Source organism: Podarcis cretensis, assembly GCF_951804945.1.
Source record: "Podarcis cretensis genome assembly, chromosome: 6".
NCBI classification, from domain to species: Eukaryota; Metazoa; Chordata; class Lepidosauria; order Squamata; family Lacertidae; genus Podarcis; species Podarcis cretensis.
Genome location: NC_137175.1, coordinates 68542776 through 68614864, shown reverse-complemented (window position 1 = coordinate 68614864; position 72089 = coordinate 68542776). Strand labels below are relative to the sequence as shown.

The window sequence follows — 72089 nt, the reverse complement described above, 5'->3', positions numbered from 1 at the left end:
GACTCTGCAATGGTGAGGCAGAGGTGGCAAAACTGGCAAAACTGGGCAAAGCAGTGAATGCAAATGTTACCCTTGCACAGGTTCCTCGCAAGCTCACACACTTTTCTCTGCATCCATGATCTCTGCATGATCAGAATTCCAGAGCACATTCCAGGCAGACCAAAGCGCTTGGGTGCAAATCAGGGCTTGCAAGGCCTGTGGCCTGGGGAGAGAGCCATGCAGCAGATAGAGAATTCTGCACGGGCAACTTTGGTCCCTGTGTCTGAGGTTCTCCATCCATGTTCTAATTCAAGGAAGAGGCATTTGACATATGGTACATTAACCTTCTGTTAACTTGCTGCTTTGCTACAAGACTCCAAAATATTGCTATGATTTATTTTAGCATTATTGTGTTTGTGATTTTAGTGTGTTTGGTTATCAAAGTTAAGGCTATTTTGCCTTTAGTTTGTAGTGAAGCTGTGTTAAGTGTCTACTCACTAGCAGCTCCAGGTGTCGCTTATTTTAAAGCGCACTTCTTGTTTTACCGACACCTTCGCTTTCACTCCTTGCATTAAGTACCCCCGTTTCCTAGCATTGTACTAACTCAGCCTGCTCTATTGAATTGCAATCACACACCCTTGTCCATTGTGTTAGGTTAGCACCTCCTTGGCTATAATAAGTCTGAAAGAGGGAAAAATCCTAGGCTCACCTCATCAAATGGAACTTTTCGGCGACTTATTAAAAGAACCCCTGTGGTATTAAAAAATGCAGGTTTGCTGTCATCTAGCTAAAAGATCCTTTTAAAAACCCTTCATTTTTATGTGTGTAAAGGCAATTTCTCTGCTTAAACTCTTTGAATTCAGACTAAATGAAATCAAGTGTTTCGATTTTTTTTTTTTAAGGTGCCCCAAAGGCTCACTCGTGTACTGTTGAATGTAAAGAACTATGAAGCTCTCACATAGCTCCCCTTCAATGAGCTCATAGAAAATGATTCCTTCATTACTCACCACCAGATTTTTGTGAAATTGAATAAAATCAGGTTTAGATGGAAAGTAAGAGCTCCATCCTTCTTGATCATGAACACAGCCCTCTAGAGAAACCTCTCTTCATGATTACCTGTTCCGTAATGAGGTTAATACCTACTGTAGCGGGAGAGTTCCCAATTAATGTGGAAAGGACAGGGGCGGGAGCAGAGCTATAAAATTATTCCCGGTGTTAATCGGTTTCCTAACATGGGCCTGCTGTTGTTGTTTGTTGCTGTTGCCAAGCAAAATGTTAGAAAGATGCACATCTTTCCTGGCATTAAATCCTGAAACCTAGTATCCCCTGCTTGCCCATTCTGGGACTTGCCAGGCTCCTTTAATGCTTCATTCACCTTCTCTGATTCCTGCAACTGTTGACATCCGATGAGCACTGTGTAGCATGATAGACAACATCTTCTTCTCTGCTCTCATTACTGAACCCTGTGCCAAATTCTCCTACCTTAATCACACGAGGAAAAATATAACATGCCTTGCTACCACTGAATTACAGACCCATCTAAACTGACTTTGACTGTCTCCTGACCTCTCATTGCATGCTGGAATCACAATCTTGGGAAGCCCAGTTTACTTCAAAAGTGCCCTACATGTGATTAAGATGTGAATGGGGCTATTGTTTTGCATACTTCACCCAATAATGATTCCAGTGTGTGTGATAGCTCCTGTGTGCCTGTTGAAATAATATCAAAACAGGAATATTTACATGGCCTGCATTAGTCCACCAGTGCAACTACAATAACCAGCTCCTTGTGCAGATCTACTGTGTGCACAGAGCTCCTGCAAATACACTTCCATGGAAAGGTCATCTCTATTCACAAATGCATGGTGGAATATCTTGACTGAAAACTCTCACAGTGCAGCCAGTAGCTCCATTGCAAATCTGTATGTAAAAATATCAGCATACTCTAAACACATGGATTTGTGCCTTCTTAGCTAATATGAATATTAAGGTTGCCATATCTTGAAGAGCAAAAAAGAAAACAGCCAAGCCGCTACCAGCCTGAGCCAGGGAAAGAGGTGCATGGGTGCCGGTGCATGGGGCCACCATGCCCGTGCCCCTCTTTCCCTGGCACAGGCTGGCAGCAGCCACAGCATGCAGAGTAGCTCAAGCTGCCCAAGCCCTTTAAAATGTAAATATCCACCCAGATGGGCATGTTGGCCCCTCAAAAGTGAACATATCCAGGTTTTCCCAGACTTATGGCAACCCTAGTGGATATAACCTTAGCTCCTCTGTGTAATTTTGTCACATTGGGAACATTTTTAAAAATAAAAAAAATTAATTACTCTTCAAAATAATGTGCAACTTGAAATTGGCAAATATTCTTTGGTTCTCTTGAACTGGCCCCAAAGTGAATTGGTTTGTGTCTTTAAAAAATCAGAAACAAATCAGTTTATTTTCCATGTTCCAGCCTCCTAGGAAGACCTACTACAAAGAAATGTGCATAGGATTACACTGAGCATCTATAACCATCTGCATGCTTATTTCTGAGTCAGTCTGGTTAAACACAGCTGGGCTTACTTCCATGTAAAAGTGCACAGCATGCTGTTTCTTGATACTCTGCAATAATTCTGTACTATTGCTTGTGACCTGCAGTCACTGTGTCCATGACCATTATTTGCACTGGCAAATCCATGTGTGCTGCTGTCTTAATATTTTATGGTGATTCTCTTATCAGTTGAGTCACTGTGACCTGGTACCGTAAAATCCAAAGTATCATATTTACCATTTTACCCATCCCTAAGCAAATCAAAATTGAACACATAACCAGCTATTACATAATTACTTTTGCTTTCCGAAAGAGGGGAGCTGCTAAGTGCACAGGGCTAAACTGGTTCTATACCAAAACACTGACTTATTGTATCCATCACCAATAAGTGTTTCATCTGTGTTCAGAGAGCAAAACCTATTGAGCCACAATCTGCACCCTACCTAGGTTTTTAATAAAGGCTGGTGTGGATTATGTTGCTTGTGCATTAAGAACAACACGGGGGAGGGGAGCTTGTTGCAGCGCAGGAGGAGGGGGACATCATCTCTGCCTCTTGACCCTCCTCCCATGTGCTTGCTTCACCTTCTGCTTCTTAACTTCTCTCTGCCTCTATAAGATGCACTTTTTTCCTCCTAAAAAGTAAGGGGAAATGTCTTTGCCTCTTACGGAGGAAATGTGTGGTTGATCGCTGGCTCCCTTTCTGGCCCTGCTCCCTTGCCCAGGCCTCCATTGTTGAATGTTCTGCAGAAGGAGGCTGTTTCCCCAGCGACATGTGACTGGCTGATTAGATTATCTGTCTGGAAACTGTAGAAACGGCTCCCTTTCCTTTCCTAAAGAAGCTGCAGAACTGTGAGTTGAACCCCATAAAAACGAGGCTTTTCCCCTTTGCAAAAGAAGCTGCACAAACTTTGAGCTGATCCTCAAAAAAATGGGGGTTTTCCCCTTTGCAAGAATCTGCACAACTGTGAGTTGACCCCCCAAAAATGGGACTTTCCCCCTTTCCTCCTCTAAAAACAAGGTGTGTCTTATGGTCTGGTGCATCTTATGGAGCAAAAAATACGATGGTTGTTGTCCCACCGCCATTTCCTGGGCTCCAAGACTCCTTCCCTTGGTGGTTCCCCAGCTGGTTCCTTCCACCATTCCTCTGCATCCAACCAGACCATGACAACTGTGCACCAGACTACTGTGTGTTCTGCAAGGCTTTGCCGCTGGTCTCTCTCCACCCCTAGGGGCAGGACACGCCAGCAGCAACTCTTTGCAGCTAAATGCTGTGTTTCCCTGCTGCCACCACAGCCTCCCTTAACTGAGTTGCTTCTCCACCAGCAGTGAAAGTGGTGAAAAGGGCTGGGAACCCACGGAGGCACCACCTCTTGCGCTTCCACCACCTGAGGCGAGTGCTTCACCCCGCCTGATGAATGGGCCAACTCTGATGGAAATGGTGAAAGTGACAGTCTGCGCTTGAGGTATTGGTCAAACAAACCATGCTCATAACAATGTTATTGGTCCTTAAAAGGCCAAACTAAGGTATAACACAATAAACATGCCTGTATATAAAAGACAAACTAGAGTTTTTAAAAACTGTGTACGTAAAAGGAAAACTACAATGTTTTTTGTGTGTCTAAATTGGACAACAAGCACAAAGGCCTGCTCCAGCCAGTAAACCAGAATAAAACTGGCCAGTTATATGCCTTGACCAAGAGAAATTGATGGGCTCACAGCCTGAAGCACACCTGGGGTTAGGAGGCGCATTAAAATGCTAGTCAAAAGAATGCCTGGGCTTATGTACCCAAAGCTGGGCACTTTTGGTACTGGACCTACAATGCAAACCTGGTCAGTGGGATCCTAGGATGATAATAGACTGCCTGGATTTATAATTGATGCCCAGGGCGGGTTGCTAAAGAGCAGGCCACATAACGATGTGGGGGGGGGGAGGCTAGAGATGGAGAAAAGGAAGCTGTGAAAGCCGCTTGCTATATACAGCTAAAATTCAAACCAATGCTCAAGAAACAGGCTGTGAATTGCTGTTTTCACATGGTGCGTTTCTGCTGCTGCCATTCTAGTCTATATCAGCAGACCAGCCCTTCTCCTGGCTGCTGTGAACTCAGCCCTCCCTCCTCTGTGCTGCTAACAGCTGTCCTTGGCTGCAAGACAGAATATCTCCTTACATTATCTCTCTCCAATGCAAAAGAGGGAAAGGGGTGGGCACAGCTCGTGCCTATGTGCCCTCAGCTGCTCCACTCCTCATGTTGCCACATACTGCATGCTGTGCTTGAGGGTGCCCATTCACCTACAAGCAAGATGGAGGCTGGGACTGCTTCACCAGACTGCAAGCACACCCTATGGCCTGATACAGGATTTGGCATGAAGTGCAAATTAAAATGCATTGTGGAACACATTTTAATTTATTAATTGAATGTTTTTTTAAAAAGAGAGAGAATCAGCAGTAAACATAACATCATGCTATTATATAAATGTAACACATTCCTTCTCTATCTGTTAAAATATAGTATTGTGACTTATTTATACTTTCCCAAATCCCATGGATTGGCTCAGAATAGACTTCTGGTGATTCTGGGTTAACCTAACACGAGAGGTGGCCCATCTCTAACAGACACACAGTGTGAACTAGGGAGTGCAACAAGAATAGGGATCCTTAGAATACAACTCTCATGTGTATATTTAATGTGTGGGAAGGACATCAGGGCCATGCCCACTGAACACAGAGGGTTCCCTTCACACTGGCATCCTCCTAGATAATTTCCCACTCAATTTCTGGACATTGAAGGGTGGGGCTAGTAGATGCATGGAGGTTATGGACCAGACAAGCAAGCAAAGTCCTGCAGTCCTTGCAGATGTTGGCTATAAGCTTGTAAGGGGTTCTTCTGAACACTAATGATAACAGCCATCATTTGAGCTCGGTCACATGGGAAGAGAAAAGTCTACATATGGCTGCAGCAACTAACCAACTGTTGATACTGTAATTGGCTCCCCCTGTTGGTGTTTAACCCTTCCCGGTCAGACCGGATAGTCGGTTAGGGCCAATGCCTAAAGCCAATACCCTTCTTTCCTGTAATCAATAAAGTTGTGGCCATTTTCGCCCATTAACCTAAAACTCTGTGTCCGTTGTCTTCATTTATTCCACCTGTGGGGGGGGAGGGAATAGCCACACAAATGGCTGCAGCAACTAACCAACTGTTGATACTGTAATTGTAAAGAACGCAGAAGTGAGAAATTGTACTCTGCAGTGTAGTTCGTGCTTTCTATAGCTTTTGTATTATAGCTATAGAACGGCATTATCGTATTTGTATTATCTTTAATCATATTTGTATCTGTATATTATCTGTATAACACACTGCGCATTTAAAAAACTGAACTCTATCTACACTGCTTTCTAGTTCTTCCATGGTTAGATTACAAAGGCTCCAGTCTTAACCTGGGAATAGACTTCAAACACAATGGGACATACTTCTAACAAGGCATAACATTGTGATGAACATAGCATAGTTGGAGATAGTAAGACTTACTACAAAGGAAGTGTGCATAGGATTACACTGGGAGTCTATAATCATCTGCATGCTTATTTTTGAGTGTGACTGGTGGAACACAGCAGGACTTACTTCCATGTAAAGGTGCACAGTGTGCTGTTTTTGATACCCTGCAATGATTCTGCTGTCTTACTTGCAATCCCTGGGTCCATGCCAATTATTTGTACACTACTGGTAAATAAGCATGTGCAGCTGTCTTAATATTTTACACTGATTCTCTTATCAGTTGAGTCACTCTGACCTGGAACAGTACTGAAAAATCCAAAGTCTCACATTTACCATCTTGCCCATCCACAAGCAAATTAAAATTGAGCACGCAACCTGCTATTACAAAATTATTTTGGCTTTCAAAGAGAAAGAGGGGTGCTAAGTACACCTGCTGAGGGGTACACTGGGTCTGTGTGATCCACAACATTAAAGCCCGTGCAGAGCTTGTCTGAGGCCTGGGGCAAGAACCTTGATGAAATAAAGTTATAAACTCAAACAAAAAAGCAGCCAGTCCCTGGTGGGGCCCGCTGGTCAGCTTAGTTCTCTGAGGCCCAGGGCAATGGCACCTGGCTGTCCCCCTTCTGCATGGGCCTGACAACATCACACATGCTGCCATATTGGCCCAGTCAGAGAAACAGCTAGGCAGTGGGTTGTGTAACTGCACTAAGACAATATAGAATCTCTATCCTGTTCTAAGTCACCAACACCAGGTCCATTTGCCCAAAATGAGTAGACTGCAGGGAAGGGAGAGAAATGGGATCAAGAATGATGACAGCAAAAACTTCTCCTCAATACCCACTGTGACTCTGTCTGCTGCACTTCCTCCCTATTTTGGATTTTACCTAATATGGGGGGGGGCATTTCAGGTGAACCTCCAACTGAGGAAAGGGTTTGCAGAAAAGGTGATCTGTACCACATTGAGAGAGGGGTTACCATGGTAGTGGGATGACTTCTTACTTTTCCAATGCCTTTTTTTAAGATTTAGAATCTACCAGTTATGTTGATAAACCTGGCATTGTGAGTAATAGGGCAGAGCTATGGTCACTGCTAGGGTCCTTCCTTCCTACAATGCCTCTGGGAAGGGCACTAGCGTGTCCATTCAATTCCATTTCTTTGTTCATTATACCATTTTATATCCTACCCTTTCAGTCAGGTTCCTAGGGTAAGTTACTACAAGATTTGAAATTAGGAGACAGTTTTTAATACTAAAAAAGAACATCTGCCAAAATTCCTCTATAGCAAATGGTTCCACTTCCAGGCACCTGGGGATGGAAAGATCTGTCTGTTCTTTCAATTTATCATATTTCTTCCTTTTCTTTTTTCAGCATTAATATTTTTATTTAAAGTTTTTCATGATTCAATAAGATATAGAAAACTAATGTAAATTAAAAAAAAACACAGAAAAAACAGCAAGAAAAAAAAATAGAATGCAGAGTCCTCTCTTAAATGTACCGTATTTTTCGTTCTATAGGGTGCACCGGCCCATAGGACGCACCTCGGTTTTTTTGGGGGGGGAATGAATAAAAAAAAATTCCCCCAGCCGCGGCTGTAGCCCCAAGCCTTGCGCACACTTGCCCGGAGGGTGCCCCATGCTTCGGGCTGCAGGCTGCCACCCCAAGCCTCGCGCGCCCGGCGGGACCTCCTGCCGGGCGCGCGAGGCTTGCAGACACCCGCCCAAAGCAGGGGGCGCCCTCCAGAGGGCGCCCTGTGCTTCGGGCTGCAGGCTGCTGCCCGCAAGCCTTGTGAGCCCGCGGGAACTCCCGCCGGGCTTGCAAGGCTTGCGGATAGCTTCCTGAAGCATGGAGAGCTAGAGGCATCGGTGCACACCGACCCCTCTCACTCTCCAGGCTTCAGCGAAAGCCTGCATTCGCCCCACAGGACGCACACACATTTCCCCTTCATTTTTGGAGGGGGGAAAGTGCGTCCTATGGGGCAAAAAATACGGTAGTTCTTAATCCTTACCACCCACAGAAAGTAGTAAGGCGCTTCCTGCTCTTGGCTGGTATCTTTCCTTTCTCCTCCCACTCTCTCTCTAGGAGACCAATATTTCCCTGCCTTCTACCCAGGCCCCCTCCTTTAACAATCTACCACACAATTTCCAATCTTAAATTCAGTTCCCCGCATTCCTGCAGCAATTTATGAATTTTTTTAATGCTCTAGAAAATTCATCAACTTTTTTTGTGGATTTCTCCAAATAAACACATTTGTGTATGCAATTTTGACTAAGGTACACATTTCTGCAATCAATGTTTCCTGATATAATGCATTTTGTATGTTGTTTTCTTGGATATATTCAGTGTCATGCACATTTTATCCCAAAACATGATTTTTTGTAAACATTGGTTTTGTTGGAGAATTGAATCACAAAATTCAGATAAGCGCAAATTTTAAGATGTCTGTGTTTTTGTTCTCACATTGTTTTGGAAAGTGCAAATTTGATAAATTTGGCTTTGATTGCAAACATAATCTAATTCCTCCCCCATTCATACTCTGCACTTTCTTTTCTAGTATGCTTTGTGTACTGTTTAATCCAACCTGAATGATGGCTGCCTTTTAGGATAATGTCAAATCAGAGATGTTTGTTGAACTCTTGTCCTAACTTGTCCACTCCCTTTCTTTAGCCCAGGTCTGCGCCGTCTTGGCAGTTTATATGTTGAGACACAATGTATTTTAATTTATTTATTGAAGGCTTTTTTAAAAAAGGAGAGAAACAAACATGAGTAAACATATCATAAAACTATTGCATAAATGTAACGTATTCTTTCCTTATCTGTTAAAATATAGCATTGTAGCATATTCATGCTATCCTTATTTTACAATATATATTTAAAACTAAACTCTGCCTTCAGTTCCTTTTGATTTTCATATGTTTAGATTACTGAGCCTGCAGTCCTAAGTGCACTTACTTGTAGTATGTCTGATTGGACCCAGAAAAGACCTTCACCCTCCAGGTAAATATGCACAGAATCACACTCTGGGTCACTGGATGCCCCTGTTGTTGCTGAAATCCTGGGAGATGGGTTTTCATTGCCTTTAGATTAATGTTAATACCTATTATTTGTACTGGCACAAAAATGAGTGTCGCTGTGCACATTTTATCAGTGGAGTCTCGGTGACCTGGTACTTTGTGATACAAAGTGACATTTCTTTTTATTTAAAACGTGGGTATACTGCCTGATAATATTTTTAAATATTAAGCTTAATTCTATTGGCCCTCGCTCATGCCTTACAGCATTTAGGCACTGGTTGAGCATGTCTGCAGTGTCAACCAAGGACAACGTGATGCACATCTGGGTGTCATCAACACACTGGTGACACTTCACCTGAATCCTCAGATACCCTTTCTCAGAATCTTTATATATGAATGAGCTTGTGGAATAAGCTGCATCCTTGTGAGACCCCCTGCAAAGGCAGAAGTCCCCCAGTGCAACTCTTTAAAGTGACCCTGTCAGTAGGAGCAGAACCAGTCTAGCATCATGCTATGAACTCCTAACTCACAGAGCCAATCCCGAAGGATACAGTGGTCCCTGGTATCAAAAGCTGCTAAGAGGTCAAGGAGAATCAGAAGTGTCACACTTCCCCTGTCTCTCTCCTAGTAGAGACCATCTATCAGGATGGTCGAAGTTGCTTTGGTACCAAAACCAGGTACCTACAATAAGATTAAAATTGGTCTCAATAATCCATCTCATCCCACAGAGTCTGGAGGAAGATGGCCAGCATCCACCTGAGCACCTTAATAAAAAAGGGGATATTTGTGATTGGCAACGCTTGTTGCAATCACCTGGTTCAAAGGAGGCCTTTTTTCATGAGCAAAAATGATGGGTGAGAATTTAATTGATACACTATCCTTTCCAGAAAGATTTAGATCCATCTAAATTTCACCAGAAAATGATCTAGGAATGGGGACATTCCTACCTCCACAACTACTAACAACTCCTTGTTCAGCACCAGGGCCTGCTTTGTGTGTCAGAATGATATGCTGGCATAGCCCCATGGCTATCATGATGATTCCTCTTCAGTTTATTGGCCCCCATACAGTCCATCGCTGACTCCAGACACCTGTCCAACACCTTCACAGCATCTCCTGATTCAGATGGAATGGAGAGATGGGAGTGCATGCTCTCAACATACTGATGACACTGTACTCCAAACCTCTGAATGAGAGATGCCAGTGGTTTCATATAGATGTTAAACTGCATAGGAGACAGAATGGACCCTTTGCGGACCACACAGCCCAAAAGCCATGTAGCTGAGCAACAATCTCCTAATACTATTTTCCGGTAGCAATCTTGCAGGTAGGAGCAGAACCACTGGAATACAGTAGCTCCAACTCCACCTGCTTCAGAAGATCCCCATGGTCAAAACCACTGGAAGGTCAAGGAGAACCAACAGGGTAGGATTCCCCATCTGTCTCCTAATAAAGGGAGAAAGAATCTTAGAGGCTTCAGGGAAGGCTATGTAGCACACAGTGGTCTGCCCACTCCTCATCTCTCAGTACCTGCTGCCTGAGGTGCTGCTTCACATTGCCTCATGGTAGAGCCTATCCTACTCCACAAAAGCAGTGAGATTAGAATTTTCTAAACCCTGGGAACAGTGAATGAAAAACAGACAATATTTTAACCCTTCTTTAGAAACAGGATAAATAAACTCTCAGTGCTTAACTATCTGCATCCATGCAAGCATTTTGGCTTTTTTTGTTTGGGAGTTATTTTCTTAATCCCTGCTTTGTTGTTTGGCATTATATGAACAGTATGAAAATGGTCTCACTGCACCATAATTTAACAATGTGAATATAAAACATGGAGACTTCAGGGCTCTTGGTGGCAATCCAGCAACAGATAATAAGACTCCTGTTACGAGAGAAGAATATGCTATGGAAGGACAACAATAGTAGAAGGGATCATTCTCATCAGGTTTATTCATGTTTCATTTATGGAGAAAGCACTTTGTAAATCCAAATCATCCACCTCTATTGCACCACAACCCTCATAAGCATACACAGGCATCATGTATTATTTTACTCTCACCTTCATGTATTGAAATTATGGGCAATTATGTTCACATATTGGGTGCATTGCAGGTGAGCTGTTTTTTAAACAGTAGCACCGTGAAGTTCTTCATTCTTTCTTTGATAAATTCACGAGCAACCATGCTTCACTTTTGTCCTCCAAGCGTTTTTTTAAAAAATAAATTGTGAATTACTTATGCATTATCATTATAATAGTTCCTTGACTGAGCAGTTCTATACTTATTATTACATGATGGGATATATAGACCTGCTGCAGGGTTGGAGAAGCCGCCATATCCAGTGGAGAAGCCACCATATCTGAGAACATTCCAAAATGGTGGGTAAATGACAAGATACACAGTCCCTGAAAACTCTGCCAGTGCCCACCAATCAGGGACTGTGCTGACAGTGAAACCTCAGACAGAAGCAGCCAATGAGCTCGTTACAGTAAGGACATCTTCCCTTACACATAATATGCAAGACAATCCTAAACCTCCATCAGTCCCAGTGGTACATCCAGGAACAACTTCTCAACTGCAAGTCCCCAGGCATACTGATAGACATGGGTTCAAATCCCCTCGTGCTACTCACAAGGATGGTTTTCAAGGCACTTAACAAAGCCCCCAACTCCATGTGCAAGGCACACACAGCCCTCCAAGGACAAGGGTTCAAGGCCTACCCAGGGAGGAACTCCCCTCTGACAAGCAGCCAAAGGGTGCAGCAAGAACATGGGAAGAGAAGCATTGCATTAACAAAGCCATAGGACATGGAGTTGGTAGGCGCTCACATTTTGCATATCTTGGTGTGGGGAGGATCATGTCGGGAGCAAAATAGAGGGAGTGCCTGGAGCTCCAAGCCACACTGTGAACACCACACAGAGCAGTACTCAATCGCAGTAGCAGAGAGGAATGAGACACATCATCGGACATTTGTCTATCCCTGTCCCCATCCCCAATTGAAGGGATGCTTGTCACCATAAATCTAAGAGGGGTATCACAGTCAGCTACTTTTAGATCAGCAAACTCTCTCAGCAGGGGGCCGGTCCACTATCCCTCAGACCTTGTGGGGGGCCGGACTATATTTTTTGGGGGGGAGGATGAACAAATTCCTATGCCCCACAAATAAACCAGAGATGCATTTTAAATAAAAGCACACATTCTACTCATGTAAAAACAAGCTGATTCTCAGACCATCCGCGGGCTGGATTTGGAAGGTGATCGGGCTGGATCCGGCCCCGGGGCCTTAGTTTGCCTACGCATGTTTTATTTTAATTTTTTTTAATCATTTTTATTAATTTTCCAAGTAAAAACAGCCAATTAATATATCCAATCATAATCCAATTAAAATAAAAAACTAAAATAAAAAGACCAAATTATAATCCAAATTATAATTATTGATTTTTAGATGCTTCCCAAAGTTTTACTCCATGTTTTTGCATCTTCCCCTCGTGTTCTTTATACTTCCTTCCTTCACTGTCCACTCATTCACCTCCAGCAACGAGGCACTCTAGTAGCTCCATCTTTGAACAATCCGTGCAATTTTCATGCTTTCAGAGCATAGCTGTTGCGAAGCAGAATGGCACTCTTGATAATACACTGCAAATGTGCTTCCTTTTTATTTTGCATAGCTGACTGGTTCACACGCTCAGCAGAATTCAGGTGAACTTGCACGGCAATAACCGCCTTCATTATTCCTGTAGATAGGTGACACAACTCTGAGTAAATGTAATAATATCATTATAGAGGAGAAGCTCAAGTTCAGACTCAAGGGCTTCAGAAACCTAGTAGGCTTCCATTCATATTCTAAATCAATCAGCAGCTGGAGAAACTTTCTTCTTTCTCTGCTTCTCAGCTCAATAAGCAGCTGTTAGGTATAAGGCATCTTCCTATGTAATGAATAATAACTCTCTGAATTATTTGAAGTTCTTAACTTCTGACATATACATAAAGCATCCACACACACACACACACACACACACACACCAGTATTACACTTTATTTAAGTTACTGAACTTTAAACCTGGCGTGTGTAGATACAGGAATAATATTTTTAATCATAATCATAATCATAAATTTCTTATGCCCTAGCTATCTTACTAGGTTGCCTAAGCTTCTCTGGGCATCTTCCAAGGAACATATTTGATGATATGCACTAACATCAGTCTAGCAAAACAGATAGCTTTGAACTCACCCCTCTCCTTTTTTAAGTTTAGATGTGACTGTTTTTATTAAATCTGTACCATTTTATTTCCCATAACTATAATTTATTAGAATTTTGCTTTCTTAGTTTACATCAAACATATATTTGAGCAAAGTCCTGCCATGGTTTTGTAATATCTGTTTCTGACCCAAGCAGTGTTTGTTTGCTTGGTCAATCAATAATGTACCCAAAATATGCTGGTTCATCAAAAAAGATGTCCAAGATAATCATGTGACCGAATATCCCTCACTATAAAAGTGGTAGCAACCCATTCAGCTGTACCTTCCTCATCCATGATGAAGGCCTTAATTCTAGCACTGGCATTGACCCTTGTGGGTAAGTATAGATAGGTACTATCTATCAGAAATGCTGGGGGAAAGTGTTATAGAAATTTCAAATGTAAAACAGTACAGTGGTACGTCGGTTTACAGACACTTCAGGTTACAGATTCCGCTAATCCATAAATAGTACCTCAAGTTAAGTACTTTGCTTCTGGATGAGAACAGAAATCACACGACAACGGCGCAGTGGCAACAGGAGGCCCCATTAGCTAAAGTAGTTTCAGGTTAAGAACGGACCTCCAGAACGAATTAAGTTCTTAACCTGAGGTACCACTGTACCGTGCTTGTTTCATAGCTTTCTATTATAGCAAATAATGGGATGTGGTTCATTTTGGCTCATTCCAACTCAGACCCACTGAAATCAGTGGGTGGTATTCAGTTAAGTCTGTCTCAGAGCAGACCTATTAAAATCAATGGATATAATGTATTTTTCCGAGTATAAGACACCCTTGTGTATAAGACGCCCCCTATTTTGGGGGATTCCAAATAAAGAAAATGGGAGGAAAGTGACCCCCTTTTGTTAACATAATTTTTAAAGAAAAAAAACCTAGTCTTATACACAGAAAAGTGCAGTACCTTAGTCACATCCACTAATTTCAATGTGTCTGGTCTTCTCTGAGTATGACTGAGTGTGAACTTAAAATTCTTATCAGTAAATGGAAAATACCTAAAAGGTTTGCATGAATAAAACAACATTTTAAAAAAAAAACAACCCTATTTTTTGGCAAAATTTGTAAGATGCTCAACTGTAAATAAAACCTCTAAGCAGTTTGCAAAGATTTCATGCCTATGTATTCCCAAAAAAACATGAAGTACAAATATTCATGGAACAAATGCATTTTCTCTGTTTTAACTTTATTTTTTATCTTTCAGGTTGTCAGCAACAAAAACGTAAGTATCTAAAAAAGAAGTACGCAATTTTGAAAACTGTTTGGCAGTTTTAGAAATATTTGACGTGATATTTTTCACATGTTGCCTATAATATTTCTTTGGATTTCCCTCCCTCCAGAAACTGAAGGTGATGTTGCCACATATGCAGTCGAATTTCAAAATACAATCAGACTCCCAGGAAAAGGTGCAGGAAGCTCTGGACTGAAATTAAAATGTAAAATTGCCATCGGCCAAATTGCACCAGACCGTAAAGTTCTACAGGTAAGGGAACTTTTTCAGTCTTGAAAGTTAACTTTCTCTGTGAGTTTTTAAAGTTGAGGGGGAAATAATTCAATTTTGTCATGCAACTTGCATAGACTTTACCTAACTATTATTATTTATGCGATGAGCGAAATTCCTTTTCGCACATTACCAGGCAATTCTCAGTCAGCTCAAGCCAAACTCAGGCCTGAAGGATTTATTCTGCTTAGTGGTCAAAAAGACAATAGGATGTAATTTCAGATGCATAATAATTTTATTGTGGTATCAATTCAATTGTTCTCAAACTGTGATGCCTTGAAAATTATTTAATCAAATGGTAGTTGTAACTAATAAACAAAGACTAATGCATTTTCTAACAAAGTGGGATGTCATTGAATATTGACAATTCTTAATTTCATGTGGCTACTTCAGTACCTGCAGAGCGCAAATGATATTCTATGCACCACTCTGCATATTTTGAGCAATCTGGTGACATTTAAATATCTTTTAAAAATAACAAATGCAGCATGAAAACCTTTGCTGCCTTTTCCTACTGAAATTGTGGGGGGAGGGGAGTGAGAAAGGGTTTCCCCCATAGGTTTGCAGCAGAACCCGTTGTTCCCTGTCATCCTGTCCTGGTGCCAGACGTAACCCTGTTATCCTACCCTAGATTCACTTCAGATCATAGCCTGTCTATACATAGAGAAAGCTTTGTAAACCCTTCTGTGTCAGAAATTATGTGGACTTGCTCTAGGCTGAAGACAAGACATAATACAAGAGTAGGGTTCAAAATCGGTTCACATATGCAAAGCCCTCCTTCTCAGTAATAATAACAACACACCAGATTTGACCCACTCTGCTAGCTCACTCACTTTCACTGCATCCACTTTCTCCTTCCTTTCTGATGGTGGAAGTTAACATAATGTCTGTAGCAAAGGGTCTAAGACAACGCCATTTCCATTCCAGAGACCTGAATGTCTGTACCATTGCTAACTTTCCCCAGATGGTAGAGATGCAAGAAGCTGCAATAGGAGTGGTGGCAAGTGAGAGAACTAAGGAACAGGAGGAAGCAGCAAGACTGCTTTGGTTAGCTGATCAGCCTGTCAGCCCAGGACAAAATTGGCCTCTTGGCAAAGGGGAAGGATCCTATTATCATACTACATTTGTCTTCACTTGTAGTGTTCTTGAAAACTCTTAAAGGTCAAGTCAGTGAAACTAAAATGGCTTCGTTAGCGTCACTTCAGCATTCTTTTAGGCTTCCGACTTCAAATGGCTAGTCTTAGATACAGTAAAAAGATTCTTACACATGTAATAAAGAAGTCCTGTCATTAACATGAATGTGTAGTTTACATGTGGTGAAATAGATGCTAGGCGGAAAACATTTAAGCTCTAATTTGTGTGGTTTTGAGAAGGTGTGGTTTTGAAGACTGCCGTTTAAATAACCTACATGGATTCTAAAGGGAGGTGGAAAATAACATGAAATTTACTCTTTGTGTGTGTTTGTGTGTGACAGCTTCATAGCGTTGAAGTGCTTGAGCTCAATGGCATCCAGCCACAGCAGGACTTCAAGCAGTCATCCAAGCTGACCAAGATGTTTGAGGAAGACTTACCTGGCATAGTTACATTTCGCCACAGGAAAGGCTTTGTTGATGACATCATGGCTTCAGGACACTTCTCAGAATATAAACTTGGAGTCTACAAAGGACTTCTGAACAACCTGCAATATTCCATGAAGCTAGACCAGAAAAGCTACAACTTAAGAGAGGTGAACTTTTAATTTCCGTTGCATTTATAGTACTGTGGCTTTTATTTTCACACTAGGCACTTACGATTATATGCTATTTTTATTCGTATTCTCTCTATTCCTGAAAATTTCAAAGAACTTCACGTACATTTTATCAGCAGTCCTTTCAATAGCTGCAAGACTGGCCAGTTTATTTCAATATAATAGTTTGTGGGTGGGTGGGGAGCAGCTGTAAATTGAAAGAATGTGTCTTACTTAAGGCTACTTGCTGAGTTTGTAGCTCATATTTGAACCAGCACATCACTGTTAACGTTAACTACATCATATTCCTCCAATACCACAACAAAGTTAATAGACCAATATGGATTATAAATATATAGAAATAAGCAGGAATCAAACTTCTATCTCTAAAATGAGACTCATGCACTTGAATTCAAAGAATGAATTGAGTCAACAGATAAACTTATTAGATCTGGTTTAGATCATAATGATCAAATGATGTGGTCACTCCACACACACACACACACACACACACACCATAATTTCTATTTGCAGTTGCAGATGATCAAATTACCTTTAGAATACCTAATCTCCTACTAAATAAATCTGGCCAAGTTAAAACTGCCTTGGGGATAAGCTTGCGATAGAGTGATGTCAGAACTACACTGTGTTAAATTGTAATTTGGCTCATATTGAAATCCTGACTACAGACTACAGTTAATTTCACTTCCACAGTCCCATATTTACATTAATCAAGCCAATTTTGATTCAGATGTTGATATTTGAAAACGTTTGAAATTATTTTTTGGTATAAAATTTAGAATAGGGTTGCTTTAATTTAGAAAACAAATACTTTAATACAGTAATATTTAATTAAGGAAATTGGTTTGGAAACTGCGACCAATATTCTGTCCCTGTATCACATTGTGCCTAGTTTTATAGCCATCCTATTTTTTCTCCACACTTCTCATTGCCCTAAGTAGGCATCAGACAATGGCATGTGACATCTGTTACCTGATCCTATGTACTGTGGGGAAAAAGTTATTCCTTTTGTCTCTCCTGAATCTCCCATCATTCAGCTTTGCCTCAGATTCTCATATTATAAAAGTGGGAGAACAAATTCTCTCTTTCCATGTCAATGCATAATGGTATACACCTCTTTCATTGCTGCTGTGCCCCCCCCCCATTGCCTTTTTCTTAACTAAAAAGCCCCGAATGTTGTAGCCTTTTTCTCAGAGTGGTTTGATCCAGGTCCTTTGTTATTTTGGTTGCCAGTTTTGAATCCCTTCCATTTAAATCCTTTTGACTTAATGCAGGCAAACCAGGTGATACCAGGGTTAGCTGTACAGTTTTAGAGTTTATTTTTTATTTTGTTGCATGATATCAGCATTAAGTAGCTTATTATCATTTATATCACCTGATAAACAGTTCGAGGAGGAGTAGGCAATGAGATTTTAATCAAGCCTAATGACTTAAATGACTGTGATCACAGCTTGCCAAGGTGTTCTGTGTGGCCAATGTGATGTCCCTACTTATGGTTATTCACCCACAAGAAGCTTGTTTTGGGAAGGGGCAAGGGTGGGAAATACTTCAAGGGCCAAATGTCACACATTTTGAACTGCATGAAGTGCCGGCATGTTCTTCCAGTGCAAGCGCTTCCCCCATCCTTTCATTTAATGTTGAGTTCCTAGTTTGTGAGACTGATCTGATTTGCAGGGTGCAAATTTGCTCATTAGCTAAAGGCCGAGCATAAGACATATGGAAGGCACTCCAGACTTGAAACACTTTGAAAAACAGTATTCAAACTTGGTAAAAACTCCGCGCATATACTGATATTGCACTTCTGATGAATACAAAATCATGCCGTGATGTTATAGATCTGAGTGAAACCTGCTAATGTAAGAAAAGAGAGTTAAGGTTCCTCAGTTCTTCAGTGGTGCTTAATTATTGCTGCTTTCATGGCACATCTGCTTCTAAGGATTCTAACAGAGGGTTGTGTGAGTTGTAGATTAGGTGTAATGGGATTTTTAGGGGCAAAGAGCCAGCCCCGGCTCTGAAATCTCTTGCTTTTGAGGTTTCATTCTGAGTGATCAAATTATTTCACCACATTTTTTATTAAAATTTTCAAATTATCCTTCATATACAATAAGCCCTAATTGGAACTGAATAAAGAACTTCCCAGTGGGACAAGCCATGGCTTCACTGAAGTCCGTCGGGGTTTGCCAGTGATCTTTCAGTAGAAACCTGTGTTGGAATTTTTGACGAGAAATGTGTGTAAGGGGAAGGGGGGAAAGGATATAAGAAAAACTGAGAGGTTCATTAAAGGAGTTAGAGTTAGAGCAATTTCACAAGAAGACCAATATTCTCTCAATGAACCTGCCAATCTGATTTATTTATTCGTTTTACAGAATAGTATTTGGGGAAGGTGCAACACAACATACCTTGTTCAAAATGCTGTAAAAGCCGATGAGATCTTCATGACCAAGTCCATGGACTTAAACGACTGTGACAACGCTGCTTTCAAGATCTTTGGTGCGTCGCATGTTACTCCATGTGAAGCCTGTCAACAGGTTAGTATGGGGGTTGTGTGTATATAACTATATCATCTGTGGTCCTGTTCACATCTGCAAGAAGATCCACGATTGGCTGGTCATTTGCAGACAGTTGCATAGATGTTGACCTCTGTTATAAGTCATTCATTTGCGAGATTTGCCATTCTGTTCAAGCAGTTTTAACTTGTGCTCACAAGCTGCTAGGTGGATGGGGGTGGGGGCAATGATGTGGTAAAATTGCTGGTACCATACAGTTAGACACACATGGGTTTCCATGTAGAGCAGTCACAATGTTGCATTGCACTGCAACCAAACTATGCAGCTGCTTGCATGTGCCATTTATGCCTGAGTTGGGAAGCATAAACCTCAGAGGGAGGCAGTCAAGTTGGCTGCAAAGTTGAAGAGGAGAAAGAGGTCTAGAGGACCCTTGTCAGTGACCCCCCCCCCTTGTTGGGTTCTAGACCCAGCTGGCCATGTTACATATATTTTACACCATTTTTTCCTCTCCACCTTTTTTCTTCAAAATGGCTGGTGGGGTGGAGAGCAGAGGGAGAAGGGGTGGGGGGAGCTCAGAAACAATATTATTTTCTGATAGGACAATCCATTTGTTCTTTTCTTTCTCCTTCTCTCTCTCTCTCCTCCCCAAGCAATCCAATAGAGATCTTTTGGGCATCACGTGCCTGGATAGATTCTGTGGTCTGCTAGCTGCCAAACACAGCTGTAGAGATTGCTAATGTAAAATAATATTGATTGGGTTGTATCCGGTGCTTTTTTCTAGAAAACACATGCCGGTACTCACCATGAAGTTGTTACTATAAGTGTCACACATATTAACCAAAAAGAGAGAGGTGCCGGCAATACACATCCTTGAACGCACTGGTTGTATCCAAACAAGTTCTCCTCAGATTAGACCAATTGAAATGAATGGGCATAAATTAGCCGTGTGCCCATTACGTTCCATGTGTCTGCTCTGCATGGACCCAGCATTGGGTGCAATCCTACGTGTGATGATTTCTGAACTTGCTATGATTATGTTAAAAATTCTAATATATGACTTGCCGCTGCCTGTTTTCATACAGAAAGTCAAACCTTTCCAAGGCTCAGCTACATTCAAGTACAGATTTAGGGATGCACAAAAGGGAGACAACGAGAGAATGATTATGCAGGTCGAAGGTGTGGAAATCCGTGAGTTCGCACCATTCAATGAGCTTAGTGGAGCAACAGGCATCATGGAGGCCAGGTACCATACCTTTGTATAACTGCTCCCTTTTTACAAATGCTTTTCAATTTATCAATTCGTTAGGCTTGCCATACGCCAGGAAAATTCCTGACATGTACTGGTTTTCGGGTTTTCGCTATTTTTGAGTTAGGTTCCTAAACAAAAAGCTCGACCATTTTGTTGGTTTCCTAATGGAAAATGAAAAAATGGCAACCCTAAATTCATCATGCCAAATTACCTAGTCAAACTCCTTAAGAGTAGTCTCAATATCTACCAGCATTTCATTTCATAAACCAATGGATTTCCCTGGAGTGTCATGGTTAGCTATAAATCTGAAACATATGCACACATATAAAAACCATAACAAATATAATTTGATTTTTAAAAAGGTATACAGTAATTTAAAGCGTGAAAGCCCAGTGAATAGGAGAATCCTGGAAAATCACAGTGCAGTAGTGAAAAAATCTCTTCAGGCCAAAGTACATGTGATAGCAGTTCATGTTTAAACATGTGCTTAGCTTGCCTGGTTTTATTTTGGAGAAAAAGGAGCCCTGATGCCCCAATCTGGAACAAGCTCCTAATCTGGATTGGGGACGCTGCACTGATTTTCTCCTGAATGTCTTCTTTTTGAGGGGTAGGGATAGTTCTCTTGTACTTGATATGGCTGCTTCCCTTTTTTAGGACTGTGTTTCATATTAATAAATAAACAAGGGTTTCTTTAAAAGAACAGTACACCCATTGAAATGAATATGCAAAAGTTTGTAGAAATCAGCAGATATGGCTAAGATTGAGTATTACCCATTATGTGTTTAGATTCAGCAAATCTTCATAATCCGAAGGTCAGATCCACCTTCAAGTAAAGAAGCATTTTAAATTTACATACTATATTTGCTAGTTTAGTCCTGTTTTTTCTGCTACAAAAGGAAAATTATTACTATTATTATTATTGCAAAGCCAAGAGACTAAAAACAACTTTCTGTATTTACTATTTGCTCACTAAATGTCATTGGATCTTTCCACACTAGGCTTAAAATGGTATTCATCGATATGCATGGCCACTTGCCACATGTCCCTTCTGACTTGAAGAGATGGGGCTCACTTACCTACAGGTTTAATTATGAACTTCCTCCTCTTCCTATTCCATTGATAAAGAGCAACAACGTAGAGAGAGAAGTAAGTTTTAAAAATGGTAATGCAAATGGAACTTTGCAACATACCAGTGTTCTTTGCCTGAGGCATTAAACAATACCTGACAATGCTCTCTTTTTTATTTTATTTTTTTAAAAAAATCTATCCAACAGATTGAGGAAAGATTGCAGTATTTGGCAGGACACCCAAATGCAAAGTTTCCAAGAGATGGTGCAATTAAATACCTGCAGGCTATCGAACTTGTGCGTGAGATGAACGATACAAAATATTTAGATTCGCTCTTTAGAAAACACGCCAATGAGCCAACACTCAGGTAAGATAACAGAGGAAGTGTGTTATGCTTTTCATGCTTGAAAAGCATAATTGAATAAGATCTAAATTAAAGTGATCAGAGCTCAGACTTGATTGCTGCTTCTTTTCTTGTAGACACCTCATCGTACAACTAGCTGCTGCTGCTGGTACTCCAGATGCACTTAGATTCTTGAAACATAGGTTTGATCAGAGAGAAATCAGCAGGATTGAAGCGACAATGGCATTTGTTACCTTCTTTCATACCTGCACTCCATCTCCAGAAATCCTAGAAACAGCTATGGTAAAATACATCTTGCATTACGGGGGTTTTTGTTTGCTGATGTTGGCTTTCCCTGAATTGATCTTTTTGCGGGGCGGGGGGTTTGCAAGAATAAGTGCATGCGACTTTAAGATTTGACAGTTCCTACAACCTAGGCATCTTGAAGACTTCAGACTAGAATTGTTCCATCATTGTATCCTCCAGATGCTGCTGGGCTGCAACTCCCACCAGCCATGCTGGCTAGGACTAATAGGAGCTGGAGTCCATCAACATGGAGGGCACCATGTTGGCTCTTCTTGATCCAAGTTCTTGTTTTCCATGCCTTTGAGCAGCTCTGGCCATGTCCCAAGAGGAGAGAATTCCCATGGGGGCAACAGTTTTTTGAAACACACCAGTTTGGTAATCACCTCAGATATCCATCCTCTCCCCAAGTGCCACAAGCCACTTAAACCCGAACAAATCCTGAATAATAAGTGATATCCAAAGCTACTGATACACAAAGCAGACCCACTGTAGACAGAAGTAATTTTGGTCCACACGGAGTGGGTCTATTCTAAGTATGATTTCATTGGCTATCCCTCAATATCAAGTAACAGAGCTGTGTAACCACACACATCTGCCAGACAAAAAAACCTATTAATATTTAACTTTAAACACATAGCAGAGGAAATACAGGCTAGGTCAATATACAAAGGTGTGTGTCAGAGAGTATGAGGCAAATAAAATCTAACCTATATGCATACCGGTTATGTATGGTCCTTTTAAAATGGCAGTTCCTTTGGCAAGCAGGCCAAGATCCTATGGCTATGGCTATTATTGTTGCAGTGCAGATGATTGATAGCTCTGAAGGCCCATCTTATGGGTTCCTCTTAACTCAGGTCTCTGAAATGCTGTGGGCATCAAGGATGCTATTTGTACTTAAGTTAATTTTATTGGGTGTTATCGTCATACCCAGATAGAGCCACTGAAATCACTGGGCAAGTTCATCATGATGAAATGAAGTGCATTTAATGGTTCTGCTCTGAGTTTGACTTAGTTGGAGACAACCCATTTAGTCAAGTCTCTGAGAAATTGTTGGTCTCCTGAAGGCTAGTGTTCTTATGGGCTATGAAACTGAGCTGGAGTTCCCCAGTTCAATTTTTACCTCTGCTGTGATGAGCCATTACTTCTCCCTTGGCAAGCCCATTATGTATCAGCCACACATTTATAATATAGGAGGAATAATGCTGTCTTACTTGGATAAACAGTTGTAAAAATTACTGAGATGATATACATTTGAAACTCTTGGAACACTATCAATCACTTTATACACTCCCAGCAATTGTTATGCTTTGGGCTATTTTCTCTCGTTTAGTCTGAAATGCATTCAGACCTGATTTAATTGATGCATATGTTAAAATGAGATGAATAATTTGTTTTCTGTATGTTTCAATGACCAACTTTTCTCTCAATAGGCAATTGTGACAGATGCCCTCAAAGGCCCCAGAAGTTTCTACCGCAGCTTTACCTGCCTTGCCTATGGAACTGTTGTTAAAAAATACTGTTCTTCCTCAGAAACTTGCCCTGACAAATACATCAAGGTATTGTGCCATGTTTCAATGACATTTCATCATTTTAAGAGTAACAATATAAGGTGCTTAAGTTGGCCTATTATTATCAGCCTACAAGTTAAGATGCATGTGTTGAGCACAGTCTTTAGAGGAAATTGCAACACATTGAAAACAATGAGATTTTTTGCTGCTGGTTTCAGTGAGTTCAGGATTACTGTCTTCAATTTGAAATAAAAATAAGGTGGGGGGGATTATTCTTAGCACTACACTACCATGGTAGTGTAGTTCTCAGAATCTTTACATTTTATTTGTTTCAAATAATCATATAATACTGCTATTTGTTTCAAATAATCATATAATACTGCTATAAAGTACCTGTAATTATTACTATAAATTATTTGAAAATGTTTAAACTGGGTATCTTTCACTCCTCACTGAAAGCAATAGCAACACATATCTAGTCATTTGTTCCAGGTTATCTTAACATTAAGCATGGGCAGGTCAGTCTATTTCTGGTCCATGGCAATTCTGCATGCGTTACTTTCTATGTCCTTTCCATCCTGCTTCCACATTATTATTTGATTAAAAAATAGCCACATAAATAATATTTAAATATTTAATGCATTTTTAAATATGCATTTCATTTTAATGTACGTATTCCAACCTAAAATTGGCATTTTCTAAGTTTTTTCAGCCAAAATTTGTAAAGAAATGTTTTGAGAAATGTGATATCCAAAGGATAATTATGTCCTGATCTTTGTATTAGTCAAGGAGGTGCAGCTTGTTCTGAATGGGCTTGTACTTCCTCTGAAAGAGCTTTTCTTTTGGGGGGGCGTTGCTCCTGTATCCATCTTTCTCATTGGTGCAATATTTCTGGCTGTTCCTGCTTTGGGATGGCTTTAATATGGTAGTCCAGGCATTCATAACATCCATATTGAATTACTGCAATGCACTCTGTGAGGTGCTTTGTTTAGGTTGGTCCAGAACCTACAGCTAATGCTGAATGCCTCAGAAAGACTATTGAAGGGGATGCCCTATTGAAAGTGCATAAGACCTCCTATTCTGAAAGACCTGCACTGGCTATGCATATGGTACTTGGCCAAGTTTATTGAGACCTGCAACATAGGAGATGCTGATGGGCAAACCCTGTCAAACCTACTCATGTCTAACTTGAGATCACAGGCTGTTCATAAAGCTGTCCCCAGTATCAATTCAAGATTCAAATCATATCTTTTTTAAGCAACTATTTTGCAACTAATTTTGAAACCACTTTGCCCCCCCTAAAACAGCCTTTGAATGATTTTGCAATTAAAGCAAAACGTACATCCGACGTAGATGGACAAATGCTGGTACTGAAGGCCTTAGCAAATGTGGGACATGTCATCATTGAGAAGCCCATCATGAAGACCTTTGCAGCTCTCATTTCTTCTCCTGACTCCCTGCATCCTTGCGCTGCCATCTTAGCTCTAAGAGGCCTTGTCGAAAAGTATCCTGCACGGGTAAGAAGGCATGGCATTTTTGTGGGGATCTTGTGGGTTTTTTTCAACAACATTATAGAGCTGTTAGGAATATATATATTTTTCCTAATGCTAATTGATCATGGTGATACAGTTGCATTAGGTATAGGTAGGGAATAAATGTCCAAGCGGGGGAGGACTCAGCCCCTGTCTGTGTAGATATGTATACCATTATGTACAGAATTGAAACTCATGGGGGGAGGGTTACAGTGAGAGAGCGGTGTGTGATATATTGCTTTAAACAGCTGAAGCGGCAGATGATGTGCAAGTCACTCACGTTGCCAATGGGTGCTTTATCCAATCCAAATGTGTCTTTCTTCTGTACAAGCAAAAACACACCAACAGAAAATATGGCTTTGCATTTTCTCAAGTGGCAGATTTTTCTAGGAGCAGGCCTTTAGAGGCTCTGTTCTCAAAACTCAGAGAAGGGGAAGGGCCTAAATCTTGCCTGGGCATTTATTCTGAAAAGCAGGAATCAGGAAAGTTACATTGCAGATAATTGCTTGAAAAGCTCCATCTTGTTTTAACAGAAGTCCCTTACATAATATTGCAAGCCACTGAATTTGATTACTGTATGCTGTGGAAGTTGGGGCTGGCTGCCGTGGTTCAAAGAAGAAGAGCCAAAATGCCTGCTTAGCATATACAAGCTTTTTGAGCTATGAGCCAAAGTCATGGTGGGAAGGAGAAAAATAAGAGTGCAAAATTTATATTTTCAATCTATGTTGCACAGGTGGAAGCACTTACTGTTCCAATCGTCATGGACAACAAGATAGATCCCGTAACTCGTAAATGTGCTGCCATGGTTTATATAGAATCCCTACCAGCTCTCCCTTCATTGATGGCAATGACTAATTATGCATCAGAGACACCCATGTCAGAAGTGAAATATTTCCTGTTGACTCTTATACGTGAAGCGGCCACTTGCAGAACTCCTGACTGCCAAGAGATGTAAGCATAATTTTTTTAAAAAATTATTTCTTTATGAAAGGAGCAGTGCACAGCAAACAGCAGTAGTAAATGTGAACATTGTTGGTTAATTTGCTTTATTCAGGGCTTCTGCCTGCAGAGTGGCACTTAAAGTACTGAGCATCAAGATTCAACGGCCTAGCTATCGCCACAGCATGGTTTACTTCTTTGGTCTTCACAGTGGTAAGAGACATGTGTTTTTTCCCCAGATACTATTTATTCCTCCCAGAATAATAGTGATTGCTTAAAATATTAAAAAGATGAACCTGTTGTTTCAAGAGTAAAAGCTGTTTGTTTCAAGAACCAGAAAGAAATCAGCCATGTCTTGTCATGTGACTAGCTCAAAAAGCACAGGGAAAGACCTGGGGAGGAAAGTATGCATTGGGCAAGGCGGTGCGCAGTCTGCAAAACCAAAATGTTCTCTCATCCCTAAACTAGAACCTATAAGCATTTTGATTCATATTTTAAGGAAGGGGGGGAATGGTACATTGGCTTTTTATGCCACAAACCTATGTTATACAGTGGTACCTCGGTTTTCAAACGCCTCCATTGACGAACATTTCAGTTTTCGAACACCGTAAACCCGGAAGTAAATGCTTAGGTTTTTGAACACGCCTCGGAAGTCAAACATGAAATGCGACTTCTGTATTGATTTTTCTGTATTGAGTTTTCGGTTTTGAGTTTTTGGTTTTCGAACGTTTCGGAACTCGGACAGTCTTCCGGAATGGATTACATTCGAAAACCAAGGTACCACTGTATTTTTTTCACTTCATCCTCCTATTAATAATGTAATACCAATGATACATTTACTGGTTGTTTGGAGTGGGAACAAGAAAACACACCTTGTGTATTCTAGGCCAAATGTCATGTTATTTTCAGGCAATTCAAAGTTTTACATTATATGATTTAAGTGGCTCCATTCTTAAAGAACCATGAAAATCCTAGAGATTTTCTGCATATCCCTTGGGAAATATTTTTACAACAACCACCCTTCAAACAAACTCAATACCATACATAACTTAATAAAAATAATATAGGCTCATTTAATAGTTGTGTAACTTATTAGTACACTTGAAAAGCTGATGACAAATATTTCATGAAAATTTCAGAAAATGCGAAGTTAGATTTTTGCACAGTGCCTTAGGTTACTGTTGTGTCTCGTGACTTTTACATGACCATGAAATCAGTTTCATAATAAAAATAAGTACCATGAACATGACTAGGATATTCAGACCTACTACTTCACAGAGGTATGTAGGGAGCTCTTGAAGAGATAAAATAATTTCATGGTATATGAAATTTTCTTCCCTCCAAAGCATCTTTATTGTCATATACTATTTTAAAAGTTAAAGGAATGAGATTTATCTCTAGTCCTTGCTCAGTTTTTTTCATGCACTATAAATTTAAGTAGAGTGCTTAAAGTGGCATAAACTGCTGGTAACTGTTGATGACCATATTTGGATATTAGCTAAATTGATATCACAGCACGAAAAATCTATTAGAAATTACTAATATTCTATTATTAGTATCTCCAGAGCAGGAGTAGCCAATGTTGCATCCTCCAGATGCCACTGGACCACAACTCCCATCAGTCACATATAACATACTGAAAATGATAAGAAACCAAAAGACATTTGCCACCTTTGCTAACAGTTTCATAGAGGTAGCATGGTGTCCTGTTAAAGACAGATGTTAAGATACAGATTGCTGCGACAAATTACTTTTAGGAAGCTTAACATGTCTAGCAATACATGTTGAAACGCCAAATCAAATGCCACTCCTTTTTCAGTAACAGTTAATTATCAAGTAAGATCCAGCGAGGGTGAAATGCTATATAAAATATATTCTTTCCCTTTCATCGCATCCCAGCACTGTTTTGTGACAGCCTACATAGAGAACAAGTAGTTCAGCAACAGAATGGCTTGCATTTCACTTTTGCATTCAAGCTAGCATAGCTGAGGGGGATATATTGAAACTCCCTGCTTGATGTCATGCAGTCATATAGAGGAGGGAAATAAATCACACACAAAAAAAGTCACATTGGGCATTATAAGAGAAGGGTGGAGAGCATGGGTCTACCATTTTGACAGCCCTATGTCTGTCATAACATCTTTCTTGTGTGTCTATTCACACTACAAAAAGAGTCACTTTTCTGTGTTTCTTTAGGCGAGGCATAGGCAACATAGCTTCCTCCAGATATTGTTGGCCAATGAGGTGTGGACATTGCAGGGGGTGGGACTAGATGACCCTTGGGGTCTCTTCCAACTCGATCTACAATTCCATGAAACATCTAGAATCTGCCCATTGATTTAAACCAGGAATGGGGATATTTCCCAGTCATGATAACAATTTTTTTTTATAAAAAAACCAACTGGGAATAACAGAGAATCGGTGACCTTCCATATGCATAGGAAGTGCTCTCCTCCAACATGTTCTATAAAGTCTTGCTCCCTCTCCCCCTTCCAGAAGAACTGGTCAAATGTAGAGAGAGTGCCAAGCCCAAATCACAGTACACAGACACAGTAGCCTATTTTTGTTATGCAGCTGGTCTTGTACATGGAGTTTCTTCGCTTTTTCATAAGATGCTGTTTTCACATTAAACAATTAGGAAATTAAATTCGTATTATTATGCAGTTTGAAGAACCGACCGTCCTTATTGCTTGTTGTTTTATCTCCCTTTTCAGAACGACTTATGGCTGGTTTGAGAGCTGAGCTTGTCAGCATAGGCAAAGAAGGAAATATCCTCCCATTGTTTACCATGTTCAAAACCAGGGCGAACATCCTTGGCGTCTCCTCTGATCTTGTAGAGGTAACAGATGCTGTCCATTATAAATTCCATTAGGCCTGTATTGTTGGACCTTGAATTTATTTTCTTACAAAATTCATTTGAGTGTGGCTTGTTTCTATAGCATGAGCATTCCATACACTAAGCTTTGATAAGAAGGGGGCAGATCATCCTTACATGATGTCTCCACCCCCATCATTCAGCCCAGATGCTGAGGCCCAGCTCCAAGGGCCTTCTGGCAGTTCCCTCACTGCGAGAAGTGAGGTTACAGGAAACCAGGCAGAGGGTCTTCTTGGTAGTGGCACCTGCCCTGTGGAATGCCCTCCCATCAGATGTCAAGGCAATAAGCAACTATCTTACTTTTAAAAGACATCTGAGGGCAGCCCTGTTTAGGGAAGTTTTTAATGTTTAATGCTGTACTGTGTTTTTAATATTCAGTTGGGAGCCGCCCAGAGTGGCTGGGATATAAATAATAAATTGTTGTTGTTGTTGTTGTTAACAAATTACAACTTTTGCCTATAATGGTTTAAGTTAACTCATGCTCAACCAGCCTTCATAAATGTATTAAATGCAAGTGACTGAAACATAGTTCTTAATTGTTTAAAATATTCTGAAACTGCTCTGATTTATGTAAAGCATAGAAAGCCCTTTTAACTGTTTCATACACTCCCTTTCAACACAGGTCGGCTTTAAGAGTATAGGACTCTCTCGCCTTTTTGAAAGGGTATATGCAGAAGGAAGGCTCCATGACATGGTAAGTGGGCGGCATAATAAACCTCATAATGTGTTATTCCTACAAATGCTATGTCTGTTTAAGGCCCAAAATCATTTAGGCACATGATACCTGCCATACCAGCATGCCCAGTCCATAAAATTTGATAGAGATGCTCTTCTCTGTGTCCCATTGGTACCCATATCCAAGCAAGGCATGGCTGGGTTTGGGATGTGCTAGATGCTTGGGATGTGCTTACCTTTTCTGAATCTATTTATTGATTCATTTATTGGATTTATACACCGCCCTTCAGAAAAGAGCTCAGGGCAGTTCACAATACAAAAATAGAAGAGAAAAGCACAAATAAAGAGTTAAAACAGAAACAACAAAGCAATAATTCACCCCCAAACACATTTTAAAGGCTGCAGAATGTTAATTGGCCAAAGGACCTGGTTGAATTTTCCCCAAATCGTGAGATTCCCTAACTCAGGGTGTGCCTCTCGTTCCTTTTCACAGCCTAGCTTATTTATTTGTTTCATTCAAGAAGACATTTGACCTGCCAGAATGAGGATTCTTTTGTAGCTGATTCCCCCTCCCCAATCATTTTGGTTTCACCTTCAATTTAATTCTGTTGTTGTTGGTTGTTTAATTGCCATTAGATTTCCCTGTTGTTTTGTTTGAGTGTTTTAAGCCACCCTGAACATTGCAAATGCATGTGTTGCAAAAAAACGGGTACACCATCATTTCTTAAAATAATAAACAAACAAAACAATAAAAAATTCAGTACGTTTCTATTTCTTATCACACAGCCCCTCGATCAGAAAAAAGGAGGACACGACCCAACTTTTGGAGGACTATATCTCAAATTAGCACGCCAAGAAATCGCGTATTTGGAGCTCACTCCTGATGTGATCCAGGATGCATTGCAGGTGCCTCTTTTGACATGCATGTTGTTTAGATATAAATTATATTTTCTTCTTCTTCTTCTTTAGGCTCTTGAACGTGATTGCTTTCAGGATTCGATTGGGTGCAATTATAACTTTTCAGCATTAGTTACTATTGCACTGGCAACCTCATTTTCCTATGAAAGGAACAGTGACATGAAGCATGTGATATTCTCGTTCTCTTTGTTTAATCTGCGCAAACTTTCTTTGCAGATATTCCATGGCAAAATGCCTCTCCCCTGGATAAAAGATTCTGCAGATGGCCTTAAAAATCATCCAAACATGCAGTGGGAGAACAATTTCGTATCTGCAGAAATCTACGGTGTTGTGCCTACATGCACTGGACTTCCACTTCAAATAAACTTGGTTCATTTTACTCACACATCAGTCAATGGAAACGGTAAGGCAATAGAAATTTATCAACTACCAAGCACAGTGACTAACTAGGGTGGTATCTACACACGTATAAAAAATGCTGTGAAAATGCTTTTTAAAAAAAAAGTTTTGAAAAATACATTAAATTTGCCATAGCTCACTGTCGCCATCTAAAGTCACATTTGTATATTACTCTTTACAACACACTTAAAACGTTTCATTTGCAGCTGTATAGCTGACTCCCTAGGACTCCCGGTCTTGGGTTTTACCATGAGAATGGTAGCACCTCATTAAAGTGGTACAGGAAAAATATATAAGGACAAAAAAACATAACGTGAGGTATCCCTAAGACTGTGTTCCTGAGCACATTGAGTTAGAAATGACTGAGTTTCAAATATATTTAGGATAAAAGATGCTGGGATGGGATTAAATAAGCATTCCAGGGTTTCAGTTTTTCCCCATTATTAACTGAGAGACAAATAGCAGTGCTCAGATCGAATTTATCCCTTTATCAAAATAATATCAAAATAGAAACAAAATAATTGCATTTTTATATATCACATTTTGCATAATAATTATTTTATAGCATGCATTTGTTTTATTTGCTTGCTTTTAAACAGTTCAGTTATCCATGAGCCCCGAGCCGACATCACATTTGAGTTTGCCTGACTTGCTTAACATCGATATGAAACTGAAAACCAGATTGTCTGTCAGGTAAATAGAATCACTGGTACATAAAATGACGAGGTGCAATTCAAGTGGTGCAAATGTGCCCTCAGTATTCATAAACTCTTTAATGTATAGTTGCCATAACATCACTATAATGGGTTTGTTTGTTTTGTTTTTCATTTTTAGCATGAACAAAGATATGCTTGTGACGATGGGAATCGTTGTCCCTGAATTCCAGGCTATAATACAAGAGAATGTCAAAATGGTCACCAATATCCCTGTGAATGTTGATGTCTCTATGAACATTAAGGAAAGGACCTTCAAACTTGAACTTCCACCATGCAGAGAGGAAACTGAACTCATGTCTTTCAGGTAGGGCTAGCGAAAATTGGTAGAACACCCCTCCCCCCCTTCTCCCGCAATACATTTTATAATTAGTACTTGATCTCTGGAGTTAATTATTTTATATTATCTAGTGCAATGGACTCATTTTAAAGTTAAACACTCCAATCAAATTTATGGAGGTGTCAAGTTGAGATTGACAGAGTTGAAAGAGAGTGCTTTAAATTAAAAATCAGCTTTAAATGCTTGAAGATCACGAAATATGTTTAAAATGTTTGACATAAGCTTTTTCATAGATAATTAGATTGCACAGAATAATCCTATAATTGGATTTTTGAAACCGTACTGTAAGGTTTATATACTATACAATTTTCCCCTCATCTCTAACGACATTATTAATTGTTACTTTAACATGTAAATATACTGGGGCTTTCTTTTACAGTCAATACAACAGTGTTGCAAGGTAGATCAATATTGGTATCTGTTGTCTGTTTATCTGGGTGACAAACTTCCCATTAGAATTCATAATGGCCTTTGGCATTAAAAAAAACCCCACCAAAAACACAAAAATCTGAGTACTAGTAACGTTAAAGCGAATGGCATAAACTGTGTAAACAGAAAGTATTTCAAAACCTTACCAAGCAACGTATTTTTGCAGTATTTGGTGAGCCAACAAATGAATAAACTTAAAATTACAGTTTTCTACATAACATCAAGAGGAAGAATGAGCATATAAAACTTGTGGAAAACCTAAATCTGAAGATTAAAGCAGAAATATTGGAAAACTAACAGAGAATGAATTGTCCAAAATATAGCCTACTTTTCAGTGACAAGTTGTTGAAAAATATACATAGTACTACCTGCATTCCAGTTTTTAAAATACTTATGAGCAAGGCCAATAAAAATAGCTTCACTTCACATATATAAATTATTTGCATGGCTGATCACAAATGTGATTGATTATGCATCCTTAGAGGATTAATTGTTTTTCTTTTTGGTGAAAGCTGGGAGAAGATTTAATTTTTCTTTTTTGGTGCTACATTGTATAGAATGGCACAAATAAAAATCGTTAGGAAGGACACTTCCGTTTTGAAGGGCATTATTCTTTTTTCTTGTCCTCACAGTCCTTGTATCCTCACATGCTGGTACATATACCTTCTACCTAATTTTTTTTTCCTGTCAAACCTTCCTACTTGCTCCAGTATTATCGAACATTCCCCAATCCCTCCTAACAATTTTGCATGTTGGCCTATGGAATTTGTATGGATGCATAGGTCTGGCAGAATCGGTTAGAAGACTGGCCCCTTTAGCCTTGATTACTCGGTAGTTAATTAAGAAGCGGTGCAAGTATCCTAACACAAGGAATGAGTAGAAGATGTTTAGTATCACATCATTTGATCACTCTGATCTGATGGTGGGAGTGGCCATTGCTTGAAAAAAGTGGGCTTTAAGATGTTCTCATGGCATTTGATCTCTGATTGCTCTTCTCAGTCAAGAACCTCATATGCTGATGTTGCAGTCATTGAACAGTGACCAGATACTTATGAGTAAGGAGCCTTCTGCCCAGTCACATGATTTGTTGTGGCTCCCTGTACTCACCAGGGACCTGTTTGGAACCTTTAGGAAGTTCCTTGTAACTTTCCTCCACCCATTCTTATTAAAGTGCTAGAGCTGCATCAGGCAGCTGATTTCTGCAGAAAACAATATGTGACACCTGTGTTGCCACTCAATTTATTGGCTCTTTCTTATTATTCAGTGGGGAAGAACTGATCATTCAGTTCAGTGGCAAATGTAGACTATTGGGTTAAAAAAAAATAACAGTACTGAGAGAAAGATTAGGGTGGGGGAGTGATGCCAACTATTTCTGCCTGGAGATACAAACTGTAGTTTGGTGACGGTTTAAATTATTAAATGTGAATCAAGTGAAAGCCACTTCCTTTTAATCTATTCTGCCCAGATGAGCCATCTTAAAATGCAAGTTGATTTGTAATTTCTTTCATCCCCTCAGCTTGTCTGTGAGAATATTTTTTGTCCCTTTTCTTAATAAAATAAATAAAAAATTCCTGAAGGTTCTAGCTAAGCTTGGTGTGGGGTGCAGCTGTCATGCCCTTTATCTGAAACAGAGAACTTGAACAGAAAACAAAGCCTGTGGGTGATAAGGTGTCATTTATTTATTTTGACTTGACTGAAGTGCTCCATGTGAAGCACAACTTGCATGTTCTCTACAGTACCCTCAGCACTGCAGGCACCGACAAGAGGAAGAGAGAAAAAGATAAAAGGAATGCAAATCTGCCTTTCAAATAAAGTAGATTAGGTGTTCTTAGGCTTCCCTCACAGAGTGTGAAGCCCATTATTCTCAAAATGGGAACACCGACCACCTCTCAGTTCACAGCCAGGCAGGTCACTTCCACCCATCTGTGTTCGCAAAACAACCCCCAGGTGACAATATCTGTTGCTTCCGTGAAATACTAACGATGGAACTTGTGTGTGTGTGTGTGTGTGTGTGTGTGTGTTTTAATGCATTTTTAAGCCATGTAGTTAGAAATGTAATACCTGCATCATAAATATGATTGGACTACCAGCAGCTTAGAGATAAGTTTGTTAAAATGCTGTTGAGTAGATATACTGCTAGTGTTTTACAGCACAGGATGCAATCTTCATGCCCACCTCCCTTGGAATCAAACTCACTGCATTTAGTAAGACTTGCTTCTGAGTTAATATGCATACAATCTGTGAGATGTGGAAAAGCAGTAGTTTGCTTGGAAGCAAATTGCTCATGTTAGCTGACTGACTCAAAGGAATGATATTGTAATATCACCTGATCACATTCATAGCAATAGTTTTACTTATTTTATGTGACTAATAAGCCAGTGAGTTAGGCTAAGCTAATCCAGTGAACATCACAGCTGCAGACTGAAGGCTCAGCCTATCCACCACGGTAAAATATCCTAGCTATATTTCTATGCACCAGAAATAACAACGTGATGTTTTTGCTATTGAAATTTGTGCCTTTAACTGATTGATAGATTGATCAATTAAGATTTTCTCCCCTGAATGGTTTCCTTTGTTCTTTTTTTTTTTGTCCCCCCCCCTTTTTTTTTTTTTTGTCCACTGGGGGCAGGACGGAACATGCCCCAAAGCCCCTTTCACCGTGCTTGCTCATTGCACACAAGTAACCCATGACAAGGGCTACGTTTTTAACAGAGATCCTGACACAGGAAATACCTTTGTATCTAACTGCCCCATGGAAAACATATCATTGTACCAGAGCTTTTGACTTCCTTATATTTTGAAGTGAGTCCTTTCTGCAGCAGTGTCCCAGACAGAACAGAAACCCATCACTTTAGCAGCTAGGATATTGATTAAATCCCAGTCCTGGGATTGAAACTATGTCAGTGGCTTGTGCATTGTTTGTTTGTTATGTTTTTAACTTTAGTAGAAAATTAGGAGCAGTGAGCATGAAATACTGCCTTTAAGTTGAAGTCTGAAAATGGCCACCCAAAATAGATGACACTAACTTGATTTTGTTTTAAAATATGACTAGTCATGGCTCCCTCATCATTTTTGCCTAGTCAAAATTGTACCTAGGCATTTGGGTTGCCTAGGTACAATTTATAGAGCAATTTGCAAGGAACTCCATGTGTGATCAAGTCCATACTACAAGGCACAACGCAGATCTTTTTTAACATATTTGTGCTTCTAACACAGCATTTCTCCCTCTGTTTATCCAACAGTGCTATGACATCTGTTATCACTCGCAACCTTGAAGAGGCACCTGCAACCAAGTCAACTCCACTTTTCGTCCCTCAAACTGTGTCTAAAATAATAAGAGGCTCCTTTGAGTCAGCAGAACAACGGAATGAAAGAAGGGTAACCCATATTAGATTTTTGTGTGCACTTTTTTTTGCTTGAGAAATGTTTCTTTTGCATAGAAAAGAAGTTGTGTGAGCTATTTTTAATGTGCCCCCACTGCCAATAAAACATTTACAGTTCAGTCCTATACACATATACTGAGAAGTAAGTCACATTGCGGTCAATGAAACCTACTCTCAGGGAAGTGTAAAAACTGACCTATTGGTACAAATATAAATTTAGCAGTCATAAAAGCACTATAGCTACCATAAAGCATTTATTTGTTATTCATTAAAGACAAATTCCCATTACAATCAGAACTTTAATCATGTATTTTATTTCAGGATTCTGGGGGGATTTAAAACTGGGGTGTAATAGGTAGAGAACAGGTATCTTATTGTGTCAATGAAGAACATAATTGCAGTTCTCAATGTCAAGTAAATAAGTAGTGGCCTTGATCTAAATAAACTTAGCTATGAATAAATCCTACTGTGCTCTGGGATGTAGTTTTAATGGTGTAGTGGATGTAACTTACACTCTTGAAGCAGGATGTAAATTGATGCAACTAAAGATGTTAAGTCCTGAAAGGCTGAGCACAAAACCCTAACGTAAATTAGAGCAGACATATTGAAATCAGTGGACTTAGATTACTTCGCACTGGAAATCATCCTGTATCCCCCCCCCATTAAATATTAGAGCTTCCCTTAACCATTGGTCGAGATGCCGTGTTTTATATATGCAGCGTTCCAACTGAATTACTGATCTTTACCAAAATAATAATGATGATGATGAGGCAGAAGTCTGAGATTGCAATCTCTCATGCTGGACTATGTTCATCATCCATCCAGGACCAAATTTCTGCAGAACAGTCAGAACATTACAGGCCTGCCCCTCGTCACACTGAGTGTGTTGAAGCATGCACATTTGGATGTAGGGCTTGCGTTGAATGGTCAAACATTTATGCTGGGTGCTCCATAGATGACTCTCTGTACAACTTGGCTGGCGAACATACTTTTAGAGTAACACTCAAGCAAGGTAACTCTTCTTTATTCTATGATGTTTGTTGCGGTGTGTTTGGTTTTTTTACAAAATGCAGAGGGGTTCAGGGAAAAGAACAGGAGCAATATTTCCCTGGACAATTGGCAGTCCTTCTGGATAATGTGGGTTGTGTCATATGGGACTGGTGGTGGTGGAGAGCAGCTCACAAACGGCTGTGGTCATGCTGTAGTTCAGTGTCATCTGTCGGCAAATGGCACTGTGAACCACAGTGGATGAAAGCCTATGAAAATATACAGAAGGAGATGTGCACACAGAGACATACCATAAAGACTTGTGGTTGGTTAGAACAGACTCATTGAAATCATCTTAATGACAAAGATATTGTTATTATTACTATTACTATTATTGTTATTATTATTATTATTATTATTTATACCCCGCCCATCTTGAACAGGTGACAAAACAATCTGAGGTTTACTACCATAGTTCTCAAGCTGGTCTTTCACTAGGCCTACCAGTGAAGCCACAGATTATGCATGGTGGTCACAGAACACATTCATATGCCATACAAATCAATGGACCCAACTGGTGGCTGCATGTATCAAAAGTGCCCATTGACTATGTTTCAGAAACCATGATTTATTGCATAGATAAACCATGCAGTAACACTAATACTAACTCTATAATTTCAGCTGAGAGAAGAGCACCCATTGAGAAGTTACGATTGACTGTTCAAGGAGGCGCTCATTCTAGTTTACCAATGGTGCGTTTGACGAGAGATGAAGAAAGACATTTAAGAAGAATTCAGGTATTTCTGATAGCAATACATATCACCATGTGGGAGGGGCTACTATCCATATGTTTTATATTCTACAACTTGTTCTAGCTTTCGGACAGCATGTACAGTATTACATTTAAGGCGTTAAACTCAAGGGTGGGGAACCTTTGACCTTCCAGATGTTGCCGGAGTCCCATCAATCTCAGCTAGCATGGCCAGTTGCCAAGGGTGTTAGGATTTTGAGTCCAACATAGGGCTGCCATACATCTGGAATTTCCTGGACACACCCAGGATTTGTTTTCCAAAAATAGCGTCCACGCAGAATTTCCATAAATCAGTTAAAATAAAAATTGCTCAAAAATAGCTCATTTTTTTAAAATTTCAGTTTTATTATGCAAAAGCAAAGCTCAACAACTTTTGTGTCTGGATTTTCTTATTGAAGTATGGCAATCCTAGTCCAACAGCATCCAATATCGTGAACTAAGGAAGCAATTAGTTAAAGACTGATCTTGATTGTATATGTGACCTATGCATTTGTGTAAAATGTTTTCTTGTGCCCCACGGAGATCCCTTTGGTGCTGCAACAATGTAGGAGGCAGCAGTTACAAGCTGTCTTTGCATCCACAGCAGGCGCAGTGATTTTTGCCCCCGGAACCACACTCCTTTGTCCCTTGAGACAGATGGGTGCCAACAATTCTGTGCAAATGAGAATCTGCAAATTAGCTTTCCCCCTCTGGCCAAACAAGAAGTACCATGTCTGCAAAATGTTCTTTTCAAGCTTAGAAAACTTAATATGACTGTGTTTGTTTTTCTCTGGGTACTTCCCCCATTAGCCCATCAGCAGCTCCAGCGAAAGCGATAGCTCTAGTGATAGCTCTGACAGCTCAAGCAATGATTGGGATGACCGGGATGATGATGAAATGATAGATATGAAGCAGCAAGAACGTTATCAGAAGCACCCCAGGAAGACTTCTTTGAAGAGCAGCAGCAGCAGCAGCAGCAGTGACGACAGCAGCAGCAGTGACAGTAGCAGCAGAAGCAGCGACAGCAGTAGCAGCAGCAGCGACAGCAGCAGCAGTAGCAGCGATAGCAGCAGCAGTAGCAGCGATAGCAGCAGCAGCAGCGACAGCAGCAGTAGTAGTAGCAGCAGTGACAGCAGTGACAGCAGCAGCAGCAGTGACAGCAGCAGTAGTAGCAGCGACAGCAGCGACAGCAGCAGCAGCAGTGACAGCAGCAGCAGCGACAGCAGCAGTAGTAGCAGCAGCAGCGACAGCAGTGACAGCAGCAGCAGCAGCAGTGACAGCAGGAGCAACAAGAAACAATCCAAGGGACGCCCAAGCAAACAGAAGCATGTTAAGGACAGCCACATTGGCAGCGGCAAGAGACCTTCAGTAAGTGCTTTCTATGAAACAACTGCCAAATTGTTCCTCCATTTACCAGAGTGCATTTGATTTACCTTCCCCCCCTTCTTCTTCTTCTTTCTCTTTGTCTTCTTCTTTGTCTTCTTCTTGGAATTTAGAAGGACTTGCGAGGTCTGGAATTGGCTAACGCGAAATACATGGCACACAAGGCAAAGCAGCAGGTGAAGCACCAGGTAGTTTTGATATTCTTGATTTTTTAAAATGGACTTCCTCTCCGAGAAAGACCGCAGAAATCCATGTCATGCAGGACAACCTTCTTTGGGGCAAACTCACCTAAATAAAAGGCAGTCCACCAGTGAGACTTTTTCTGCACCATTTTAAATGGTGCCTAGGAATATAGCCCATGTGACTTTGCAACATCTGATGCTGCAAATAGAGTTGGCTTCGTAACGCTTTAGGGTGGGCGTTCCAGAAGAAGCACCTGTGGCTACTGTCTGTAAAGAGGTTGTGAGCCATCCATGTGTCTGAAAAGCACTTGGGACTTTGGAGAAAGGGGAAAAAAATTCCACCTTATAGTGTGAGTGACAGGTCCTATATATCACAGTGTCATCTCCTTCTCATGCTCTCTGTTTATTTCTCTTTACATTTTATTATTATTATTATGGGGTGAAAATCAGCAAGCATCAAGCAGTTCATCATCAAGCAGTTCATCATCATCCTCTGAATCCAGTAGCAGCTCTAGCAGTGACTCCAGAAACACCAGAAGCAGCAGCAGAGACAGAAAGCAGAAAGGTGGAAGGAGCAGCTTGCGGGAGGTAAGTTAATAAAAGTGGAAAAGAAGTCATTGCTTCATTCCTTAGCTTAGGTCCAGGTTTCAGTCAGGTAATTAATTTACAGGAAGTGGCTAGAAGAGTTGTCAGTTTTTCTCCCTACCTTTATTTATTTCCTGTTTCTTTAAACTGCGATCTGAAGGCAGCCCTGTAACAGGAAGTTTTAAATGTTTGATATTTTAGTTTTCTTTATATACAGTCGTACCTTGGTTTTCGAACAGCCTAGTTCTCAAACATTTTGGCTCCCGAACGATCGAAACACGGAAGTGACTGTTCCAGTTTTCGGACGTTCCTATGGAAGCCAAATGTCCGACATGGCTTCCGCAGCTTCTGATTGGCTGCAGGAGTTTCCTGCAGCCAATCAGAAGCCGCTCTTTGGTTTTTGAACATTTTGGAAGTCAAACAGACTTCCAGAACGGATTACGTTCAACTTCCAATGACTGTATGCCGTAAGCCGCCCAGAGTGGCTGAGGAAACCCAGCCAGATGAGTGGGATATAAATAATTAAAGTTATTATTATTATTATTATTATTATTATTATTATTATTAAATACAAGAGGAAAGCATTTTCAAAACAGCTACAATTCTTGTTCATGTGTCTGTCCTAGTCACAGTGGAGGCTAGAATCTAATTGTGATTAAACAAATGAATGTGGTTTCACTTGCCTTATGCTTTGGGTGACATCTGTAATATTGTTGCTGTTTTTAATGTGGTGTGTGTGTAATCTTTATAAAATGTTTCAAGATTTCTCTTCTAAAAGTAAGTGGTATGAAAATATTACTGAATAATTAAGAAAACGTTACTCTTCCTATCTCTGGTTCACCCTTTCAATAGCACTTTGAGAAGTACAAATCAAATCAACCGGGAGAAAGCTGGGTGGCAGAGCATAAGGAAATGGAAGCAAAGTTCAGCTCCCCCTCCCCACACGCCCTTTTTAGTGTTAAAAGTGGACCCTCCCATTTTATAGATGAATGGGGCAGGCAAATAATTACACCTCTAGATAGACAGATTTTGCTCTTAGACAGCATGAAGTACATAAGGTGTCAACCACAGACTTTCTGCTACAGTTCCCAAAGTTTCCTGTAAAGAGATTTGATTGTTAAACCATGCTGGAAATTGTAGCTCAGTGAAGGGATTAGGGGTCTCCCAACATCTCTTAGCACCCTTAACAATGAACAGTTCCCAATAGTCTTTGGGGAAAGCCAGGACTGTTCAAAGTGGTATCACAGAGCTTGAAATTTATGGTGTGAATGTGACTCTAGCTGAAGGCAACTGATCATCATAGGCATTAAAATGGTGCCCTTTCGTTTTTCTGTCTTTCAGGACCAGGACCAGGACCATGGTGATTCACTACGACCTTACGTTACCATTGTGGCTGAGGCAGTTAGGAGTGATAAGAAAGAACAGGGCTACAAATTTTCAATGTACATGAAGCATGACCGCTACAAAGCCCAGATGAAAATAGTTGGAAGTGAGCTTGCCAGAACCAAGTGGAGAGCATGTCTTGATAGTGTTGTGCAACCTTACACACTCCAGGTAAAAAACAAAACATTTTTTAAAATGTGCTATCATTTATTTTTGTGGTTTGTAAGACAATTTTCAGCAATGCTTCTCTGAAGCTACACGTGATAAACTATTGAAATACAATAAAACAAATTTTCACTAATAATAAACATCAAATAGATTAAGAACCGAGGCAGAGCAGTTCTTATTTTTAAAGATAATAGAAACAATTATCCCACACTAGCTAGGGGGCACAGATTATTACAGGCAAAAGAACTGCTTAAAGTTGAAAGTTCACTAAACGTCAGAAATCAAAAAGCATCTCCTAGAATGTAGAGGGAGAAGTTGCTGCATCCTGGTGCAATAACTTGAAAAAAGAAGTGTTCCACCATACCTATGCCAATCTCAACATGCAAGTTTGTGAGGGGTGAGATAGTTCTTTAAATATCCCTTACCCAAGATCATTTAGGTTGGCCAATTGCTTGTTTATGAACTGTCAACTCATAGGAAAAAATTAACGGTGGTCTACAATACAGTTACTAAAGCACTCATTGGATTCTGTGATAATAAAACACAGAACAAATGGCCAGTCCCAAATTCTCTCACTGATAGAACAAAAATATTTTCAGCATATAAAACAGGGGCACCCCCCCCCCAGCAATGCAATGAAGATTCCGTTGTGATAGGATCCAAATGGGTCATTGGCTTTTCATTCCCATGATATTAAATAACTTTTTTTTTTATTTCCTACCTAAGAACGAACTGAGCTGGGGAGACAACTGCAAAGATTACAACATTCGAGTAAAGGCTTCCAGTGGGCTGGTTGCAGGACGGGACGCATTCGAAATTGAGATGAAATGGGCAAAGGTTCCACGCTATCTGGAGAAATGTGCTGCTTGGTATAGCATCCACCTCATTTCTTATTATACCTAATTGTTGCACATATTGGGGGGGGGGGTTAATTTTAAAAAATCTGACTGAATCCTATTTTTATTTCATCAAGGGTTATGGATCTCATTCCTGGTATTGCATACATGAAATACTTCACAGCGGTTTATCAGAAGAATCCTTCACGTCAGGTTCTGTTCAGAATAGTCCAGTCCTCTCCATGGACAACGGCTACAATCTTGAGAGTTCCTGGGGCATGTATTTGTTATCTCTTTTATTAAATATGGGTTATTAAATAAGTGTAGTTTGTCTTCAAGGAAGCAACTGGGTAGTCAGCAAGTATAGAGAATATATATTTTCAGGTTTAATTCAACCACATACCATCAAATTTGGGTGGTACACACACAGCAGGCCCCTACTCCCTAAAAGCAGACTTTTTTCCAAAAAAAAGAAAGTGATGTGAAAGTGCATTGGAAAGTGTGGAATAACAATTGCTTGATTCAAAGACTTATACTGTAGTGGCCTGAATATAAGCCACACCTTTAAAATTCGGGGGGGGGGGAGAGAAAAAAAGACAATACTCGAATATAAGCCACATCTGTTCCATTTTACCGTATGTCTGTTTCAGCAGCAATGTCACTAAAAGCCCTTTTTTGTAAGGTCGCAAATTTAAGCCACACTTTAACATTTCACAGTCGGAATTTGGAAAAAGAAGAAGTGAAGCTTATATTCAGGCCAATATGGTAACTTGCCCCAAACAAATCAAAATGGTTGCTCAATCGACAGGTCCCTGGAAGCAATCTGTAGGTTGGATCCATATCCTGTTTGTGTCCTTTCCACAAACAGAAGGGATTCTTCTGTTTGAAGATTCAGTCAAGATCCAGGGAGAAAGGAGGGAGATATTTTCTCGGTGCAGCTGCCTAATTACTTTTCATGCTCCTCCCAATAGTCCCCAACATGTGGAGAAGATTTTGAGGGGACACACAGAGCTTTAAGGGGAAGAAAGAATCAACAAAGATACCACCATCTCCACTTCCTCTAGTGAGAGTGGAACTGCTGAGTTTAAATTGGGATGTATCCCTATGGGTTTAGAAATTTTTTTTAAAAAGAAAGAAAGATATGTTTTAGTTTATGTAGTTAAATGATAAATCAAAACACAAGCTTTGTCTACAGCCACATTGGTCCTTATACATTCATTCTTTGTTTTCTAGGAAACCTTTTACAGAGATGGCCTCTGTTTTCCATTTTCTTTACCTGCTTTCGAAACTCCATATTATCAATCTTCAGCAAAAAGGGCATATGATTTATTTGAATTAATGTCATGGGCACCCAAAGGAGGTGAAGGTAAATTAATACTTTACTTACATCAGGCAAGTCTTTAAATTTAAAGCATTGCCTGTTCTTAGCTTCTAACAGGACCATTTTGCAAGCATATTGTTTCTAATTTTAAGCCTTCTGCAATTATATATTGTAAATGGATTTAGTGATTTTACACGGCTCATTTGATATATTTTTTAAATAATTATTATAAATTATGATGTTCTTCTTCTGTTTTGTAACCCACCTTGCAACCTTAAATACTTTGAAACTAATAAATAGATAAATAATTGACAGCACAGTCCTATGAACGTAAACTCAGACATAAGTCCCAATAAGTGCAAGAATACATACGTATGCCCAGAAAGTGTATATAAATTACAACCACATTATCATTTATCAAACTGCCAGAAGGAGTTTTCTTGCTTGCTTATAGCCACAAAAAGGTCATTTATCCATGATCAGGGTGGGCAGCAGTTATGGCCTGGCACAGTGCCCCAGGACCGGGAGGGACGGGGGACCAGCCCTCTTCTCAAGTCTGGCTGCTGGTTTTGGCCTTGGGCAGCTGCAAGGAGTAATGGGACTGGTCCACCGCTGATCCACTGCTGCCACCTTGGACTTGGCAGCACAGTCAGCAGAAGATCAATCCTTAGTGTAGCTTCTGAAGAGTAGGTTGAGTCCGAGAATCACTCCACCCTCAGGCAGATGCCAGGGTATCCCAGTAAAGATGGCTGAATGGAAGCTTCTGTCCTAATGGCAGCCTGGCGGGGGACAGCTTAGTTGACCTGCATCTTTTGTAAAAGTGGCAGAAGTCTGAAAAAAACTGAGATCTAGTCGAGCTGAGAGGCTTTTTGATCAAACAGGCTTCCCCGGTTATTCATCCGAACTGCAAGGGATGGAATCTAACAATAAAAAGTACTTCCAACCATCTGCCTAAACATTGCATATTTCTTATGTTCACTGCTGCATCTGACTTCTTTTTTGGGGGGTGTCATCTTGCCAGCTGTATGTGAGGTGGACAATGAACGGATCATGACCTTCGATAACAAGGTATTCAATGTAACTACAACCAAACATGCCTGTGACCTTCTGGTAGTCCAAGACTGCAACAAAAATGAAAATTATGAACCACGGTTCCGTGTTTGGATATCAAAGTCCAGACCTGATAGTCCAGGAGAGGTTCACGTCAATATCTCTTCAGAGTAAGTTTTAACAAATGCACAGCTTTTTCAGATAATATAATCGCAAGGAAAAAATAAAAGTTTAACCTTTACAGTGGTACCTCGGGTTAAGAACTTAATTCGTTCTGGAGTTCCGTTCTTAACCTGAAACTGTTCTTAACTGAGGTACCACTTTAGCTAATGGGGCCTCACGCTGCTGCTGCGCTGCTGCCATGCGATTTCTGTTCTCATCCTGAAGCAAAGTTCTTAACCCGAGGTACTATTTCAGCGGAGTCTGTAACCTGAAGCATCTGTAACCCGAGGCACCACTGTATTTCTGTTTCCCCCCTGTAATGGGAACTGCATTAGAAATAATTGCAAACTGGGCCACGGGACCCAGACTGCAGAAATGTGCAGTTAGTTTTCTCAGAGCTAAATGGAATCAGATCACAGTTATCCCATGTCATGCTGCTGGTGCCTTGAGGGGTCTATAGCAACCAATATTGGGGGAAGAAATGCATTTGGTTTCAAATTTAATGTGAACCTACTTCCTTTCAAACCACAGCAAAGGCAGCATGAGGAGCCTCAGGGGGGAATTGGTGCAGTTTTGCGGGCACTCGTAAATGACAACTATGGGAGAAAGATGGGCTGCTTTACACTGATTGTTAATATCAGTTTTTTCACCTTCTAACAAAAAGCATTTCCCTCCCCCCCCCCAGGATCAGAAGTTATATCAGAATCTTACCTACCATGAATAAACTTTCTTTGTTATACAATGAGAATCGAGTCCTGCTTGACAAAAAGGAGTTTGAGGATGAGAAAGGTACTGCATCTGATATTACGCTTTTTCTTAAATCACAACACAGTTTCATTCACCTGAGTCAACTGAAATCCATGTACTCTGACTATTGGTTATATATTGGTAATCAATTTTATTTTAAAAAAAACCTTGAATAACTTGGGACACACCCACCCTGCATAATAATGAAAGAAAGTAAACATTGAAAATAAGTTAGTAAGCCTTGATCAGTAAGGTGTGATGGGTTAGCTGAGTATCCTACCCATAAATTTGATTAAAATTTCTGTACACGGTAGTCAATACAAGCTGATGTCACAGAATCTCGCAGCAAAAATTGCTGTGTCTCTGGTCCCATTCTGTAGGCAAGATTCAAAAAGTAATGTAAAACGAATGAACGAAATGTGCACATTTCTATGTACAATGCTGAAACATGCTCTTGCTCTTGAAATAATTGGTAAGCCATTTTAAACTATCCCATCTCTCCACAGCGCATGTTAAAATGTGTAAAAATGAGACCACTATTGCTATTGAGGCACCACTGATAGGCCTAGTGAATGTGACGTACGATGGCGAAGTTCTGATGGTAAGTCTGACAGCCTGATGCTTTTTGTGTTAGGATTTCTTGCTCCATTCCTTTAATGCACTGCATTGTAAGGATACAAACATAAGCTTCTACAGTAAATATCCATTATCCATGCAGATTACAGTCGCTTCCAACATGAGAGGTAAAACCTGCGGACTCTGCGGAAACAACGACGGTGAAATGAGTAATGAAGCCCAGATGCCCAATCAAGAACAGGCATCAACCACTACAGAGCTTTTGCGTTCCTGGTCTTTGACAGATAGGTGTGATAGAGGTGATAGAGGTCAGTTAAATTTGGAAACTACATTCTCCATACAACTTCCCTAGGGAAAAAATGGCACAGCACCACATCACATCCCTCCCAGAGGCACTTGTAGCCGTGGATGGAATTGCCAGGCACTAGTCATGGTGGCAGCAACACCTTCTAGCCACTTAAACTGGTTTTTATCTGGAATTGGGGCAGTCTTTTAAGCTCTAAAGGCAGCCTTCAGAGCAGCCTGTAAAGTTGTAAGTAGCCTTCAACAAATATTAGGGGATGAAATTTTCAGTGAGAATGGAACAGAATAGACCTTGGTTTGTCCACATGCAGAAATGCCAAGGCTACCTGTCCATGCCTAATTCCCGACTACACATAGTTGGGAGGGGACAATGACAATTGTGTTGTCATTGATCTGCTATGCATCTCTCAGCTTGAAAGTTCAAGTCTCTCTACTTTCTACCATTACTAAGGCTGAAAATGTGTCTCTGTGAGCAGAATGAATGTCTGAAGCAGAGAGTCTTTTAAGACAGAGGTGGATATATACCCCCTTCAACTGGGATCACAGCTGTGCCTTTCATAAGGCAAAGCTGACTGCCACTGCAATGGAAGGAGGAAGGGAGAAGCGAGGCTTGGTACCATTAATGCAGACAGCTGGTGCAATGTCACTCTCCTTACTGAGTGGCCCTCTCCAGGGTTTGCCTCCCTTCTCGTTCTTGAAGAGGCTGGTTAGTTCAAACATATGTGTGCCTGTAGAAAATGTAACTTGAGAAAAGAGACATTGCACATACTTTTGTAAACCAAGAAATCATCAATAAAAAATATGTAAAAACAAAAAACAAAAAATGTATGCGTGACATTCAAATCCACTACACCATTGGGTTATCTGCCCATTAGTATTTCACACTTCAGAGCTGGATGTAGTTGCTTGATTAACTGAACTGATCTTTAGCATGTTACCTTAATAGGATAACCCACATATCTCTGCAGAAGTTTTTTGCACCAAAAATAGCATTATTATTTGATTTTTAAAAATTCTTTTTAGCACTTGCCTCTTTCTTTGCTTCTTTCAGTTTGGATTTGTAACTGTGTGTAAAAAACTGAAATAATTACCAATTTTATGCTGTTTGTAGATGTAGAGACAAAAATTAGAATTGTATACAGCATTGTAAATATTCCATACCCATTCCAACAAATTATTTGACTGGGGGGTTTTGTTGTTGTTGTTAATTCAAGGTGGGAATGTCCACACTGCTAAAAAATATATCGCTTGGACTCTGTTGATTGATGGTGATTTTCCTTTTTTGACAGAAATGGAAGCAACGTCTGACTCAGAGGCTTGGGCAGCTTAGCTCTGAGAAGACTCCAGACTGGGTGAACATTACCCTGACAACGTAGTTCAGATCAACCTTTCGATATCTCAAATTAACTGAGTTATCTCGAAAACCCCCTTGGGGATGCCAGTGCTACATCAAATGATAAATATATTAATTAATGTTAATTGGAACTAAACTAAAATCAAATGCATTCTGCATTGTATGAAGTTCTAAATAAAAAATACATTGTGCATTAAATAAATATGTGTGATCATTTTGTTCCTTTTCCACAAAGCAGTTCGGCTGAAAATATTTTAAAGAGAGAAAGAATCATTTATTGTTGGTTACTGTTCAGCTGTCACTAAAATAACCTCAACATCTTTCATGATAAAAACATGCTAACATAGTCTACTAGTTAACAGCTGACAAATTAACATGCCATACAAGCACAACACAGAATTTGGATTTCAGAAGGTTTATTTCTTTATTATTAATGACATTTATATACCACTTAATTATTCACATTGCTAGGTGGTGTACAGAAAAACAATCCACAAAAAATGGGACAACAAAGCCTTCAAAATTTATCCTAAAACCAAATATTACCTCCAAATGCCTGCTGGAACAAGGAAGTCCTAGCCATGCGCCCAAAGTTCAGCAAGTGGGAGGGAGTTTCACCAGCTTGGATCCAATACTCTGACTCCATGCCTTCTAGTACTTATGAGTTGTATGTCTGAGCCATGGAGGAACACCAATAGACTCCTCAGAGATTGCAGTGATCAGACAGGTCCTTAAGATATTCTAGGCCCAAGTTGTTAAGGGCCTTGTAAATTAGCAGAAGAACCTTGAACATAGCTTGGTAACATATGGGCAGCCAGTGAAAGCTTCTAAGGACTGGAGTTGTGTGCTGGTAGTAGTCTGTTCCACTCAACAGCCTAGCAACAGCATATTGCACCAGCTGGAGCTTCCAGACCAGACACAAGAGTAGCCCCACACATTGCAGTCATCAAGCGTCAAGGTTACCAATACCGGAATCACCACAGCTAGCCTATTCCTGTCAGAGTTGGCCAGAGTTGGTAAAATGCACTCCTAGCTGTTGAGGCTACCTGAACGTCAACTGATAAAGATGGATCCAGGAGCAACCCCACCTGTTATTTCAGTGGTTTAATATATTTGGCCAGGGCAGGGAGATGGCCAGCTTCCCAGACACTGGAACTACATTCCCATGGTGCCTCTGTCTTCTTGGGATTCAAGCTCAGTTTATCAGCCCTCATCCATTCCACAACTGCATCCAGACAAGGTTTCAGACTATGCTTAGCCTCACCTGACTCAGAGGTTATGGTGAAATGGAGCTGGTTATCATCAGCATACTGAACACCATTTGCCCTCCAACTCCTCTACATGACTCCCAATTGCTTCATGTAGATGTCAAAGAACATTCACAATGGGATTGTTCCCTGAGGCACACCATAGCACAAGGAACAGGGAGCCAAGAGACAATCCCCTAATGTTATTCTCTAGACACGGCCCTGCATGTAGGAATGGCAGCACTGTAAAACTGTATCCCCAGTACCCAGCCTACAAGGTCGGTCCAGGAGGATACCATGGTTATTGCCACCAACAGACTGAGAAGGTGGTACCCTGTCCCACTCTTGTTACAGGACAGCTTGGTGTCCAAGGCTGATGCAGTCCCAAAACTGCCTGAACCAAGAGTGAAACAAATCCAGATAGTCCATGTCCTCCAAGGACTCCTGTGTCTATTCTGTCAGGGTTCAGCTCTGCTTAGTCTTAGAACCTGAGGTCTCCTTGGATAAGGAAATATCCACCCAAGATGTTTCAGTGATGCTTTCAAAGTGTCCAGCTAGTGGCACATGAGACTACTTGGGAGGAGGGTGAAGTGCATGGAAGCACCCATGAAGATCAGGATCTGACTGAGAATCAGAAAGAGGTGGAACCTCAAGTTCCCAAGCTCCAGTCTTCCTGAACTGGGCAAATGGACTGTCTGGACTGAGACAGCTCCAAGTGAAAGGTTGCAGCCTGCTGAAGAACAGAGAGAGGCAGATCACACGCAGGCTGAGCAGGGTTCACATCAGACAGGGGTAACTTCACCGCCCCGTGGAATGCAGGTTGCCAAGGGAACAATCTTGAATGAGCAGGATCTCAGACAGGACTCTCATGGGGAGGAAAAAGACATGGGAGAGAAGATTGACAGTCTGTCTTCTCAGGAAGAAGTTGGAGGGCATCCAATGAGCCCACGCAGTCATCGCTGGGGGAGAATGTATGACAGGAAAAAGAATCAGAAACGTAAGGGTCATAGGTTCCGTTTATGTTGGCGGAAGAGGAAGGACTCTTTAGAAGGGTCATCATGATGGATGATACTGGTGGCAGGTTAGAGCCATCCAGAGAACTCTGCTTTTTGCAATAAATCTTCCTTTTTAATTAACCATGCTTGCTGTGTTATCAAGTCAGAAACTGGGACTCCTGACATGGACATAGCGTGCTCTTTTCCACATGAACAAACACAGCTCCATTACTGGGTAATTCATAGTTTAGCATTATATGTACAAGCCTTTGGCAAATATGTTTCCCTCACCAGCACCAGCAGGAAATAAATAAATAAATAAATAAATAAATCCCCACCCATCTGGCTGGGTTTTTAATGTCTGATGCTGTATTGTTTTTAATATTCGGTTGGAAGCCGCCCAGAGTAGCTGGGGTAACCCAGCCAGATGGGCGGGGTATAAATAATAAATTATTATTATTATTATTATTATTATTATTATTATTATTATTATTATTATCACATCAGACATTAAAAACTTCCCTAAACAGGGCTGCCTTCAGATGTCTTCTAAAAGTCAGATAGTTGTTTATTTCCTTGGCATCTGATGGAAGGGCATCCCACAGGGTGCGCGCCACTACTGATCAAAAGCAGTCCCTTCTGTTCTTAGCTAACCACAGCTTGTTGTGTCCAAACCTGGATAAACTGTAGTTAGTTTTAGCTTTTACCAATAGACTGACCTCAAAATGCAATGTAGGACTCTGTTTTGCTCATTCCTGCATTGCAGGGATTTTGGCCAGATGACCTTTGGAGTCCCTTTCAATTCTACAGTTCTATGATTCATATAAACCATAACCAAAACTAACCACAGTTCCGAGTTCAGATGACATATCAAACTTTGGTTAGCTGGATCTCCTAATGGCCATAATGGAGGAGGAGAGAGGGTAAGCTAGCCTGCACACATAACATTAAATAATGGTTCAGCATTATGCCTGAACCAGACACTGTGTCACTAACTGGTCTTTTTCATTTATAAGACATTCGTTCTTATTTATTACCTGCCAATGGCACATTTTATCAATTCCAGCCAGAACATTTTCCCTTGTTTGCTTCTGTTGAGAGCATTAAACTTAGAAATGTGCCATGGGCACTTTACAGAAATCCCTGCTATATATAATTTAAAATATTTGTATGTTATATTTCTATGCCAGCCCAACATTACATTAAGTGGGTGATGAAAGCTTAACGCCATTAGATTTCCTTTTAACTCCCACTTGCATTTACAAAAATCATATTTTCCATACCATAAAGTCACAGTGAGCAGTTCTTTCCTTTTTTTCATAATTTTGGTAAACAAGGAAAATCTGTGCTTGCAGCTTTTAGAGGAACTCTTCTGCTCTAATGTATTCATTAAAGGAAAGCTTTTGTCTACCTACAGTACTAATTTAAATTACCATTTCCATGAAAAATTAGCCCAGCAGGCAGAGGAATCGTAAAGATGGACAAAGGTGGGCTGGAAACCCCAGGGAAGGTCTTTGTGGATGGGGACAAATAATTGCAAGGAAATAGATGCATCCTGAACAAAGAATGTGAATTTGGGGGCAAGGATTGGGGACTGAGTTTTTTGATCCTAAAATGCAAAAACATAAAACAAACATTAATCCGAGGGGGAAATGTGAGGCTAATTTCTCCAGTTTAAAAAAGACTGAAGAACTGCTCTGCTGCCCTGTTTTGTGAGATGCACTTGTAGAACTGATATATTCAAACTTTTTTCTTTCTTTCTTTCTTTTAAAAAAAACTTCTATCAAATAGTGAATAATAAATACACAGCAGGGCAAACAGGACAATCCTTTCTATTTAGGGGACCAAGTTGTTTATGTATTTGCAAGATGCCATACCAAAAAATCAGTCTTTCTCCCAGGTTTACAACAATGCCTTGACCATTATCTCACTCTTCTTCTTCTTCTTCTTCTTCTTCTTCTTCTTCTTCTTCTTCTTCTTCTTCTTCATTCTACATGTAAACTTTTGTGCATTTAAAATTGACTCCAGAATTTATTTTCTTTAAATCAGATGTTCAAATAATGTTGTGTGTGCGTGCATAAGCATGAGCATTGGTGTATGTTAAGCGTGATCATGGGAAATTACAAATATTTATGGCCCTATCAGACATCATAGATATTTACCTTCCATCTCCTTGCTTTTCCCATTAATTCTCATTGCACATTTTCTATCCCTCAAACTGTGGGGGGATACAGTCTTAGAATGGATTACAATGTGGTAATATAGAGCGAGCAGGAATGATATTGAGCTTCTTGTTCCTTCTCTCTCATTTGACATATATGATGAGAAGTATGAAGTAAAATACCATTTTAATCACTGTAGCTTCCCCTGATCATTTCCATTCTTCTCAGAACACCCAAGTCACACCAGGACATGTTGAACTTATAGTATACAATTGTCCTTCAGGCATGCTCTGTATGTAGTTCTCAGGCCATATGCGGTTACTGTAATGTGCAAACAAAAAAACATCTCACTATAGCAAATGCTTTAAAAATAAACTGCTTTTTTTCCAACTTAATAGGGAACTGTTAACTATAATGTTCAACTAGCCTACTGGAGTATATTCAGAGCAAGCCTTTGAAAGTGGCTTTGAATCTTCTCATCTCCCCAAAATCTCTCCCACCACCCTCCTGAAGTGGAATTTTTGTTCTGTTTTACATCTGCTCTAAAATTGCCTCGAGCAGAATCCTACCAGATTGGAAGGAAGACAAGACTCAACTTATATGTCCTGTAGTCATTTAAATAGGAAGTGTGACATGCACCCCACCCTTGACATCACAATACAAATGCTGCTGAAATGCAGCAGTGAAAACAGCATCCTTGTCTCGTCTCCTTCTTGTGGCTTTGACTGCCATGAGTTTGACTCTTTGCTTCCCCTCCTGCCACCTCGAATGGGAAACGCTATCCAGTGAGATGGTTCATTCAAAGGCCAGGCTGGTACTCTAGGAATGAATGCAACCTGGAGATCTCAGCAGCCGCCAACCGGCGCCGAAAGAGAGGTGAAGCGAGCATGCTGGGAAGAAAGGGAAGTGATGCAGCAGCTGTTTGGTTTTACCTTTGGTAGCACAGAGAGTGGCAGCCATTCATTCATAGTCAAGCAAAGTTCTGTTCCAAAAGCAGCTTCAAAAACTCTGGGAGTGAAGGATGGGGGGGGGTGCTTTTGTGAAAGGTGGAGGGACCGGCTTTTATTTCTTCTATTCCATTCAGGACAGAGGTTAGGCAAGTTTCATATTATTTCCATTTTTAAAGAGCCTCTTTCATTTTTGTGTGTGCGCGCATTGGCTATTCTGCGGACGACAATTTGCGTTCATTAGTGCCCCCATACTGAGATGGCTGAGCATCTATCAAAAGACAGAAGAGAGACCCACCGATGCTCCTGGCTGTGAAATCCAAACATAATGAAATCTAGTAATGTGCCTTGAACTGGGTGAAGAAAAGAATAAACTCAGATGAAAATCCATCTTCCCCAAAAACTTAAAAAACATATTAATGTTAGAAGTGTCAATACACAGGTGCTCCTTTCCCCAAATATACCACACACAGGCATCGGTTCCATTGAGGCACATAGCAGGTGTTCAGACTAAAAAGTCACTGTAAATTATTCTTGATCTGTTTGAAAAAGTTATGTCTAAACTGGGTGTGGGGGGAATTCAAATGTATATTCCACAGTCTTCAGTACATACAGTACGTACATATAAAATGCTGATTTTGTAGTGTTACTGTGAGGTACATATTGTGCATATTGTATTGTTGGTTTTATTTTGATTTCATAGCAAGGGGAAGCTGAATAACAAATGTAGGCCCCACCACACAATCTCTTTCCCTTTCACAAGCTATTTTGGATGTGATGGTTAGCAGGATCAGTACTGCAGCACTCCAGCTGGGCCATATTGATAATAGTTGTTTCTGTGAAAATACATCAATGGGACTCTTGCCCTAGGCTAGAAAGTCTACTCACATTAGTCTTAGGAGCAGGCGTAGACTGGATGAAGGATGATCTTGTATAGAAATGCTTTGCGGGGGACCCCACAAACCACTTCGCCACTGCCCCAAGCTCCCATGGTTGCTTCTTCCCTTCCCACTTTCCAGAAGACAATATAGGAGAGATATAAGCACAGGAGAAGAAAATGCCCCCTTTCCCTTTCTGATATATGAAAGAAAGGGGGGGTATTCTTTCCCCCTTCACCTTGATCACCACCTTAGCAAGATAGCAAGAAAGGGAAGATTCTTTCTTTCCCATAGCAGAAAGGGAAAGGGAACTATTCCTTCCTCTTCACTCTCCATCGCCACAAAATATTCTAGGAAGAAGCTGGAGAAAGAACAAAAAACTTTTTCCCCCGATGCCTGAAACAAAAAAGGACATCTGTTCTCTTTTCTTCTGCCCCACAACTGCCTGACACGAAAGTAACGGGTGGTGGGGGGAAAAGTCTCTTTTTCTTCCATGTATCAAAGAAAGGGGGGGACTTGTACTTACCCCTACCCACGGTTAATAATTGGGAGTGTGGAGGAAAGGCATGGGAATGTTTGCTACCACAGAAAGTGGCAAAGAAATCAGGATTATAGCAGTGCCACCATACAAAAAAAGCAGCAAAGGAAAGGTAGCATCAATGGCTGGAATTGCCATCTTTGCTATTCAGTTGGTTCGTTCGTACAATGCAGTGAGCTAAACCATGGCTAAGCAAGATTGCATGAATGTGCAGCCTCCTAGAACGGGGATCACAGCCAAACCGTTTCTCCCTGGTACAATTTACTGCCATGTTATGCTGAGCGGAGCCAAAACTCTGAACTGGGACTCTCTCGAGTTTGCTGTACTTTGTTTTGCTAACCAGGCCAATGTTTACCCAGACAAAGAAGTTATTTACTCAGGTATTTTCTTCTCTCTCTTTACCTTCAGTATTCTGTGGCTCCTGCAAGTTCACTGTGTGGTTTGGATTTTTTTTTAATTGCTTTTACTTTTAATTTACAAACTTACATACACCTGCAAATCTAGGAACTCACCTGAGCATGTAGAACTTTAGTGTTGGATCGCCCTGTTGTGCTTCCAAATTTGCCATAAGAGGGAACGAAGGAATAATGGATGAAACACAGCACTTTCCTTCACGAGTACAAAAATAAACACATTTGTAGGCATACCTGTAGATTCTTTATATAACCCCCCTTGTGAGTTTTTATTATTAAATCCTGAACTAGAATTTCAGCCTAATAAAATAGTGTATGGGTATATGCACAGCTCATCCATAGTTCTGTTGGAGAGTTTGCATCCCATTTCTAAAAGAAGTAAGAAAAAAAGATCATTTAAAACCAAGGATGTGCCTGTTAACTCCTGTTAAGCTGCTGTATAAAGCAGAAGAGCTGCTTTACCCCAGAGGGCGTTTGGTACCATATTGGCCTGACCTTTTTTCCTCACCTTTTTTCCAAATTCCGACCATGAAAAGTTAAAGTGCGGCTTAAATTCACGACCTTACAAAACTTAGCTTTTACGATATTGCTGCTGAAACAGACATACGGTAAAATGGAACGGGTGTGAGTGCCTGCGGAATTTTAAGGAAGCGGCTTATATTTAGGTATTGTCTTTTTTTCTTATTTCCCCTTGAATTTTAAAGGTGTGGCTTATATTCAGGTGCAGTTTATATTTGAGCTAATATGGTAGATCTAGAATGCAACTGTGAAAACAAAGAAATTGACTAGGATGTCTCAGAATCTCTGAATTATGGAGCAAGCAAGCTTCTTTCCATTATTTTCCCAAACACCCTTACATAAAATAGAAGACTGGGGCTACAGCAGAAGTTAGGCACTACAACTCTAAAGTATTTCTCTGCAGTTTTAAAAAATGCTAAATTATGACCCCTTTCTGCCATCTAGTGGTTCTGTTAGGTTATTATAGAGTGGCTCAGTGTTCTGTTTTGCTGGTTGATTTCCAGGTTTGAAAGTATTTGAGGGGATGTAACACATATTCCCACCCATCTCTTTTCAATTCAGAAGCATGGCATTATAAATGCTGAAGATTTGCAAGCACCAATTTCCCATTATGTCTGTAAGTAAGCAGGCACTCTCTAGGCCCATCTTGTTTTGGTTATAGGATAACTAGAAATATTACTAGAATTACTAATATTACTATTAATATTAATATTAATAATAGTAATAGAATTACTAGAATTACTAATATTACTAGAATACTACCATTCCTAGCAGGGTTAAGGGCACAATTTTCTTGAAACCTATCCGAAGCATTTGTGATTCCCACATTAAAAGCAAGCAGGTTTAGAATTTTCTATACATTTCAAAAAGCGTTTTTTGTTCAAGGATCTCATTTCCCAAAGAGGTAAGATGTTCCAGGCAGGATTTCTGGCAAACTCCCTTGTGAAGAAATAGTACTAGAGGCTATTATGACTATCTCTTTCAAGGACAAATCAGAACCTGAGGAGCTGTTGGTGGGGGGTAGCATTTGTTGTTCAGAATCATGTTTCTATCCATTACTGCAATCATTACTCATTTTATCCACAGCAAATGTAGGGTTTATGGAGCAGAACCTGTAACAAAACTTACATTGTCTGAACCCCTCTTTTTACTGTGCACAAGTCTATCTATAGCTGTTAGACTTGTGGCTATATAAAGCATCCACGTTTAGAGACAGTGTAATTGCTCCTGAACAACAATTCCTGGGGAGTAGCAGTGGGGAGAAGCTTTTGCTTTCATGTCCTGCTTGTACATTTAAAACAGGACTAAAGCCCTAACAAGTGGACACTCATGGTAGAGAGACATTTGTGGACAAAGAAGATCCCTGGATGGTTAAGTCTATGGGGTTGTGACACTCATCTTGTTTTCAGGCCAAGGGAGCCGGCGTTTGTCCAGAGACAGCTTTCTGGGTCATGTGGCCAGCATGACTAAACCACTTCTAATGGAATGGGAGCACTATGACAAAAACCAGAGTGCACAGAAACAGTGGCGTAGCGTGGGGGGTGCCAGGGGTGCCGGCCGCACCGGGCGCAACTTGGGCGGGGGGCGCACTCGCACTAGCAGCTCTCTGCCCCTACTAAAATCCACGGGTTAGGGAGCCCGCGCTCGCTCGGCTTGGCGAGGAGGTCGCAGAAGGGGGAGAGCAAAGCCTTCTGCCGCGGGCAAAAAAAGGAGAGGAAGCCGGGCGGGCGGGCGGGCGGGATGGCTGGCTGGCTGGCGGGGGTCTGGCTGCGCCTGCTGCTGCCGTTGCCGCTGCTGCCGGGCTTTGACAGCTTGGCAAAGCGGAGGGAGAGGAACTTTATGGTAATTGCGACTCTCTCTCCACTGGCCGCCTGGGTAGTGAGCCAAGCCGAGCAGGGAGTCTGGCGAGGGGGCGGGAAGAGACTTTCCCCCCTTTTTTCCACCTTGCCTGGTCAAAAAGGAGAGCGGAGTCTCCTCATGGCGCCCTCAGGCAGGGCAGGGCAAGGCAAGCAGAGCGAGGAGGAGAGAGAGGGGAAGGGGGGGGAAGCAGCCAGGAAACGCCGCGGTGTGGAGGGGGAATCAATTAAGGAGAGAAAGCGAAAAGCCTTGGAGAAAGGGAAAAAAGGAAAGAAAAGAGGCAGCTCTGGGAGAGCGCGGGGGAAAGAGAAGCCTCGCTGCTGCTGCTTGGGAGAGTAAATTACTGTACTTGCCTTGCCCCGGGTTAGGGGGCGCAAATTACTTGCCTTGCCCCGGGTTAGGGGGCGCAAATTACTTGCCTTGCCCTGGGTGCTGATAACCCACGCTACGCCGCTGCACAGAAACCCCATTTACCTTTCTTTCACCTATTTATCTACTTGCACTGGTGTGCTTTCGCAATGCTAGGTTGGCAGGAGCTAGGGCAGAGCAATGGGAGCTCGTTGCGCAGATTCAAACCGCCGATCTTCCTATCAATAAGCCCAAGAGGTTCAGTGGTTTAGACCACAGCACCACCCACATACTAAGTCACAAAGTCACAGCTGGAATGGTGTTCTCACTAGGAATAAAGAATAAAAACACTTCCTGCAGTAAGGTACAGGGCACAGGATAAACTCTCAGGAGCTGAAGGCTACACATAGCAAAGGGCTGTAGGAAATCCCCTCTTTTCCACAAGGCCATCTCATTATTTCAGCATCAAGCCACTAAATTCAATATGATTCAGAAGAGCACCTTATCTTTCTTAAATTGTCTGTATTGATCTCCACTAGAGGGCAAACTTGATCAGCATTTAAAAACAAGACCCTGAAGCAAGACAAATACTAATAACAGACTTCACCTCTAATTGTAATGAACATTTAATAACAGGAAAAAAATCACACACACAAAAATAACGTTTGCAGAAATATTTTTTGTTCAGATTTCAAGTATATGTTTTCCTCCTAAGTAAGTTAGGATCAAATTATCTTACATTTGACTAACACCAGGTATTTCGGCAGGGTAAATTATTGTTCAGGAAATACCGCCTCACCCCAGTTATAGAGGAAATGCATGCCTTCTGATGCATTGGCAAAATTCTTACTGTGGCACCCTCGGCCAGTCTGAGAACTTGAGCTGGCTGATATGGGGAAAGATATCTAAGTCCCAAGTTGCGCAGGTCTTTATAACTTTACATGTTTACTATGGTGGATTCCCTGGAACATGTACCCCAAACAAGTTCCTTTAAGTAGCAGATGTAAATGCACATGAAGGCAGCAATTCAGTCCTATATATTAAGGCTCAGCGTAACAATCCTTTGTGGAACGATTGACCGAAGGTTCATCATCAAAGTTGTCAAAGTAGTCTTCAGCTAAACGAAGCATCTGCCTCACTGCCATAAGTATCAGGATATCAACATCTTTCCTCAGTTCCAGCTCTGAGGAATAATTTTTAACAGGAACTATATGAGACAGAGGGATGCCAAGTTTTGCTTCTATTAGCCGCATCTGTAAAGGAATTAAAATGTGATTTGTTACCAAGGGAACACAATTTTTATGCCCCTTTGATTCCACCAGCTGACACAAGGCCACTGCTGGCCATATTAATTAATTGCATTTTTATGCCCCGTATCTGTACACTGACCCCAAACAAAAAAAATTTCAGGGCCGCTTACAAGAAAGAAGGTCCAGTCCATTTCCAGGTCCAACTTAAAAGTGTTGCCCTATGACCTTTAATGCCCTAGACCAGGGTGAGCCTCACTCTGACCCTCAGGATTTTCCTCAGGCCACACGTTCTCCAAATTACAAACCTCAACAGCCCTGCTTTGCACATCTAGAGCGCAAAGATGTTATGACACTTTCTCATAATACAATGCAATAAAAAAGAAACTAATCTAAACAGAAACAGAAAGTGAAAGTGAGAGAAAAATTCAAAGTCGTCCCTCAAAGGTAGCTCTTAAACCTTGTCTCACACAGAAAGGGATGGACCTTCCCAGCCTCTCAGCCAGGGACCCCTTCCCTTTCCTGCCTCTCACACAGGGAAGGAATCTACACACATATTTAAAAACACTGTGAAAATGCTTTTTTAAAAAAATGTTTTGAGAAATACACCGCACTGTCGCCAGCTAGTGTCACTTTGGTATACTGCATTTCGCAAACCTTTTAAAATGTTTTATTTACATCTGTGTAGCAGAGTGCAGGGACATTTATCAGCCAGCCATTACCTTCAAGTGTATATTCTCATTAGCCCAGAGTAGATAACATAAAAAACTGGAGACGCAAGAGCAAAACAAAATAAGGAAAGAAAAAGTAACAAAAGATTAAAATATTAAAGAAAAGCCTGACAAGCTTTAAAGATACCTTTTAATTTAACAGTTTACCTGCTTCTGAACAGCCATGCTTTTGTATACGTATGACGTATCTTCCTCAACAATAGGACAAATCTGATCCACTTTAGTCAGAATAACAAGCTGTGGGACACCTGTAAGAAGATTGGCTTATAAAAAAGGAGTACAATATGTTTTCTTTTTTCATTTTGAATTGGGAATAGCCACCACAATTATTATTGTTTTTTTAGCAATGAGCGAAGTACTATTTGAAGCCATTTTTTATAATATGAAATAAGATAGCAACTGCACTGTTCTTCTGGGGAAGACATTTACAGATAGGGTGTCTCATGCTTTAAGAGAAAATCGGTGAAGCTGATCTTTCCTGTGAATAATTCCTCGACATATTTGAAAGCTGATAGTTAAAACTCTAGGAATCAGTCCTTGTCTGCTAAAGCAAGTACAGTCGCTTCAGGTTGCATTTTTTCGGGTTACAGATGCGCCGAAACCTGGAAGTACCGGAACTGGTTACTTCCGGGTTTCAGCGGTCGCACATGGACAGAAACGCTAAATCGTGCTTTGTGCATGTGCAGAAGTGCCAAATCACAACCCGTGCATGCACAGACACAGCGCTGCAGGTTGCAAACATGCCTCCCGCACAGATTACGTTTGCAACCAGAGCATCCACTGTACAATGACCTAAGCCCTGGCTTATGAAGTCTCCTTCCAAGGGCCAATGGGTCACTGACAGACATCAAATAGGGAGAAGAGACAATCTGAAAAATCATGCGGTCAGGTATGCACAACTGCTTCCAACATATTCAAGTAGTGAAACAATATGGTCTACTTCTCATTTCTCCATAAAAAAGCTATAATCATTTACTTTCGAGAAGGTGTGAACTTAGAACAGAAGTGTTAAATCCTTCTCAGGAAACCAAGATAGGAAGTTCATCAACTCACAATCAATGGTCAGTGTTTCCTACATAGCTGTGGGACCATTTCAGCAATCATCCTGCACGGGCAATGAAACATTGGTATTGAGGTGGATCAAAACATAAATGTAAAATAAATTTAAAAGACTGACCAAAGCTGTTCGCTTTTCGGCGAATGTCTTTCAGTTTTTCTTCCAGCTTCTCAGGGAGGATCTCAACCTTGGACCCATCGATAATGAATGCAACACAATGAATCTGGTCTTTTGGAGAGGGGCACTTGATATAGTTTGGCATATTGGGGCTCATAACACAGGATGGATTAAACTGAAAAGGAAAGGGGTAATAGAAGAAAAAATATAGGATAGCTGCAACGGAATCAGATTCTTATAGGGTTGTGTGAGAGACATAGCAGTGGATGAACCTACATACAAAAAGATGACAGCCCCCATGTAGTGCTCATGGAGCAGCCATCTTTGATATGTAAAGTGACCATTTGTACATACAAGTACACCAAAAATGACATGTAGGCAGTTGCCGCCCCATTTTGAAAAGCATTTTTACCCAGTGTGGTGAGGGTGTAGTACCTGAATTAGTACTCTGGTGTTCTCAATCTAGTACTGAGGATACCATTACAACAAGCAATTTCCCAAATTCTCCTCCAAGGGCTTTTCCACATTTCCACTTCTTCCACTGATTCCCCGTACCGCTCTCCCACCTTGGGGAGGGAGACTGCTCTTTGGTGGTCAAAGAGAGCAAATGGCTATTTGGGTTTTCCCAAAGAGAGAGGTCTAACTTACACATCCAATCAATTGCAGGTGGAAACTAAAAACCCAACCATGTTCAGGCTGCTCAGCACAATAAGCTGATCTGTGAGCTATTTCCCAAATGGTTTCAATATTTTTTTTTACTCTGAAGAAGATGAGTTTTGATGGCATGGGCTGAAACTACCATGTGCTTGCTGGGGTGATAATGGTGGACCACAGGAACTTTAATGTTTGCATTATATAAGTAAATTAGAAATGAAAAGCAGAGGTTCCTAAATGATAATCTCTCCATCTAAAATGAACAATAGAGGATGCATCTTACCGAGTACCGATCAGGAATATGGCCCTCCAATATGCTGCGCACGTCCTCAATGTCCAAACCAGCACTGTGTTGAGCTTCAAGTCCCATGGTATCACAGAAAATGATTGGGAGTGGGGTTCTATCGCTTCCGCTTTTAAGATGGTAAGTCCTATACTATTTTTAAAAAAATGCAAATAACACCATATTGAAATCTATTCCTATCTGCTTTCCTTTCTCTTTTACATATGTAAATGACAAAGTTCACCTACTAGTATATATACTATCTACTGTATTTCACCTACTAGTATAATATCTACTGTAATTTTTGTGGCTCTGTATAAAACCACAGAAGTTCTGTTACACAATAAACAGGTTAGAAAGGCGAGTTACGGTAAGTATGGGTTTCTAGTCACATCACGAGTCAATGGTGGTCTCAGCAGTTACCTCTAATGACAAATGGTTTGTTTCAAAATGCAGCCACAATTGCAAAAATGCAGTTATTTCCACTCGATAAGCCTTATCTACAGGTCTGCAGATTTAAAAGGCTTGTGAGGCATGAACTCTCTTTTCAAAATGTACATTCGTTATAGCTAGGATAAAAAATATATTTTGAAACAATACATGCATTTGAAATATTGATTGAAAAATAGTGAATGCATTTTAACTTTTGCTTTAGCAGTGCGGAGCTACCTGCTTTGTCAGACTTGTGGAATCTGATCCTGCTGCAGCTTGACTTGACACGTAGCCTCGGAAAGTTGAATTCACAGAGTTGAAGAAACTGGACTTCCCTGCTCCAACTGGCCCAACGAGCAGAACCCGACACTGGGGCACAGCACCCAAGCAAGGTTTGTAAGTTCTTATTTCTTTCATCAGTGCTTCCCTTTTCCTGCCAAGGTAGCAAAATAAATCTGTCTATTAGCCATATTAGCTTAATCATATCTACATATATTCTGGATTGTACAGTGTTAAAGTTGATAAGCAAAGCAACACTCTATTATGTTGAAGCCTGAGGGTTTTAATTGTGAATCAAATGAAGATAATGAAATTTCTGAAATTTAGCATAGAGTACCTACATGTTTAGTGACCTAAACTGGCCACATTTCAGACACAGCTGTTGAGAAATTGCTTAAATACCACCTCCAAAAGAATTTCTCTTTGGAGACTTATTTCTGCTGTTTACTACCATTTTAAGCCTAATGCCCCATACAATATCTTTCTTCCTTCCCTGCCTGATTCTCCTAAAATAAGAAAATGCAGACATCTTTCTACATCTTTCTCACCTTTCCCGCCCCGACCTGGCCACAGTGATCCATGCGACGGTCATCTCCAGGCTTGACTACTATAATTCGTTCTATGCAGGGCTGCCCTTGAAGCTGTCCCAGAAACTCCAGCGGGTGCAGAATGCTGCAGTGAGGTTCCTCTCACCCAGTGCTTTTCAAGCTGCACTGGCTCCCGGTAGCGTACAGGGTCAGATTTAAGGTGCTGGTTTTTACCTTTATTTTTTTATTTTTTAAAAAAGGTTTTGACTGTTAAAGCCCTTCATGGCCTAGGACCCTCGTACCTACGGGACCACCTCTCCCGGTATGCCCCACAGAGAGCCTCACGGTCCATAAATAGCAACACCCTAGAAGTCCTGGGCCCTAAAGAAGTTAGATTGGCTTCAACCAGAGCCAGGGCCTTTTCAACTCTGGCTCCAGCCTGGTGGAACACTCTTCCTCATGAGACCAGGGCCCTGCAGATCTGATTTCTTTCTGCAGGGCCTGTAAGACAGGCTGGCCTTTGGCTTGGAGCCAATTTGATTCCCTCCCTCTCTTTCTTTTTTCTTTTCCTTCTCTTCCTGCGATGAGGCTACATTTTAATATTTTAATGTTTCAATATTTTAATGTTGTATTTTAATTTTGTTTTTAAGTTGTAATCATTCAACTTGTTTTTATTATTGCTTGTAAGCTGCTCTGAGCCCGGCCTTGGCTGGGGAGGGCGGGGTATAAATAAAAAATTATTATTATTATTATTATTATTATTATTATTATTACATCCCTTCATGAAGTGATCAGCTTTTAAACTACGGTAATCTCCAGTGGTGGGAGCTGCAGCTTGTGAGCCTCACTGGGTCTAGCAGCCTTCTCCATTTGACCTGCCAGGCCACTAGGTCCAAGTTGCACCCACCTTCCCATCATCTGACATTATCTGAGGCCAGGGTCATGACAGGTAAAGCTGTAGCCTCAAATAGCATGGTACACACTTCTGTTTATTCCCCAGTGCTCCCTGATAGCCCACAGATGAATTTAGGTTAGCACGGTAGACTCCAGTGCACCGCCAATGCATTTCATATTGGGTCGTGGTTTTGCAATATCAATAAATTCTATTTTGATGTCAAAATGGAGTCATTTTGAAATAAATCATTAATTTTATTTCTAGCACAGACTTTTGAAAGGGGCCTGTCAGACCCCAGCAGCATAGTGATACCGTTAAAATAAACGATGTTCAAGGATTAAGGATGCTGTTCTATATCCGCAATGAATGGACCAGGATTTCCTTCTACACTGACTATAAGGCTGCCCTATAACTCTTCTTTTAGACTGCAGAGGGGGTGTTCTAAAACCACAACTGGAGGTCATCCTGAGATGGTAAGGTAAAGGTAAAGGACCCCTGGATGGTTAAGTCCAGTTGAATTCGACTATGGGGAGCAGCACTCATCTCCGCTTTCAGGCCAAGAGAACCAGCATCTGTCTGCAGAGGTTTTTTCTAGGTCACGTGGCCAGTTTGTGGTGCACAGGATACCATGACGAGTGCCAGAGTGCACAGAAACACCAGTTACCTTCCCACTGCAATGGTACCTATTTATCTGCTCACGCTGCTATGTTTTCAAACTGCTAGGTTGGCAGGAGCTGGGACAAAGCAACAGGAGATCACCTCATCGCACGGATTCCAACTGCTGACCTTATGATCAGCAAGCTCAAGAGGCTCAGTGGTTTAGACCGTGTACCTGAAAGGATGACTCGCCAAGGGATGAAAAGATAAGAAAGTGACACCTGTTAGAAGCAGGGGTTGGGAAACTCAGGCACAGAGGCCAAATGTGGTCCTCCATCTTACCCCTCAGAACACTCCACAAGCCACACCCCTCACTTGGCCCTCACTGGTTAAGTGCTTTAGCCTAGCTGTAATGTGCTCTTGAAGTGGGGTAACTTTGAAACCACTTGAAAATTATATGGGTTAAGTTGTAAATAAATGCCTTAAATAAACAAATGAAACCATGCCCCTGGCTTGCCTAAATGTTGTGTGGGGTGGGGGGAAATGGAGTGGGAGTGTTTATCAAGTCAGTAACCTACTTAGGTGTCCATGTCATCTCCCGCCATGGTTTTTCCAAAATGCTACCCAGCCCTAAGGAGAAAATAAAATTTGATATCAGCAAGAGGGCAAATCAACAGGTTTCAAAAAATGAAATAACTTTTAAATGATTGTTTCAGCTCACCTTCAACTCGATATACTTCACATTCCAAAAGGACTTGGTCATTTCCATGTAGGTCTTCTGCACTGAGTGTGTAACTGTTAGTGTTAGCATTTGTGGTAACACTATTCTTGCTTTCAGACAGGAATACAAGTGTGTTAGCTCCAAATGTAGGACCATATGCTCTATTGTCAAGGACAGCCTCAACAGCATTCTTGACTGGGAATTTTAGTATGCTGGGCTCCTGCTCTTTCCGTTTCAATCTAAACAGGAAAGCATTGTTATCAAACAGGTATCTCCCAGCTGAAGCATAATTCTGTTCAGTAAAGCCTCCAAAGATATAGCCACTTGCATTGTATCCCACAACTACAGTTGGGCCCTGATTGTCGCATTTGTTATGAAATGCATTGGCATAGTAGGTATGCAAACTTGCTTTATAGAGAAGGCTTAGATGTTGGCATTCCAAAATATCCAACAGCGCCTTTCTCTCAGTTTTGGTCAATCGAGATTGGGCCATCTTTAATCTGAAAGAAATGAGATATAGTAGGAATATAAATATTTCTGGAATTAGGAACAGCCAAACCTAGGTAGCAGAAGGTCCCAAGTTCAATTTATAGCATCTCAAGACAGGTTTAGGCGATATCCCTGTCTGAAATTCAAAAACCCACTTCCAGCCAATGTAGGCCAGGACTGTGATGATTTGCTACAAGGTAGGCGAAAAACCAAGTGGCTGGTGCCAATTTGCCAGTTGGATAAAAATTCCTACCAGGCCCCTTGGGCAACCAAGGTGACCAACCGCAGGTCTATAGCAAGGTCAAGCACGAAGCGATGAACTAAAGGGAAGGGTGGGTGTGTGATCCGCTGAAATGCGGCAGCACAATGAGGGGCAGGAGCTGCCGCGGCTGCATTTGAGCAGCTAAACTGCACCCCAAGACTCCCCTTGATTGGTAGGCTGCCTGGGAGCGCATCGCGGCAGCAGTGATGGCAAGCAGGGGCCGGAATGCCCAATGCAAAGCACAGGAACAGCTCCCGATCACAACTCCTCCCCTCCGGGAGGAGGAGGAGAGGCTCTTTCAAACACATGTGCCACATTTCTCTTTCAAACCTCCACAGGGTAAATGTTAAGAAGACTTCAGTCCTACAGCCCCACCCAAGACGTGCTAGAAGCTGGAGAACAAGCTTTGACAATAAGAGCCTCATTTGATTCAACCTGCACAGATTTGTGCTGCTGGGCTGTGAACTGCAGCTGTGGTACTTACTTAGGGGGCTAGGCCCCATTGAACATGCCTGAGTAAGCATGGGGAGGAGGCTTGTTCTGTGCGTGCCTTCAGCTTGCTGTATTAAATAGGCATCAGGTTTCGTGGTGATCTGCAAATATAAAGCAGCTTTCCCCCATCTAACGGTTGAAAAACAAAAAGAACCACTAGATGGCGAAGAATAATATTTTTCTTCAGCCGAGGCTTTCTGACTCCACCCAAGAGATTAACACGGCGCTTGTAGATAGTTAGCAAATTTTGGTGCCTTCCCAAAAGCTTCCCTTTCACTGATGGATCAGATTCAGAAAATCTCTCACAAACATATATGCAAAGCAATTGTTAAGCTGAGCTGCTGAATCACCAAAAACAGTATGGAGCAGCCAAGCAACTGTTAAAAAGTCCCCATTGTATTTTAATAGCTGCATGTGGCAGGAAAATATTATCATGACATGATCTTACCAGCTTTGGTGTATTTTTTTCCTGTGTCCAGAGCTCTGTTTTACCTCAGATTGGAAGCCCAGGAGCATCTGCAAACAAGCCTCCTCCCTTTGAGAAGCAGCTCCTGTCTGCAAGGGAAAAACGAAAGTGAAAGTACAGAGGTGCTCAGGAAGCAGAAACACTGTTCTCGGGTTTCCTGGAGTCCATGACTATGTAGGGGGAAATGCTTCCTCCTCTTAGGGAGGAAGGTAGAACTAGAATAGAAATTTCTTGCAAGATACCTGACAGTAAGACAGAATCCTACATAAAGCTGAAATGACTGTGAGCATATGGGGAGGGGTGCAGTGGGTCTCAGCTTGTGCAAGAGCAAATGGCTCACATCCCTGAATCCAGGCTGCAGCGATCCCGCAGATGGGTGGGGATGAATGGCTGCTCTTGGCTGATAGAGGGCCTGGCTAATCCAGGGAAGAGTCTGCTTTCCCTTAGCTTGTGCAAGGGAGCATGTCCTCCTTCAAAGAGGGCACGTTTTGCGGTGAGACCTGGGGACTAGCCCTCTTGTTGTGGGTGGGTATATTGGTCAGCCATAACATCCAACTGGTAGGTCCCTCGTTGATGGGTTTAATCTGGCTAATGGGGTGCTGTCTAAATGGATCGAGGGACCTATAAATACCTATACACGTGATCCAGAACTTCCTCTTTTGGCTCGTGCATCGGAACACCCACCCACCTCTCCCTATATTTAGGGCATTTTGCGATTGACCTTGCTATGCCATCATGTGTCGTCTGTCGTTGGGACAGAGGTATGGCAGGAATTTTCCCCACTTGACTGATTGGCTGTTGCCACTTGGGTTTCGCCTTCCACGTAGCAAATCGTCACAACTTGTAAGGTTGCAGATAGGCACTGGTTCAGGTGATAGGGATGGGGGAACAGTCTTGCCATCCCTATGTAAAGGATATTCTGTTAAAATAATCCAGGGACTCAAGTTGGTTTGGTCAACCCCTGAGAGGGAGTTGTGCCCGTGCCTGAGTCCAAGGGGGCATCTGGGGAGTGGACATAGTCCGTTCCCGGGCTTTCCGCCTACCTCAGGTGTTCACCCTTGATAGAGCTATGGCTCAGTACTACCTGCAAGGGTGCAGGGAGTTATTCGAACCAGAGCCTATGCAACCACTCACTTTCTGTAATCAATAATGTTGTGGCCTTAATTCTGGCAAAAAAAAGAGGCTTTCATCTCACTTATACCGAAAACAGAGACTGAGAAGAACCAGGTTAAAAACTACCGCCCTATATCTTTACTCAATGTGGATTACAAAATTTTTGCAGACATTTTGGCAAAAAGATTGAAAAGAGTGTTAGCAGAAGAGATTCATAAGGACCAAACAGGCTTTCTCCCAGGTAGACATATGTCAGACAATGTGAGAAACATTATAGACATTTTGGAGCTGCTGGACGTTGATATTAACAGGAAAGCAGTTTTGATATTTGTGGACGCGGAGAAAGCCTTTGACAACATTTGTTGGACCTTTATGAAAAAGAATCTCCAAGGGATGGGGGTAGGCCAAGGTTTTGAAAACGGTATAGGTGCAATATATTCTCAACAAAAGGCCAAATTAATTGTAAATAACGTGGTAACAGAAGAAATACCTATAGAAAAAGGTACACGACAGGGTTGCCCAATATCCCCTTTGCTTTTTATATCAGTCCTGGAGGTTTTGTTAAACATGATCAGAAAGGACCAGTTGGTTAAAGGAGTTCAGGTCGGAGTTAGACATTACAAATTAAGAGCATTTGCAGACGATCTGGTATTGACTTTGCAACAGCCAGACACTAGTACTAAAAGAGTATTAGAACTAATTGATATATTTGGTCGAGTAGCAGGTTTTAAATTGAATAGACAAAAAACGAAAGTGTTGGAAAAAAATTTAACAATGGAAGAAAGAGAGAATTTTCAGAATGAAACAGGCTTGGAAATAACAAAAAGGGTAAAATACCTGGGGGTAAACTTAACATCCAAGAATGTGAACTTATTTAAGGATAATTATGAAAAATGTTGGTCAGAAGTTAAAAAGGATCTGGAAATATGGTCAAGGTTGAAACTTTCCTTGTTAGGCCGAATTGCTACTATTAAGATGAATGTATTGCCTAGAATGCTGTTCTTATTCCAGACGTTGCAGATTGTGGACAAGATGGACTGTTTCAAGAAGTGGCAGAAAGACATATCAAAATTTGTCTGGCAGGGCAAAAAGCCCAGAATTAAATTTAAGATTTTAACTGATGCAAAGGATAGAGGGGGGTTTGCCCTGCCGGACTTAAGACTTTATTATGAATCAGCAGCTTTCTGCTGGTTGAAACACTGGCTACTTCTTGAGAACACTGACATTTTGGATCTGGAAGGGTACGACAATAGTTTTGGTTGGCATGCATACTTATGGTACGACAAGGCAAAGGTGTATAAAAGCTTTAAAAACCATATTGTAAGGAAAGCATTGTATAACGTTTGGACCAGATACAAAGATTTGTTGGAAAGTAAAACCCCTAGGTGGGTGTCACCAATGGAAGCTAGGGAAGTAAAAAAACTTAATATGGATTCTAAATGGCCAAAATATCATGAGATTTTAGAATACGATGGCGAAAGGGTGAAACTTCAGAGTTATGAGAAACTAAAGCCCAAGGTTCGAGACTGGTTGCATTACCATCAGATAAATGAGACGTTTAAACAGGACAGGAAAATAGGATTTCAGAAAGAGAAGTCAAAACTAGAAACAGAATTGTTGGAACCCAATACTAAGAACTTATCAAAAATGTATAACTTGCTGTTAAAATGGAATACACAGGATGAAATGGTGAAATCAGCTATGATTAAATGGGCACAAGATATCGGTCATGATATTATGTTTGCTGACTGGGAACAGTTATGGACCACCAGTATTAAATTTACTGCATGTAATGCCTTAAAAGAAAATATTATGAAAATGATCTACCGATGGTACATGACTCCAGTCAAGCTTGCAAAAATATATCATTTGCCTAATAATAAGTGTTGGAAATGTAATGAGACTGAAGGCACTTTTTACCACCTTTGGTGGACCTGCCCAAAGGTTAAAGCTTTCTGGGAAATGATCTATAATGAAATTAAGAAGGTCCTTAAGTGGACTTTTCCTAAGAAACCAGAGGCTTTCCTCTTGGGCATGGTGGGCCAAATGGTGCCAAGGAAGGATAGGATTTTCTTTATGTATGCCACTACAGCAGCAAGAATTCTACTGGCAAAGTATTGGAAGACGCAAGAACTACCTACTCTGGAAGAATGGCAAACAAAGGTGATCGACTTTATGGGACTGGCCGAGATGACGGGCAGAATCCGGGACCAGGGGAAAGAGACAATGGAAGAGGACTGGAAGAAATTCAAAATATATCTTAAAAATAATTGTAAAATTGAGGAATGTTAAGATGTCAGGGGGTAAGAAGTAAAGAATTGCAGCAGTAAATAAAAAACTTAAGAAATTTTTGATGAAAGGGAATTAAGACAATGGACCTAAGGGTTGCTAAAGAACTATTAAATAAGGATGCAGGGTTGGGGAGGTATGGGGAAGTCAAAGAAAAAAGGGCATGAACCGATGAGCTTGAAGTTATACTGTTTTATATTGTTCTTTATTATTTGTGTGGAAAATTAATAAAAATTATTATAAAAAAAATAAAAATAATAATAATTCTGGCAAAAACCCAAACTAAAATTTGAGTCAAATATGTTTTTATTTAGGGGGGAAGTCTCTGGGTCTGAACACGCAACAAATGGATGTATACCATATATCCTCAAACCTTACTTACTGCTGAACATGGCCTAGAGGTTGCAATGCTTGTAGTACCAGTACCAGAATTGAGGCTGGTGTGTGTAAATGCGGGTGCGAAGAGTGACATTTGTCTCTGAACCCTAATGTCTCTTGCTTGCCTGGATTTAGGATGGGGGTGGAACGTAGAAACTAGTCTTCTGTGCAATAGTAACAAGCTCCCTGCAGGTGTTTGATTTCTGGCCTGGCTGCAACCAGGCCAGTCTTGCATTAGTGTTCCTTTTGGGAATGAAGGAGTCATTCATCTCAATGAGCAAATAGATGTGTACCATATATACTCAAATTTACTTACAACAGGCCAGAGTGACTTACTTCTCTTCATTACCAGGGCTTTTTTTTTTTAACCAGAACTCAGTTCTGACACCTCTCAGGTGAGCTCCATTGCCATTTTAAGAGAACAAGGGAGTTGTTCATGGTGAGTTCCAGCACCTCTTTTTCTATAAAAATAGCACTGCTCATTAATGTAGTCAAAAAATAAAAAAGTAAAAGGTAAAGGACCCCTGGATGGTTAAGTCTATGGGGGTACAACTATGGGGGTGTGGCACTCATGTTGCTTTCAGAGACAGAGCACACAGAAACTTTGTTTACCTTTCTTTTGCAGCAGTACCTATTTATCTACTTGCACTGGTGTGCTTTCGCAATGCTAGGTTGGCTGGACCTGGGGCAGAGCAATGGGAGCTCACTTTGTTGCACAGATTTGGACCGCCGATCTTCCGATCGACAAGCCCAAGAGGTTCAGTGGATTAGACCACAGCACCACCCACATCCCAAGTCACAGAGTCACAGCTGGAATCGTGTTCTCACTCGGATTAAAGAATAAAAACACTTCCTGCAGTAAGGCACAGGGCACAGGCTAAACTCTCAGGAGCTGAAGACTACGCATAGCAAAGGGCTGTAGGAAATCCCCTCTTTTCCACAAGGCCATCTCATTATTTCAGCATCAAGCCACTAAATTCAATATGATTCAGAAGTGTCTTATCTTTCTTAAATAGTCTGTATTGTTCTCCACTAGAGGGCAAACCTGGTCAACATTTAAAAACAAAACCCTGAAGCCAGACAAATACTAATAACAGACTTCACGTCCAATTGAAATGAACATTTTATAACAGAAGAAATCACACATAGAAAAATGTTTTCAGAAATATTTTTGATCAGATTTCAGGTCTGTTTTCCTCCTAATGTATGATCAACTTACAGTGGTGCCTTGGTTCTCAAACCACTTGGCTCCCAAACAAATTGGCTCCCGGAAGCCGCAGACCTGGAAGTGTTCTGGTTTGCAAATGTTTTTCAGAAGCTGAACGTCTGACAGTTTCTGCTTGAGTGCAGGAAGCTCCTCCAGCCAATCCGAAGCCATGCCTTGGTTTTTGTGCAGTTTTGGGAGTCGAACAAACTCCCAGAATGCATTAAGTTTGAGAACCAAGTTACCACTGTATGTTACATTTGACTAACACCAGGTATTTTAGCAGGGTAAATTACTGTTCAGGAAATACCGCCTCACCCATTATAGAGGAAATGCATTCCTTCTGATGCATTGGCAACAATTCCTACTGTGCCCCCTTCGGGCAATCTGAGAAGTTGAGCTGGCTGATATGGGGAAATATATCAAGGTCACAAGTT

General features: G+C 41.0%; 2 protein-coding genes and 1 long non-coding RNA gene across 3 annotated transcripts; 2 read left to right on the top strand and 1 right to left on the bottom strand.

The window, feature by feature from the left end:
- The first annotated feature begins 13430 nt into the window (after window positions 1-13430).
- On the top strand, window positions 13431-14710 carry LOC307218448. Its single transcript, XR_013839978.1, has 3 exons — window positions 13431-13582; window positions 14461-14478; window positions 14597-14710. It is a non-coding gene; the product is annotated as an uncharacterized lncRNA (long non-coding RNA).
- A 930-nt stretch (window positions 14711-15640) lies between these two features.
- On the top strand, window positions 15641-47717 carry LOC307219182 (vitellogenin-1-like; the record flags this gene model as incomplete). Its single annotated transcript, XM_079982186.1, has 32 exons — window positions 15641-15757; window positions 16232-16483; window positions 18871-19032; window positions 20094-20254; window positions 21259-21406; window positions 21535-21695; window positions 21809-21974; window positions 23408-23533; window positions 24793-25002; window positions 25751-25968; window positions 26072-26169; window positions 28671-28795; window positions 29454-29525; window positions 30293-30412; window positions 30641-30827; window positions 31423-31516; window positions 31658-31843; window positions 35548-35683; window positions 36514-36700; window positions 37357-37472; window positions 38276-38833; window positions 38962-39036; window positions 39481-39618; window positions 40957-41169; window positions 41893-42035; window positions 42140-42215; window positions 43236-43368; window positions 44345-44543; window positions 45221-45324; window positions 45789-45883; window positions 46001-46166; window positions 47451-47717. The coding sequence occupies 32 exons, from the start codon at window positions 15641-15643 to the stop codon at window positions 47489-47491; spliced, it is 4983 nt and encodes a 1660-aa protein (XP_079838312.1). The 3' UTR covers window positions 47492-47717.
- Window positions 47718-58078: 10361 nt separating this feature from the next.
- On the bottom strand, window positions 58079-65459 carry LOC307218760 (interferon-induced protein 44-like). Its single transcript, XM_079981570.1, has 7 exons — window positions 64960-65459; window positions 64817-64868; window positions 62178-62373; window positions 61509-61661; window positions 60575-60746; window positions 59545-59645; window positions 58079-58672 (listed from the first exon to the last, which is right to left on the bottom strand). Exons 1-7 carry the CDS (start codon window positions 65450-65452, stop codon window positions 58460-58462), a joined length of 1380 nt encoding a protein of 459 aa, XP_079837696.1. The 5' UTR covers window positions 65453-65459; the 3' UTR covers window positions 58079-58459.
- Window positions 65460-72089: the final 6630 nt, after the last annotated feature.

Excerpts from the sequence above, each read along its gene's own strand:
- LOC307218760 (XM_079981570.1), bottom strand. The coding sequence starts at position 65,452 with ATGGCCCAATCTCGATTGACCAAAACTGAGAGAAAGGCGCTGTTGGAT. Across the intron at positions 62,374-64,816 it reads GAGATGACATGGACACCTAA|GAAAAGGGAAGCACTGATGA; the intron begins GTAGGTTACTGA and ends CTACCTTGGCAG. Across the intron at positions 59,646-60,574 it reads CCGAAAAGCGAACAGCTTTG|GTGTCCCACAGCTTGTTATT; the intron begins GTCAGTCTTTTA and ends ATCTTCTTACAG.